The sequence below is a fragment of the Zootoca vivipara genome, chromosome 9 (assembly GCF_965207765.1).
Source record: "Zootoca vivipara chromosome 9, rZooViv2.hap1.1, whole genome shotgun sequence".
Classification (NCBI taxonomy): domain Eukaryota; kingdom Metazoa; phylum Chordata; class Lepidosauria; order Squamata; family Lacertidae; genus Zootoca; species Zootoca vivipara.
In genome coordinates, this window is record NC_142592.1 from 30,078,098 (window position 1) to 30,149,711 (window position 71,614).

At 41.8% G+C, this 71,614-nt stretch overlaps 3 protein-coding genes across 5 annotated transcripts; 2 read left to right on the forward strand and 1 right to left on the reverse strand.

Moving 5' to 3' along the window:
• Nucleotides 1–618: 618 nt before the first annotated feature.
• On the forward strand, nt 619–9,924 carry LOC118091126 (GLIPR1-like protein 1). The gene is made up of 6 exons (XM_035127773.3): nt 619–1,150; nt 2,635–2,892; nt 6,783–6,886; nt 8,546–8,631; nt 9,498–9,530; nt 9,621–9,924. Exons 1-6 carry the CDS (start codon nt 965–967, stop codon nt 9,782–9,784), a joined length of 831 nt encoding a protein of 276 aa, XP_034983664.2. The 5' UTR covers nt 619–964; the 3' UTR covers nt 9,785–9,924.
• A 5,589-nt stretch (nt 9,925–15,513) lies between these two features.
• On the forward strand, nt 15,514–31,905 carry LOC118091338 (glioma pathogenesis-related protein 1-like). Its single transcript, XM_035128218.3, has 5 exons — nt 15,514–15,782; nt 20,496–20,741; nt 24,086–24,195; nt 29,066–29,148; nt 31,292–31,905. Exons 1-5 carry the CDS (start codon nt 15,600–15,602, stop codon nt 31,453–31,455), a joined length of 786 nt encoding a protein of 261 aa, XP_034984109.2. The 5' UTR covers nt 15,514–15,599; the 3' UTR covers nt 31,456–31,905.
• Nucleotides 31,816–39,734, reverse strand: KRR1 (KRR1 small subunit processome component). Of its 3 annotated transcripts, none has more exons than XM_088676841.1 (10): nt 39,604–39,734; nt 38,460–38,635; nt 37,499–37,633; nt 37,117–37,242; nt 36,854–36,937; nt 35,613–35,669; nt 35,092–35,262; nt 33,780–33,857; nt 33,596–33,689; nt 31,816–32,542 (listed from the first exon to the last, which is right to left on the reverse strand). In XM_088676841.1, exons 1-10 carry the CDS (start codon nt 39,680–39,682, stop codon nt 32,409–32,411), a joined length of 1,134 nt encoding a protein of 377 aa, XP_088532967.1. In that variant the 5' UTR covers nt 39,683–39,734; the 3' UTR covers nt 31,816–32,408. The 3 variants fall into 3 exon arrangements, with proteins under 3 accessions (XP_088532967.1, XP_034984108.2, XP_088532966.1); XM_035128217.3 differs by having other exon boundaries at nt 38,460–38,638; XM_088676840.1 differs by having other exon boundaries at nt 38,460–38,667; nt 39,525–39,734.
• Nucleotides 39,735–71,614: the final 31,880 nt, after the last annotated feature.

The following is a 71,614-nucleotide window of genomic DNA, read 5'->3' on the forward strand; positions in this document are numbered from 1 at the left end:
ACCTGGAACTTGGCAGCTATGGAACTTACACAATAAAAAAGCCAAGCCTATCTGGACAAGAGATAATATTAACTAACATGTATCTTACAGTTCCCAGTTCCCATCTGTGCTCTGGTGCCTAATTGCAGAAAGAACTACAGTACAGTACTATCTTCCAATGCCCCAATCCCAGGAGGAGGCCATTTCCTCCTTCAGTGTAACAAATTCCCTCCTCAAATCAGTCTCTGGTGCCAGTAAGCCAGTAACATTCCTGTGTTGTTCTCTCTTGGTGGGCTTCATTGCTATTGCTGAACTCATCTCCTTCTCTCCCCTTCCTAATGGCGTTTTGAAATGGCCCAGTGGAGGCGATGGGAAGCAACAGCAGCAGCACCATTGCTTCTGCTATCGACTTCAGTTTCTTGAGTGCTCTGCCCGTCGCTTTCAGTGCCTCCAGGGCTGACCATGAGGTCTCAAAGGCAACGCGCCGGATAGAGGGAACACCACCATGGGTTTAGATCCGGCTGCACCACTGTTCAGGCTGTGAGTCACAGGACACTTGGAACGACCACCATCTTACTCCGGAAGAGTAAACTCGGTTAGAACGGCAGTGCACGGCAGCGATGAGTTGGAGGCAATTCTAGGAGAAATTCCCCTTGAATTCAACAGAGCTGCAGACACGCGCGCACAGCATCAGACCAACACGCGTGAAGAGCGGGGCAGGCAAGGGCTTGATTTGAGCCAAAGCTCGCGAGATATAAACCCTGGAAGCTGAAGAACAACAAAAGATCAGAGAATAGAGTAAGGCTAAAATCCTGTACTGTACACGCCTGGTTAGAAATAAGCAATGGGATCGATTTCGGATGAAGCGTGCCGCAAGACCTCGGCCTCGAGCGCCGACCGTTGAAGGAGAACAGCCGGCGCCGCGCATGCGCGCCCGTCCGCCCGTCCCGCGCTTCCGACGTGCGAGGGCGCTGCTGCTGCCGCCATGCCGAGGCTGTGGTCGTGGGTGCTGCTTGGGCTCGTCGCCCTCGAAGGCGCGCGCGGGAGGAAAACGTTTCGGCCGCTGGCTTACCCCAGAATTACCAGCAAGACCTTTATCGGTCAGTACGTCGACATCCACAATAGGCTTCGCTCCCAAGTGCAGCCCCCGGCCGCCGACATGCTTCACATGGTGTGTGTGCCCGGAATACGGCCGGCAGAATCGCAGGAAGGGGGCGGGCGGGGAGGGGGAAGGCGCTCGAAGGGGAGCTCGCCTCTCGCTCCGCCGCCTTTTCCTCAGGTGCGGAAGGAGGGAGGGCGAGGCAAGCGCTGCAGCGCTTAGCCCACCCTTTTTAAAACGCGAAGGTCAAAAGGGTGTGTGGCCCAAGTCTGCTCTTGGTGGGCTTTTTTCCGTTTGAACCCAGCGACGTACCTTCTGAAGCGGCTACTGTGCCTAATTGCGGATTTCGGTATTTCTCTGCGGGTATGTTTTAACTACAGTACAGTAGGAAGGTACTGGCGTGCTTAGGCCCTCGAATTTCTTGAGAGCGAGCTGTGAGGTAACTCGAGGGCCGCAGCCTTCTGTGTTTGTATGTATTTGAATTTTCTAGGGCTTACTCCTGGCACTGAAAACACCCCAGCGCTAAAACCTATTAGAAAAATGCGCTGGCCTAGGCCTGTCACAAAATTGAAGATAGCAGGGTCCCCAAGGACGTGATCTGCGGGGACCTGGCTTCTGGCACCAGGCACCTTGAGTACATTGCTCCAAAGGCAGCATGTAGTAAAGGAAGCAGTCCTAGAGATAATTCCACTGACAGGAGTTCTGAAAGTGGTTTGCTTCAAAGTAATACAGTGGAACCTCGGTTTATGAACACCTCGGTTTATGAATTTTCGGTTTATGAACGCCGCAGACCCATCTGGAACGGATTAATTCACTTTCCATTACTTTTAATGGGAAAGTTCGCTTCAGTTTATGAACGCTTCAGTTTATGAACAGACTTCCGGAACCAATTACACCCATGTTTCAGTTTATGAACGCTTCAGTTTAAGTACTCCGCGGACCCGTCTGGAACGGATTAATCCACTTTCCATTACTTTCAATGGGAAGGTTCGCTTCAGTTTATGAACGGTTACTCTGCAGACCGTCTGGAACGGATTAATCCACTTTCCATTACTTTCAATGGGAAAGTTCGCTTCAGTTTATGAACGCTTCAGTTTATGAACAGACTTCCGGAACCAATTGTGTTCATAAACCGAGGTACCACTGTAGATGTTTATAAATACTGTAGATATTACCTGTTTTGAAATGCATAAAAGATACAGAATTTCAAAAGCCCTAAACTGTCTAGAACCAGGATACCTGCCTAATCCCTAGAACTGCAGTGGCAGCTGATAACTACTCAGCTATTTTCAAGATCTTGTTACTAACATATAAAGTTAAGTCCAGAACAGTATAAGATTGTTCTGCTTAAGTGCTTGATCCAAATAAATATTTGCATTATGTTTGCAGTTGAAATGTGGATGTGGAAAGCTAGCCAGACGGGTGGGGTATAGTAATAATAATAATAATAACAATAACAACAACAACAGTAATACTATATTTATAGACACTAGTACGAGTTAGCTAATGAAAATGTGATAAAAGACAATGCATTATATATTTCTTGTATCCTGCAGACATGGGATCTAGCTTTAGCTAGAACTGCTAGAGCATGGGGACAGAAATGTATTTTTCAACGTAACCATTTTATGAAGCAAAAAGGAGCTGGCCATCCTGATCCTACACTTAATCCTGTCGGAGAAAATCTATGGTTTGGACATGCCCGCAGAGTGCCATTTAATTCTTCTAATGCCATCTATTCATGGTACTCAGATAAAGATTTCTATGATTACCAGGACAATTCGTGTTCACAAGTTTGCAGACGCTATAAACAGGTAACTTCTGTTCTCAATTAAGATCGTCTTAAAACATCAAGAAACATTGATCACTTAAGACAGCAAGTACATGAAGTGATTGTTATAATGGTGCTATATCATACTTTTTAAAGTAATCATCTGGAGGCTATCACAATAATATCCATTTAGTTTTAAATGACATTGGATATTGAATTTATAACTAATGTCATGATGTCAGGATCCCAATACCTCAGGGATCACCTCTCCCCATATGAATCAACCAGGACCCTGTGATCATCATCTGAAGCTCGTCTGGGTTGGCAACATGTGAACAGGCCTTTTCTGCATTGGCTCCCCATTTATGGAATGCTCTTTCCAGGGAGGCTCGGCTGATACCTTCTTTGCATATCTTTAGGCGCCAGGCAGAAATGTTTCTCTGTAACCAGGCTTTTGGCTGATTAATATTCTATGGCCTTTTAAATGTGTTTGTGGGAGTGGGGAGTTCTGGTTTTGGTTTTATGGTGTATTTTGTATTTTTATCTTGTGAACCACCCTGTTATCTTTGGATGAAGGCCAGTACACAAATTTAAATCATGAACATCATCATCCAAAGAAGCACTACCTGAAGAGAAGAGGTAGAACGGGACTTTCCCATCCCCTTTGCACCTAAGCCACCTGAAAAACCTCTACCGAAGTGGGTCAAGAAATCCTACTGAATGGAGTGGGCTCTGGCACAGGGGAAGAGGAGATCACTAAAAATCAGGCACCTTCCACGAGAGAAACTTACATTCACAGAATATTTCTCTGCCTGGTTTTCAGCACCTTGCCTACTAGAGCCCCTTTCAGTTCCTCATGTCATAGCCCACCCTACTCAGTAGGGTCCCCCAACCCCTCAGAAGTGGCTTTGAGGAGATTGCGACCTGGTGATGATTGCTGCTGGGAGAAAAACTGGTGGAAATCACCTTGCCTTGGCGCTACTCTGCTTCCAAGTTATAAAACGGTAGAAATTCATGTAGAGATCATTTCTAAAATTTCTGAATATATTTTTGTCAACTTCAGTTTTAATGAAGTTATATAATTTTAATGAGATTATATAAATTGCAAGAATTATAGCTTTAATGAAAGTATATAAATTGCAAGACGTATAGCTCAGGATGCTGGAAGCTCCTTGAAATATCTGTAAAAACTTGAGATCTTCGCCTGCTGTTCTACTTTTGTTCCATCTAGGAAACCCTGTTCTAGAAATGGGAGGGAAAAAACAATTGTTAAGCAATGGTTTTTAAGATGGGCACCCAAGGAATTTATTTATTTATTTATTTGTTCATGATGCTTTCATACCACTTTTCTGTTGAAATACACAAAGCAGCATACAATATTAAATCGAATAATAAAACAACATCAAGTGGCAGCAAAGGACCCTTGCTGACAGGAGATATAGGATAGCAACATGTGGAGTCACCGTGCTATGCCAGTACCTGCCCTCGGTGCATCAATGTGGTGGCTTGGATCTACAGTATACCTGATTTGTGTATTGGAAGGATTAGTTTGCTTTAATCACTCAGGCAGATGCTCTCTCATCCATTATATACCCAACCAATCACTGCACTCTGCAGGAGAGGGCTTTTTGTATATGCGGCCCTCATGAGGAGATCCACTCCATATGATGTAGGAATTGCCTTTAGTGTGGTGTCACCTATCAATTGGAACTTTCTTCTGCATATGAGACATGTGTCATTTCTATTATCTTTTCTGAATCTATGCTGCACACCTTTTATGGCCTTTCCATCAGCAAATATTCAAGGTTTTGGTTTGGCCAGCATTCTGTACATGCACCAGAACAAGTTGGATCCACTAAAGGTGAATGGTAATGTACATTCTTGCAAACAGGACAGAAGAAACAAAGCTTGGTTTAAGCTTGCTGCTTTCAAGTAACACACATGGGATGGAGAGGACGCCTGATTATGCGCCTGCCACTTCTGAAAAGCATATGCTTTTATTCGGTTATTAATCAGCCTCCTTACTAAAATGCTCCATCATTTTTTAAATCAACTTGTCATTAACATTTAGAACAAGTCAGTTGCCTCTGGTCACCTGAGCACGTTTTTTTATTGGCTCAAGGCACTCCTGAGACCTCCCAGTCAGACAAACCTGTTCCTTCTGCTGTAACTCAGTACCTCTGCCTATTGGCATGCCATATCTATTCTGTCTTGCTTCATCTTCAATGTTAATCCTTTGTCTCTCAGGAACCCCCTCTCTTCAGGAAACCTAGTCTTTAAAATACCATTTCATTCAGTCATCCCTATGGAGGCTGCTCCACAATCCTTGGCACTTAAACTTCTTCCTGAAAACAAAAATGTCCAGTTGTAGCTATTTTCCGCCTTGTATCCTCTTCATCGTACCCTTGCATCTTATCTGTGTTTTGTTGTTTTATTTGTCTTGGTTACGGCCTCTTGAGGTGGGGTGAAGAATCTTTTTCAGCCTAAGGCCCCCATTCTGGATGCTACATTCTACACTAGGTGCTGGGTGGGACCAGAGGCAAAAATGGGCAGAGCAAAGGGTATTAATTTTACCTTCATACAATAAACCACATTCCAGCCACACGAACGTCTGAGATTTGTGCACTCCCATTTCTCCACCCTCGGTCATGGCAAGCAAGAGACATTATCAAAGTTCACGAACACATTTCAGCCTGGCAAAAGCACTAGAGGAGGGAGTGGAGCAGGGTTTAGTAGTGTGGCCTAGGGAGAGGGATGTGGCATATGGAGGATATCTCCTGTAAATCTTGATATCCTTCTGTCTTTGTATAGTCCAGACCAGGCATCCCCAAACTGCGGCCCTCCAGATGCTTTGGCCTACAACTCCCATGATCCCTAGCTAACAGGACCAGTGGTTGGGGAAGATGGGAATTGTAGTCCAAAACATCTGGAGGGCCGAAGTTTGGGAATGCTTGGTCCAGACCAAGCTTGGTTTTGCCCAAAGCTGTTGAGCTTTTTTTGCAAGATCTAGAAGAAGAAGTTTTTGAGCTATTTTAAAGGAAACTCGCCAAAATCTACACTTCCAACATGGGTTGCCATATGTCCAGATTTTGTCAAACATTAAAGCTATTTCCACCCAGATACTGTTTCCAACGGCTGAATCCCAACAATGTCTGGGAAATTCTGGACGTATGGCAACCCTAGTCTGGATAATAGAAGGATAACCAAGTATAATCTGTTGGTCAAGGGAATATGGATTTAGATGACCCGTGCATAATCTTGTGATAACTAACAATAATTTTCAAGGGCGTAGCCAGGATTTTTGGTTTTTTTTTTGGGGGGGGAGCAGAACTGATGTGATTGGTCAGTTAAATATTTCTATTGTTTTACTTGATGGGGGGGGGGGACAGCTGCCCACTCCCCTTGGCTAGGCCCATGATCTTTTTATTCTGTAATTTTTGTTGGTGCTGGAAGCCACAACACAGTATTGCTTATTGGCTGCAACTTTGGCAGTGTAAATAAATAAATATTACTCTGTATTACCCCAAATTGGGAATCAGCTGTCTTTGCTAATTCCACCAAATAATTAAGTGAGTGGAGATACCATGTACCAGCCTCTGTGGCAGGTAACAATCCCTAGATTGAAGATCACCAATAATACACCTGGGTAGGCAGATATGTAACTTTTAGAGGACACAGATAAGCTGATAAGGTTCAGCTGGTGAAGGCTGATCCACTGCAGGATGTTGGTGTAGTGGGCCTAACAGAAGTTCCTTTCCACCAGTGCAGGCACTTCTGCCACATCCTGACCCCAAAGAGAAAAACTATTCACAGTTCTTTGTTCTGAAAACTGGAGGATTTGTACTAAATCTCTAAAGCCTAAATACTGGACTTGGTAACTATTAACACAAATTGTACCTTTCTGTGTAAAATAAAATCTGCTTTTCCCCCCAGGTTGTTCGGGCATCTACTTATAAGGTTGGCTGTGCTGTTGTTTTCTGTCGTAGACTTGATCGACATAGAAATACTGAATATTTCGTTTGCTATTATGGTCCAACGTAAGTTAACAAATGTTTAAGAGAATAAGAGATAAACCCAGCCAGTGACCTAAGAAATGTAGGATTTTAGGTGATTTTTTAATTGACATCGTGCACAAAGTGGCTGTGTAAATTTTCTAAGGCTTTGACATTTTATTTAACTTAAGTACTATAAATATTTAAGGAGGCAGTCCTATAAATAGATATCTGGGATTAAGTTTTATTGGACCCAATAGGGCTCACTTCTGCAAAGACATGTATGGGATTTGGCTGTAAGTGTCCAATTTTTTTTCATAAATGAGTGCTGGTAGATATTAAGCAAATAAGTGTTTCTGAAGTGCATAGAATTAAATGTTCATGTTATTTGTCTTGCACTTAATTCAAATTTAATTTTAAATCAGGTGATGGCTTCTTAAAAGAATCACACTGCAAAAAATAAACAAACAAATGAAGAGGCTCATAGAAGTTCACATTGCAGACCCCTCACATAAGCAAGTATGGTATTCATAGGGGATGGAGTTCATGTAGTCATTACTGAACTGATCAAGGTTGCAGTGCAGTGGTTGGCCTGTTTGCTGTAACTTTAAAGGTCACATTTGGCAGTCCTAAATGTTCACAGCCCTATTAATTGTGTATATCAGTGTTTCTCAACCTTTTTTGGGCCACGGTACACTTGTTCCGTGAAAAAAATCACGAGGCACACCACCATTTAAAAAGTTAAAAAAATTAACTCTGTGCCGCCCTATATTATAATTATGACTGTAAGAAACACTTGTCAAATATTGCTTTCCGGCGGGTCAGCGCTGCTGAGTTCTTAAAAGATCCGGGTTTCTGATCCACCCCACCCGACCCCGCCGTCCCGTATCTTACCCTGTGTGTGTTCTCGGACTTGTGAGAGGACGATTTGGTCTTCATGCCTCCGTGAATTAGCAACAAACTACCTTTTTAATGATGGAGATTGAATATTTTAAAAGTAGCTACTTGAAGTCCGCTCGATTTTCCAAAAAAGAGACACACGTGCGCCACTATTAGCTGCTGGGGGCTGCCATCTTGGCTAAAGGATTCTGGGATGATCCTGTCACGTGAGGCATGGGGAAAATGGAAATAATGAAAGCTGATTGGTCTGTGGAAACTAGAAGGGGCGAAGAAATAGGACGCCCAGGGAGGTGGAGTTTGCAGCTGCAAAATCGCCCTTCTCGTCGCCGCACGTCGTGGCACACCAGCCAGCGTCTCGCGGCACACTAGTGTGCCGCGGAACAGCGGTTGAGAAACGCTGGTGTATATGTCACAATCTATATCTAATCTACAGTATAGGACTGTTCAACTCTTCTAACTCAGGATACTCCACTGTATAACCAAATTTTTTTTAGTTGAACCCTCAATGCATAGGCAGTTCATTTGTTACAACTAAATAATTATTATATTCAGAATAGCTTGTCCTTCAGTCTTCTGTTTAGCTTGTGAATTCAGTACCTTATTACATTCTATGCTCTTTATCCTTCTGAGTAAATACCCCTCCCCACCCTCTGACTATACATAAGGGTCTGGTGACTTCTGTTTCAGTGTATCTGAAGAAGTGTGCATGCACACGAAAGCTCATATCAATGACAAACTTAGTTGGTCTCTAAGGTGCTACTGGAAGGATTTTTTTTTATTTTTGGTTTCAATTATGCTCTTTAGTGACACCTACCCTTCAAGACCTTATAAAACAGGACAGCCCTGTAGCGCATGCCCAAAAGGAGACACTTGTCAAGACAATCTCTGTAGTAAGTACAGATCTGAGTAAAATGAACATTCATGAAAGGCTTTCTCACGCACTTATGTATATATTTCTATTAATTTCAAAGCAATACGAGCTTCTCTTTTGTATACATGTATGGATATGCATGCATGTGTCTATGTATGTGTATGCACACACATACATGTATGTTTCTCAGAGCAGGGCAGGTTTGGTTGTCAAAGCAAACAATCTGCAATCTGCAAGACTTGGAAGGAAACCCAATCTTTTAAATGCATTGTAGAATGGCTGCAATTTCACAGCACTCTGAAAAAGTAAAATGCTGCACTATTCCAATGGGAACAAAGCCTGCCTCCCAATCTAATACTGTATGCCTTGGATTCTGCTAGGAAGAACTCAAAAGGGGAGGGTGGGGAGGGTTCCCACACACCCCACCCCGCAAAAAAAAAATCCATGTATCTTTACATCTCCTATCACAATGATAGAATTGTGCTACACAATTGTACAAAATCTAGCTTCAAGGTTCCAACAATTTTACATCCTTGTCTACAGTAGTGTGACAATGGTGTCAGACAATGCAATCACAGGCATTGCACTACCACAGATTTGCTTACACAACTCATAATCTATGGAGATGCTTTCAGGCTGTATCCTGACTTGTTTGTTAATTCATGCAAAATAAAGTTCAAGAGTTTGGCGATGAGGTGATTTTTACCAAATAAATGATCGTGTCATACACCGAAGATTGCACATTCTGGATGCTGGAATTCTGTAGAAATGCTATGAGTGACCTGCCATGCTCTGACTGAAAACAAGTAAACCCCATTGATAATATATTAATATTGTGAAACGGGTTTCTCCACTAGTTATAATGCTACTTTTCTCCTTTTGCAGGAAATTCAAGTCGTGAAAAAATATACATCAAGCGTATGTATTACAATTAAATTATAAAGCTCAAGTTTGCATTAAAAATGACATTCTTGCCTAGTAAAAATATGTTGTTGTTTTTTTAAATAGGCTATTCACGATGGTATCCACCTTGGGAGCACCGACTTATATGTGATGACTCCTGTATTGTACTTGCAGTTTTAAGGCCATCACTAACGCTTCTAGCATTTGTAGCTGTTTACTGCTTACAGAAACTTTATCCAGATTTAATGCTGCAAACAGAAACTGTATGAGATCCATATAACACAAAACATTATCCTTAATATCTAAGACTCAACTCATATTTACATGGATGTTTATGTTTTTTAAAATAGATTTGGTTAATTACATTGTTTTATATGATATTTTCAATTCAATAAAATTATTAAAAGTTTGTTCATTTTAATGATTTGGGGATATTTTTAAAAGCAGAAAAATGAATACTAATATTGTGTGTGTGTCAGTGTGCAATATTATGGGTTTTACTATTCCGTAGAAACCTGTCTTTGGAATTGCCATTCTTTTATTGCTCACTTTTTCTGGAGCAGTCCAGTTCTTTTCATGTTGTCCTCCAAAGTTCTTTGCAGATTTTTTTCTTCATGCAATTGTAACAGCAGTATGTCTGTTATGGGCACACAAAACACTACAAGGGTTTTTTCTGAAGTCTTGTGCCTTTAATTTACAAATTCAGCCCACTTTATTGCTATTTTTTGTTTCTAGCTGGGATATTATACGTAGGCTACCTGTTGATTACCCTGTGGATCAACTCCTTGAATTGCCCCAATGTTAGATTGTGTAGCGAAGACTTTCTTTCCTACTTTGTTCACATTGTTTTCAACATAAATGAAAAGAGGAACTTGGTAACTAATCCTCACTCCATCAACCTTGGCTGTAGTACATTTTGGTTCCCAAACACCGCAAACCATTGATTGTTCCAGTTTACAAACATTCTTTTGGAAACCAAACGTCCAGTGGGGCTTTCATGACTTCTGATTGGAAGCTCCTGCGTTTTGGAAGTCCGTTCAACTTCCAAAACGTTTGCAAACCAAATTGTGGCTTCTGATTGGCTGCAGGAAGCTCCTGCAGCCAATCAGAAGCCACAATTTGGTTTGGAAACGTTTTGGAAGTTGAACAGACTTCCAGAATGGATTCCATTCGACTTCCAAGATATGACTGTAGAGGATTCCCATGCATGCACAGAAGTGTACCAGAAACATCTTCTGGGCAATTCAAAGTGGTTATTCAAAGGGTAATTAACAGGCTATTCATCTGTAGGGATGAACAGGAAGCAATAAAACTAGCTACATTTTTAAACCATATACTTTAAATTGAAGTTGCCACAGATCTTTGCTTAATGGGATTCTCCTTGTAAGTAAACGTCATAAGAAAAACTTGTCTATGGAAGAGTGCATTGTTGGTTAATTAGTGTACTGTTTTAATTCCATTTCCAGTTAATTGTGATAAAGCAATACCTTAGAAACAAAGTGTGGAAGCAACCGAGGGCTTGAACAGTAAAATCTGCAGGGGTTAATCAAGTGAGCCCCTGCATGTGCAGAAGACGCTTCAGGTGCAGAAAGAAACAAAAATGTACACCAACCCCTGCAACTGACAGGTAGTAGGAAGCCTACAGAGGAGCCAGGCCTGGTATACATGTGTTTCTCTAGCCCGCTGAGCAGTGTCTCCTGCTTACTGTACTTTGTATGTTGGTTCAAGGCGCTGAACTCAGGAGCCTTCAGCTGAGGAACACACATCGGATACGGGAACAGCTTCTCCTAGTCCTGACACAATGGGCAGTGCAAGCCCACACTGAATATAGTTACCATGGGACAAAAATCTCTATATTTGGGGTAGAGTCTAAACTGGGTTGCATGCATTCCTAGTACTGACAAGATGACTGACGAGCTTTTTCAGCAACTCGGCCATTGTGTTCATCTTACTTGACTTACAATGCTGAGCTGGGGAATATCAGTGGATTCGAGACCTCACAAATGTGAGGCCTTTGTCACAGCCTTCGATAAGCCAGCAGTAACTTCGTGGGGGTGGGGAGAGAGATAGTCTCACTCCATTGGTGTCTTAAGTCTGAGTCCTCTTTAGAACTAGGCCGCCTTCTAAATAAGTCACATTTCTCGTTCTGTCTGGCAGGAGTGCTGGCCAAACAGCTTCCCCATCCTGAAGAAGGACCTGAATATGGGAAAGTGCTTCTTCAAAGGAAGAATCTAATTATGTAGGATTTAAACAATATTTTACTTGTGTATTCTTCTATGGGCAGATTCCACTTCATATTTTGTTTGGAGGAAGTCCTATTCAAATGAGTGAGATCTATACAGCCAGAGTGCTTTAGGGCCAGTTCACACAAGAACAGGGTTCTAAATTCAGCCCACAGTCTTAAAAACCAAACAGCCAATTCAGTGTTTCTCCTTTAAGTTCTACAATTCCCAAAACATTGCATGTGGGCATTTGGAGCTCCAACAGGGTCACAGGGTTTAAGAAGCTTGACAAACCACCACTGTCTTGCTCAGTTGGTACAGCATAGACTATTATTATTATTCCTGTTAATCTCAGGGTTGTGGGTTCAAACCCCATGTTGAGCAAAAGATTCCTGCATTGCAGGCGGCTGGACTAGATTACGATTCTATGATTCTATGAAACATACCTCTATCTTCTGTGCACCCTCTCTCAGAATTGGTCCTAGTCTTGCTATACACCAGAAACATTTTTATTCATCAGATTAAAATGCTGTATCTGGGCTTCCCTGTTTTGGTTTTGTTTCAACATGCATGTTAAAGAAACCACTTCCTGTACACTTATTTCAGAATACTGATGCAACTCTTTCCTGCTGTTTTTTTCAAAAAATATGTTTGAAGTATAAGTGATCAGTTTCCCAAAATATACACCTTATATTTAATCAGTTTCACTAATCTGGAATTGAATATTTTGCCCATATCTATATAATGAATGAATTGTTATTGCCAAACACATATTTGGGACTGGTGTGCAAATGCCTAGAAAGTATGTGATCACTATTTTTCTTGTAATTCTGTCTGTCTATATCAATGTCGTCTGGGGATCCTATGCTAAGATATTGGTTGATACCTCTGCTTTCTACACTTCATAATTCTTGAACACTAATAATTGTAAATGAACTTCCCAAAAATAGTAATGATGCCAGTGGAGGCTCTTCCACACTAGGGCTGGTGTAGCACAGCTCTGCCAAGAAGAATGCCAGGCATTAACTACCCACCCCCCCAAAACCCATCAAATCCACACACTCCATTGTTAGCAAACCTCTATTAATCTCAGAAAGCTACAATTGTTAAACCATTCTGTGTAGCTCTGGGGTGAATAGGGGTCTCCCTAATATCTCTTAGCGCCCTTAACAAACTACAGCTGTCATGCTGCTTTACAGGGAAGTCATGACTGTGATATGATACTGCTTTAAAGGTATAGTGCAGATGGGCCCTTAGTTGTGTCCTAAGTATTCATAAACCTGGTCCTTAAGCGTCCATTGTTTCTTTGCATGGAAGAAGAGAATGGGGAGAAAACCTGAACAGGTGAGTCCATGCACCATTCCTGCATGACTTAACTAGCAGTCCAGGCAGGTCCAATGGGCATCAACTGCCATTGAATGATGCTGAGAATAGGAACTTAAATTGTATTAATAGCCTAGCTATCAAGGGGAAATGTGCAATCCCCCCAAAATTGGGAATTTCTTATTGAGATCCATAGCCCCACTCAAAATTACCAGGGGACTACATATCCAACTATATATTGTAAATCTGTTGATGCTGCTTAACTTCCACTTCACATATTGTTCATATATATTTCAGGTGAAATTCAATCAATAAGGAATTGCATGCTTAGAACATCACACTTCTGAAAATGCAATGGTGTCTACATGAGTGTAGGCAGGATTTTTGTTGGGGCAGAACCAAGCTATCTGACATGATTGGTCAGTTAGTTAAGTATTTTTTTTATTTACTTGATTAGGGGAGGGCAGCTGCCCCCCACCCCTTAATCTACCCACGGCACCTGCTTTGTGTATTGTTTTGTGTCACAAATGGATCATTACTTGTACATCTGGCATTCTCACATTCATTTAGAAAAAAACATAGCTGAAACACGTGCATTTGCACATTGACCCTGGACTGAAGAGATTCATAAATTCTTCCAGTAATATGTCTCTTTGTGGTTATTGGGTGGCCATGTGGTTTTTATACTAGGACAAACAGAAAATATAAAATATTGATGTGGGAAAATGCTGTGTATAAGTCTATATGTTTTGAAAGAAATATATATATTCTGCGGCTATAAAGGTTTGGGGCTTGTACTGTTGCAGTGTTGCAGGCCTGTGGCAGTAGATCTTGGTTGCAAGGTTCTGTGGGGTGGGAAGAACGAAACAATCACTTTGGGAATTTACTTGGTGGGGCCTGGATCAGGTAAATTCTCTGTGATCTGGGTGGCAGCAGAATCTGACTGAATGGAAGTTCCAGTCAGTTGGGAGTTAACTGTCAATACGGGAAAGAGTTGAATTTAGTCAGTTGAGTTGAAGGGGAGAAAGAGAGTTGATGAGGACGGGGTGACGAATAGACACAAGAAAAACTGAGGCCTTGGTATTTATATCCATTTTGAATTATTTTTTCCCTTTGTGGCGAAGATCAAGGGAAGGGAGCTGGTGACTGAGTTGATAAGAGATGCTGACCTATGTAAAAAGTCTTACCAGGCAGGTTTTTTAAAGCTGAACAAACTGTCCAAGCAAGCCAGAAATACAACCAGAGGAGACTTGGGATAGAGAGGCAGATTGTATCCAGTAGCAGGACTAGGATACTGGAGGTATTTGGCTAGGGTGGGAGGTATAAAGAATATCACCTGAGGTAAAAGCTGCTTAGAGGCTGCTGTCTATTGAGTCCACAGAAATTGTCAACTAGTGCCTTTGAGGTCCCTAATATAAGTGTCAGTACTGTATCCTGTTGCATACACAGTATCCTTTTAATAAACCAACGATCTTAATTTCAAGTTCATTCTGTCTATAGTGTTGATGCCCATCTCACACCTAAGTTTTATATACATGCCATTAGGAGGTTTTGAAAGCATTCTGAGGGAAACTGGTGGCAGCAGAAAATTAAATAAGCATAGGTACCTAAACCTGTGTTTATAGAAAGTGCTGCTGAGGGAACTGGATATTCTGGATGGGATATTTTACTGTTGAGTGTAGTACTGTATTTCCCCCCCCCCTTAAGAGTCCTTAAATCATAAACCACTTCGAAATGTGACTAGGACCGGTGTACAAGCCAAAATTGGGGTGGGGGGAGTGAAGAGGTTTTAACATTATTGCACATCTTATACATGCAATTCTGGAATATGTACAGATCTGCACACTTGACAACTATCAGTATTTTGACATTGTGAACTATTATTACTTAAATTATTCTATTATTTGTAGTGATTCAATTTTTTCTGTATATGGACACTGCAGTTCCAATATTCTGTTGTACAAGTCATCAGTTGTGGATTTTTTTAAAGTTTACTTGTTTTTTTATATTTCATATTTGTTTTAATTATTTATTTTGTGTTGTTGTTGTTGTTGTTGTTATTATTTCCTTCCCTTCCCCAGCAAACAAATTGGTGACAAGAATAGAGTGGATCCGGAAAACACATCTCCAGTGCCAAAGAGGTGCTTTTATGAAGTTTATTCATTTCATTTAAAAAATATATTGCATCAAGAAGCTACTGAAAAAGGATTGTTGTACATGCTAACATGAGGCATTTTATAATGCTCGTTATGGTACTTAAATAGTAAAGGACTTACACATACAAAGAGATGTTAGAGAAGCATATAAGGAAGTATAAGAAAAGGAACAGTTCAGATGCAAAATTGACTCATGGTCTCTGCCTTCTACTGAAGCTCCTTCCGATGATTCATTTCCTGTAGTCTTTATTCTTATAAAGCAGAACAAGTGAGATAAAAGGCAGCTTGATGTTTTCAAGCTAAATATAAAATGCACAACAAAGAGAATTTTTAAAAAGCTAATACATTTTGGCACTCTAAGAAATCAACACAGTGGCTGGAGAATGCCAGAAATCCATTTTTTCTTTGGTGTTTTGCTTTTCCTGAATCTCTCTGTTTCCTGCTACTTTTATGAGTCAAATACTTTGCCAGACATTGGAAATCCACACTTTATTGAGGAATGTGTCAGAGGGCATAACAAATTCCGATCCAGCGTGAATCCACCAGCTACCAACATGAAACGGATGGTAAGGGAATTTTCACTCTAGCTATGGAAAATGTAAACATTGCTTTATGTGTCTTGAAGATTTAAAATTACTTACTGGCAGGTGTTTTTAATTAAGGTATTGGATGCTACAGGTGTGTGCATAGCCCTGTGTTATCACATTTCCTAATGAAATGTAAGTTGTATTTTACTAGCCATGGCCTCTAAAGTTCTTTCAAATGCATTTCGGCATGTTTTTTGTTTTTAACTGAAAGGGGTTTCTGATGCACTTACCATATTTCCTTTACTTGATTCCTATAAGCCAAATAGCACCAATGCTGCTTTCATAGCATTATCTGATGCAAACTATCGGAATTAAGGGGCTCAACCTAGGTAGCAAAGTCCAAATGAATACACTGGTGCCTTGCAAAACTGGTGCCTTTTTCATGATAATGTTTGGATTGATTTGGGAGCTTGGAAAGCACACAGCACCACTAACTATGGGTAAATCCAGCCAGGATAAGAATTCAATACCTTTATGAGGAACAGCTATGCATCAGAACAAAAAGTCATTGCTTTTGAGTTTTAAAGAACTCTTCCACCACCATTATTATTATTATTATTATTATTATTATTATTATTATTATTATTATTAAAGCTTATTGTTTGCCTTTTGTTGCCAATGCAACCCAAAGCAATGTACAAAAATAAATTCTTTAGAGAAAGGATTATGAGGGGATGATACTGTATGTTGTCGATAATGGAGAGAGGCTTGTCTTCATGCTTACAGTTTTAAGATAGTGATTCAAAACTTTGCAATGTGCCCCTTAGATGCAACTGCAGATGGCTCTAAGGCATATTGAGATAACTGTTGAAAATTATAAAACATGCAATTATTTGGATTGCTCTTTAATATCAGGGCAGTGTAGGGTGGCTAACCCTTTCCTTCCAAAAAAAATATTTTAAAAATCCCCCAGCAGCTGTAAGCTATGGGAGAGAATTTGTTCATTTGTCTGATATCTTACCCACCCTTCCCCATAAGATATTGGATGACTTCCAGCTTCCATGTCCATTGCCAACACAACTCCCCCACTCCTGCCTGCCCCACATAATCAACTCTCCAATATCTCACTCAGTTAGCACCTGATGAGAGCAAGTAATCATTAAGCAGCTAGCAGGTGCTCACTGCTTCCTAGATTGGCCTTAATTTCAGTGTTGCTACTCCCTAGCTTGCAGAAGAGAGTGTGGGCTGAAGTATGGATGCATAAAGCCTAAACTAAATTAGAACAGCATGTAGCACTCTTTATCATTTTTATTTCTAAGGTAAAGAATTTGTTTTAAATGAATATATAGTTCCTGTTTCAGGAAGCTTTTAATGTTTGATGTTTCATTGTGTTCTATTATATTTTGTTGAAGCTGCCCAGAGTGGCTGGGGAAACCCAGTTAGATGGGTGGGGTACAAGAAAGTTTGTGTTGGTGTTAGTTCACACTGTTGAATGAAAATGGCTAACTGTAGGTAAACTATTTTGACTTTCTGCTGAGAGTTGTGGAGATACAGTAATAAGGCAGGAGGACTGCAGATAGTTTGACTGGCTGTTTAACTGCCAGTTAAATTCTTTCAAAACAAGGATAGGTTTGGGAGAAAAGTTTCTGTCTTAATATACAGGCACAGTAGATTCAAAACTGGTGGGTTCTAATTGGTCATTCAGTGTATATTCTTCCTCAACCCATTCCAGGGGTGGCCAACTTCCAAGAGACTGAGATCTACTCACAGAGTTAAAAACTGACAGTGATCAACCCCCTTTTGGAGGGTTCAGGTCAAAGTTGTTGAGCTTTTTCTTACGAAGGAGAGCCCTGTTTTTTTGGGTTCACGTAGAAGTTGTTGTGCTTTAGGAAGGAGGAAAGTGACATTGAACTTTTTTAAAGGAAGGAAAGCCCTGTTTTTGGTGGTTCAGGTCATTTTAGGGGTGCAGGGCAAAGGTGTTGAGGGTTTTTTTAGGGGAGCCAAAGTTTTTTAGCTTCTTTGGGGGGGAGCCACTGATCTACCGGTGATCTACCACAGATGTCCAGTGATCTACCGGTAGATCATGATCTACCTGTTGGACATGCCTGCATTTGACCATAGTTACAACCTGATTTGCGGGGATGTGCTGAAATTTGAAATGATTGGCTGGAAAAAGAAAGGGTTGTTTAGACTTCAGTCATGCTTAGTCAGAGGAAACATGAAGAAGAAGACAGAATATCAGTTGCAGGAATAACTAGAAGCTGGAGGCAGGCAGAGGGCACTGGTGCTTAGAGGTTTGGGAAGTCTAAAGAAAATCCAATAGAAGAAATCCCTGCAGACTTCCTCAGATCCAACCATTTAAGAGCATACGTCCCAAGAGGCAGCCTTCAAGAGAGTTCTATAGACGAGTCAGTCAGATGCTGAATGTCTGAGGAAGCAGAGAGTGCTGGACCAGGATGAAGACTGCATCAGAAGTCCTAAGAAAAACCTAGAGGACTCTAGAGCTGGAGGCAAGGGCGTACCCACCATGGGGCAAGTTAGGGCAGCTGCCCTACTCTAGAAGCCAGCTGCCCCCCCCAAGCTAAAAAGAAAGAAGAAATCTCAATGCAAAAAGCAGGGGGCGCGGCCCCAGCCAGAAAGAAACAGACCAGCCCTCCCCCCTTTCCATAACCCATCGCACTTTCTCCTCTCCCCCTCCCACTATCGAGCTGCAAAAGCGGTGGGGTGTAAATGTAAGAGACGGAGGGATCCTCGCTTGTTCTCCCCACCCCACCCCGACCACCTCCACCAAGAAGTCACTTCTTTGTAGTTTTCTCCCCTGCAGCAGGAGAAACAGACACTCCCCCAATTCAAAATACAGCCAGTCAGCAGCAGCAAACGCACACACACACACACGTGCGCGCGCGCGCACACACACACACACTGCAGGCTCCTTCAACCCTTCCAAGATCCTCCCTCCCCCCACTTTCTCCCCGGATCGAGGCACTCACACTCACTTTTCTGGCTGGGTGCCTTGATGTCTATGCAGAGCAGCTGCAGGGGCAGCTCAGCCAGGGACAGTGGCTGCGGAGCCAGCCCAGGAGTCACAGTGGGGAGCCGGGTGGGAAGCAGAGGAGGAGGAGGCTGAGCCATCTGCGCTCGGGGCAGAAACAGCGCACCCGGGGGATGGGGCGAGCTGCCCAGAGGGGCGACCAGTGCCGTGGGCAGGAGGGGACAATTGCCCCCCCTAGAAGCAAAAGGCTAAGGGGCGCAGCATGGCAGCCCCAGGCTCCGGCTCCCAGCGCAAAGCTCCAGAGGCGCGAGGGGAGCATAAGTGGAGGAGCGCTAAGCGGGAGCGGGGAGTGTAAGTGGAGGAGACAGCCACAGGCTCGCGTTCCCCGCGCACCTCTGGAGCTTCGCGAGGGAGCTTGGGGCCGCCTCCTCGGAAGACCTGGGAGGCGCGGAGGAGGCAGCCCCAGGCTTGCGTTCCCTGCGCGCCTCTGGAGCTTCACGCCGGGAACAAGAGCCTGGGGCTGCCTCCTCAGAAGAGCTGGGAGGACGCAGGCCACGTAGCCCCGCCCACATTCCCACTGTGGCCCCTCCCCTCCCGCCCCTTGCCCCCGCCCCTTGCCCCCCCCTAATTTTGATCCTGGGTACGCCCCTGGCTGGAGGGCTGCAAGTAAGGAGGTGCTGGGCTTTGGGAAGGAAATATGAGGGCTCTGAGTCCTAGAGTCCTCCCACCTCCTTCCCAAAGCCTAGTTAGCGCTTTCCCAGCTTTGGGAAGGAGGTGGTAGGACCCTGCCAGAGACTTGTACTTCCTTTCCCAAAGCCTGGCGCCCCACTTTGCCGACTTTGAGAAGGCAGTGCAGGGGCTGATAGGTGTCACTGCAACAATGTAGTGTGTGGCCCACAGGTTCCGTGTTGAAGTACTATTGTGGCCCACTTGGTATGAAAATGTGGACCATCCTGCTCTATAGGGAAGAGGTGGTGGACCTGAGTGAAGAGTGCAAGTCCTCAGTGCCTAGCTGGAGTGTTACCTGGGTAAGCATGGTTTAGGGCAGGCATCCTCAAACTGCGACCCTCCAGATGTTTTGGCCTACAACTCCCATGATCCCTAGCTAAGAGGACCAGTGGTCAGGGATGATGGGAATTGTAGTCCAAAACATCTGGAGGGCCGAAGTTTGGGGATGTCTGGTTTAGGGGAATTGGCTATAGAGCTGAAGAGGGATGGAACTGAATCTCCCATCTTCCTTTTGAAACACAACAATAGCCTTATAGTGTAACAATTCTAACTAAAAAAAAAAAGTAGCAAAGTGAACTTCAACATATAGTAACCATACAAGTTAATATCATCTGTTTATAACAGCAATTATTTAAGATTAAAGTGAAAATGAAGTAAATTATATTTTAAGTTGATACTGTGCTATTCTGTCCTACACTTATAGCTGCTGGTAGGTAAACTTAGGGCATACGGTAAATTGGTACATGGATATATGGTGGCAACAGTAAAAGGGTTAGAAAAATAAGTAAAAAATTATAGTTTAAGAAAATAAAATCTAAAGGTGCAAGGTACCTTTACATAACAAGTAGTGGAGGAGTTTGCGAACTCCACCGATACATTCAAGTTAACACAGAAGACTTAATTTGACAAAAGACTTAATTTGACAGTTATTGCTATGCTTGGGGGGAGGGGGGGCTAAATTTGTAAGAGCCCTAATTCTTCTAAACTTTTAAAAATTATATTGTAAACGAAATAATCTGTCTTTTCTGTAGAGCTGGGACCACAAACTAGCAGAGATTGCCAAAGGCTGGGCAAAGAAGTGCCGATTTCAACATAATCCTGACATCAAAGTACCAGGGAAGGTACACCCCAACTTCACAACAGCTGGAGAAAATATTTGGACTGGCTCCCTTCATATTTTTAATGTGACTTCAGCCCTCACTGATTGGTACAATGAAGTCAGGCATTACAACTATGATACCACATACTGCAGTGATGTATGTGGACATTACACTCAGGTAAGCCAATGCTTACATCAGGCATCCCCAAACTTCGGCCCTCCAGATGTTTTGGACTACAGTTCCCATCTTCCCCGACCACTGGTCCTGTTAGCTAAGGATCATGGGAGTTGTAGGCCAAAACATCTGGAGGGCCGCAGTTTGGGGATGCCTGGTTTACATCTTGACAGCTGATGTAGTATGCTTTCTAACATGTGCTGTGAGTCAGAAAATCTCTGCTTCAGATTTTACCCTAATCAGTAAGCATAACAGTATCCCACAGATGCAGATACGAGTAGAAACCTACTAACAGATGTTTTAAATTGTTAATGTATTTTTAAATAGCTGTAATTTGTCCTGGAACCTTGTGAAGGGTAAGTAAGAAACTGAATTGATGATGATGATAACAGGGTAATTCGAAAGATAACTCACATCATATATGTGAAGCATTGAACATTCTGAAGCTCAGTATAAGTGCTCCATGTGTTATATTTTTCCATCTAAATCTCAAGGTTTTTCCACTGAAATACCAATAGTGTTATGATGTGGTACCTCTACTTACGAATTTAATGCGTTCCGAACGCACATTCGTAAGTCGAAAAAAATTGTAAGTCGAATCCAATAGGAATGCATTGGGAGAAAAAATTCGTAAGTAGAAGCAACCCTATCTAAAAATTCGTAAGTAGAAAAAATCCTATGTGAACCGCATCGAAGATGGCGGATGGAGCTCCGTTCGTAAGTAGAAACATTCGTAAGTAGAGTTATTCGTAAGTAGAGGTACCACTGTATTTTCTGGACAGAGGGAAAGCAGCATTGAAATCTTAGTTGTACACACTTAATGGCAGAGAACGAAGTAGCAGTCTAGTTTACAGTTCCGACTCTGAAAGGGGGAGGGAGCCCTCAATATCCCTTAATCTGCTTTGCTTTGAAAAACAAAGCAGCTGGGTAAGTTAGCTGTTACTCTAGATCAGATGTTTTCAACCTTTCTGAGTCCATGGCTCCCTTGACCACCTACATTCTTTCTGTGGCACCCCTGTGGGGCTCAGGAACCCAGTTATGTCACCCCTTACCTGCAGAGCTGGCAGCCTCTCACCCTTTTGGGGGGGGGACATGCTCCCTTTTGAACAGCCTCCTCTCCTCTCCTTCACAGTCCTACGGGCAGCTGCAGCTGCTGCCCCTGGTCTCTGAACTGCCCTCCCCCTCCCTCAAAGAGAGAGATGCCTCCTCCCACTGCCCACAGATTGGGACTTCATGTCCATTCCCAACAGGAAGAGCTGGCGGCAGGGGCGTAGCAAATTGCCATGCACCCAGGGGCGTGGCGTCACTACGTAACGACGCATGCGTATTACATAGCACCGGATCCAGCGCGTGCACAGTCAGCATGGGGGCACCGTGACGTCACTGACTCCGTGCTGACTGCACATGCGCTAGATCTGGCGCTTGCGCAGTACGATCGGGGTGTCGCTGGCCTGCAGCGGCTCCACAGAGCACCACTCACGCACGGCGGCCCGTTAAGGGGTGCCGCGAGAGAGCGGCACCCCGTAAGGGCCGCCAAGTGTGTGCGGAACACTGGAGGGAGCCGCCACACGCCAGCGGCACCCCAGACTGTGCATTTGCGGGCGGAGGCAAGGGGCGGGCCAGGAAGGCTGAGTGTCTGTCACCCCCACACCCCCGGGCGTCACTCACGGAGGACTGCCCCCCGAGTTGGCGGACTGGTTGGCTTGGCTCCCTTGCCCGCTTGCTTTCTTACTTACTCCAAGGCCGCCTCAGCTCCTGGCAACCAGCATTCGAGATACCATTCGCCTGGGGAGCTTATGGCCAGGGCTGCTGCAACAAACAGCTGTGCAAGCCTTTGGGAGGCAGAGTCAAGAAGTATCAGAGAGGGGAGGGAAGGACAAAGGCTAGTGTTGCCTGCGGCACCACTGACCAGCAGTCAAGGCACCCCAGGGTTCCATGGCACACTGCTCTAGATAAATCTCAAGATCTGACTTTATTTTTTCTCTATACAGGGAAGATGGCAAGCTTTCATTGTATTAGGTAACTAATCTCTATATATCCAAAATTTCTAATCAGACAAATGGATCTGGTAGATTTGGCGATAAGTGAAATATATATTGATCAATCCTGAATTAATCTTGGTAATTAATATGGCTCTCACCAAGAATGTAAGGAATTGCAGGAATAAATCATCCCTTCCCCATTGTGCAACAGTGGCAGTCTGCTAAATTATGGGTTAACCTAAGTAGCTTCTTGGGCCTGAATTTAGTAGTCTAGCACTGTGGTGCAATTTATCTTTAGCTAAAAGTTGCTCATCTAGCCCTAAACCTGACCACTACAACTTGGAGTATATTTCTCCCTCTGGAAGGATGGTTGGGGTAATGCAGGTTATCACATCCCCAGATCTTGTCTTTACTTCTCCTTCCAGAATACTTTAAAGATCTTATGGGTTCTGTCCCCTTTATAGCTTAAATTACCTGGAGCAGTGATTAGTTAGATTGATTTGCCTGTGGTCCTAATGAACCTCCTCCTGATTCCTTTAGCTTCAAACTGACCAGAGCCCATAAACACCTATATTATTCTAGAATAGCAATAGCATAAGCTGCTAGGATAACAAGCCAGTTACCCACTTCCCTCCCATCTGATACCTAAGGTGTACATGTTATTAATTGAGACAATATATTCACGTGTATTCGGATGGGAGAAAGGTCATGTTTCTCTCAAGAGCAGAGGTCATTTATTACCGGTATTACGGTAGTAGAAGCACAGCCTGTCTGAAGAAACACCGAGCATTTTTGAGCTCTGGTAGAATGGCACATGCACTTATATTAAGGAGTATGCTGATGTTACATGGATAGTTCTTACTGTCACTGGTTAAGTCATCCTGCTTGTAAAGGAAACTCTTTATCTCTTAATCCCTTTTCACTACCATTAAAACTTCAAACCACAGGTTTTCTATTGGTTCTACGCACCCACATCCATCTCTCTCTCTCTCTCTCTCTCTCTCTCTCTCTCTCTCTCTCTCTCTCTCTGTGTGTGTGTGTGTGTGTGTGTGTGTGTGTGTATGCATTTCTACCCTACCTATAGGAGTTCAAGGGGACATACTCTCCATTTTACCCTCACAACAACCCTACGAGGAAGGTTAGGCAGAGAGATGATGCCTGGCCCAAGGTCACCTAGGAAGTTTATGGCTGAGTTGGAATTTGAACTCTGGTCTCCAAGCTCCCAACCTGAATGTAACCACTGTGCCACAGAGGCAACTCCAACAGTCCATATAGTAGATGTAAATGTAGCAGAGATTTAGTTTTAGCTACTGTAAATCTTAATTAATACTAAATAATCATCACAATCTACCCATTTAATTTCAGGTGGTTTGGGCCGCAACCTACAAAGTTGGTTGTGCCGTTCTCTACTGTCGTCAGATAACAGGCTTTACTATATCGAATGCTGCACATTTCATTTGTAACTATGGGCCTAGGTAAGTGTCAAAGAATGATTAGCGCGTCGGTTGAGAAGCACAGTTGGACGTTAGAGAAGCTTAATGGGATTAGGCAGAGGAGAGGCGGTTGGTTGTTCTGTTCATTAAAGGCTAATGGTCCGGATAGGAAAAAGGAAAATCAAGTATGGTAGGATAGTTGACAGAATTGTTTATTATTATTATTATTATTATTATTATTATTATTATTATTAAATTCAGATTGTGCTTCTCTTGCTTTCTTATTTAAAATCATGATTTGTCCTGCTGAAGAATTTTAAGAAAAATATATCTAATCCCATGTGTTAGCTTTGATATGCAGAGTTTAGCAAACAGCGGGAGAATAATGTGGTGGCAGCTGTTTATTTTGGTTAAGGCTGCAGGGAGTCTGGACCCAGTGATCTTGAGCGCTCAGGGCATGGTAGGCAACTGCTGCAGCATTACAGGGAGCTTTTTGATTTATTCATGCAAGAAGTTTTCTTGTGTAGGAAATACTCTTGCATCTTCTAGAATCAAGACGCTGGCAACTATGTTTGGGTTAAGGCTAGTAAGTCCTTTCTGATCATGGTAAGAATTAAAGTTCAGCTTCAGGATCAACAGCATATCCAGCAATAGACCTTGTCTTTTTAAAAATATATTTATTGATTTTATAAAACTGAAAAAACATATAAAACACAGAAATACAAAAATACAAAGAATCACATAAAACACAAAAATACAGAAAGAAAAAACAAACCATATTTATCATTCATATGTTCTGACATTGTTGACTTCCTCATGTCCCTCCTAACTGTGTTTCAATGTATATCATCTTTAGTAATTTCTATATCATACTCATCTTACTTCCTTAACAAACATTTCAATTCTTATTTAACACTTATAATACCTCTACAAATCCTCCTCTACAACCTCCATGTACTTCCAAATCTTATATTAAACATTTCCAATATTGCTATTATTTCTTAAATTTATTTTGAATTTATTCCAATCTTCTTCCACCGACTCTTCCCTCTGGTCACGAAGTCTCCCGGTCAGTTCAGCCAGTTCCATAAATTCAATCATCTTCATCTGCCATTCATCCACTGTAGGTAGATCTTCACTCTTCCAATTCTTAGCCAATAAAATTCTCACTGCTGTTGTGGCATACAGAAAAATCATAGTATCTTTTTAAGGTATTTCCTCTCTAACTATCCCAAGTAAAAAACCTTCTGGTTTCTTAACAAAGGTGTTTTTCAACACTTTTTTCATTTCATTATAAATCTTTTCCCAGAAGTTCTTTACTTGGGGGCAAATCCACCACATATGGTAAAAGGTTCCTTCTGCTTTCTTGCATTTCTAACATTTGTTATCATGTTTATGATAAATCTTGGCTAGTTTTACCGGTGTGAGATACCATCTATACATCATTTTCATCATATTTTCTCTTAAAGCATTACACGTGGTCAACTTTATATTCTTCTTCCACAACCTTTCCCAATCCTCCATCATAATGTTATGACCCACGTCTTTTGCCCAATCAATCATTACAGATTTCACTTGTTCATCTTTAGTATGCCATTCCAGCAGTAAATTATACATCTTTGAAAGATTCTTTGTTTTAGACTCTAACAATTCCATCTTCAATTTAGACATTTTTGCTTGAAAACCTATTTTTATCCATTTTAAACATTTCATTTATTTGATGATATTGTAACCAATCACTTATACAATTCTTCAACTGTTCATATGTTTTTAACTTGAAATGATCTCCTTCATCCACCAATATGTCTTTATACCTTAACCACTTGGTTTCCAAGCAATAGACTTTGTCTGGTGAATGTAGACATAGTCTTCATTACACATATACACTGATTTCATCCATAATAATTTAATAATTTATTATTTATACCCAGCCCATCTGGATGGGTTTCCTCAGTCACTCTGGGTGGCTTCCAGCATATATAAAAGCGTAATAAAAGGTCAAACATTTAAAAAAATTCCTGATACAGGGCTGCCTTCAGATGTCTTCTAAAAGTTGGGAGGGTGTCCCACAGGGAAGGTGCTACTGCCGAGAAGAGTAGGCTACTGTAAAGCTCTCTACACAGGGCTACTTTTAAATACTATGTTAATTGAAGAGACCATTACCAGGGTGTTGGAGGAGCAAAGCCGCATTTAACACAAAAATCACTTGCATTACCAGTTTCTATCCAGGCTGAATGTAAAGTGAATATGTTAACCCCCCATGTTGTTGTTGTTTAGTCGTTTAGTCGTGTCCGACTCTTCGTGACCCCATGGACCATAGCACGCCAGGCACTCCTGTCTTGCACTGCCTCCTGCAGTTTGGTCAAACTCATGTTCGTAGCTTCAAGAACACTGTCCAACCATCTTGTCCTCTGACGTCCCCTTCTCCTAGTGCCCTCAATCTTTCCCAACATCAGGGTCTTATCCAAGGATTCTTCTCTTCTCATGAGGTGGCCAAAGTATTGGAGCCTCAGCTTCACGATCTGTCCTTCCAATGAGCACTCAGGGCTGATTTCCTTAAGAATGGATAGGTTTGATCTTCTTGCAGTCCATGGGACTCTCAAGAGTCTCCTCCAGCACCATAATTCAAAAGCATCAATTCTTTGGCGATCAGCCTTCTTTATGGTCCAGCTCTCACTTCCATACATCACTACTGGGAAAACCATAGCTTTAACTATACGGATCTTTGTCGGCAAGGTGATGTCTCTGCTTTTTAAGATGCTATCTAGGTTTGTCATTGCTTTTCTCCCAAGAAGCAGGCGTCTTTTAATTTCGTGACTACTGTCACCATCTGCAGTGATCAAGGAGCCCAAGAAAGTAAAATCTCTCACTGCCTCCATTTCTTCCCCTTCTATTTGCCAGGAGGTGATGGGACCAGTGGCCATGATCTTGGTTTTTTTGATGTTGAGCTTCAGACCATATTTTGCGCTCTCCTCTTTCACCCTCATTAAAAGGTTCTTTAATTCCTCCTCACTTTCTGCCATCAAGGTTGTGTCATCTGCATAGAGCTCTGAATTGTCCAAGATCAGGTTATCTTAAGAACCGATGCTGCACATATGAACCATTCTAAGCCTGCTCTCTGGTCCATCATAAAATAGTTACTGAACCCTGGGTGGGGAATATAGTTTTCAATGCTAATGCAGGTTGGCGGAATAGCTGGGGACAGAAAGTTCTAGGAGAGGAAGGGTCCATGGAAGTTGGTCCTAGGCAGGATGATGGAGGCCTCACTGTCTCTACCTTTGGTTGTTTAGTCATATAGCTGTGTCTGACTCTTCGTGACCCCATGGACCAGAGCACGCCAGGCACTCCTGTCTTCCACTGCCTCCCGCAGTTTGGTCAGACTCATGATTTAGCTTCGAGAACACTGCCCAACCATCTTGTCCTCTGTTGTCCCCTTCTACTTGTGCCTTGTGTCTCTATCATACTTACCGGTAGGAATAGGGTGAGGAAGGGAGGCAGGGAACCCCTGAAGACTGGGGTTCAAGACTCTCACAAACTATTTACCATTGTAAGCAGTGGCCTGGTTCAGTATGTTATAAATACCAGAGCTTTTGTGTAATATTGCCCTGTTTAGGGAAGCTTTGAATATGTAATGCTGTATTGTTTTAATATTTGATTGGGAGCCGCCCAGAGTGGCTAGGGAGACTCAGCCAGATGGGCGGGGTATAAATAATAATAATAATAATAATAATAATAATAATTATTATTATTATTATTATTATTATTATTACCATCATCACTCTCTGGCATTCCTTAAACCAGTAATGGGGGAAACCCATGCTCTTCCTGATGTTGTTGGACTACAACTTCCAACAGTGGCTATACTGGCTGGGGCTGTCGGGAGCAGAAATAACACCTGGAGGGCCACAGCTTCCCCATTCCTACCTTAAACAATAAGAAAAGGTATGCATTCATTAAACATGGGAGGTTTGCAGTAAACACATTCTAGTGTATTGGTATAAAAACAACTCGTATTGTTTAGATGCCTATGAACATTACGTTCAGGCAATGTAGGTAAGATTCTGATAACATGTGCTTTGGTTTGAGAGTTCATTATAGACAAATATTTCCCCAAAACATCTTTATTAAAACAAGTTGACATGGAAACAAATGTATTCCATTGTACATTAAGAACATTAATATTTATTTAGCTTGCCAATTCCCAGTCTCCAAGTTTCGGCAAATGCAAATACATAAACAAAAGGGGAAAATATAACTCAACAGAAAATCATTAAATGTTAAAGTTTCTCCTTTTGTTTCCTTAGCATCGTACAGTGATGCCCCTACCTGGTCTCAAATCTCCAAATATATGGTTCCCATCTTACATTGGAGGAGGGGGTTTAAATTCCCAGTTAATCATTGGAATGGCTAGACCAGTATCAGCACTATCAATATAAAACAATTCCTTTCAACTATTGCATGGCAAATGTATCACCTCTCAGTTTATATTAATTTTCAAAATTGTATCAGTTAGATGTGTAGAAGAAAGGGATCATGATACATCAGTGCCTTGGGGAGTAGTTGGAATCTCATTTGCCACTTTCTGCAGTTGTCCAATAGAAAACAGCAATAATCCAAACTGCGGTTTAACCCATCATTAAACTCAGGCACATAGTTGGGAAATAATACTTGATGAATGCAGTAGGTTCAGTCTTGATTTCGAAAAGGTGGCTGCATCACCAATTTAATACCCTAAAATGTCCCTTCTTATGTCTGGCTGAGAAACTAATTATTCCTACTCATTATTTCTACTTATTAAGAATTTATACAGACAGCAAGCAGTTTGAATGTAACTGGAATAAGAATCTTTAATTCACATTCTGTACCCCCCACCCTTTCCACTAAGTGATCTGACAAAGCTGTTCTTTTACAGTGGCAATTTTCCAACATGGCCATACAAAACAGGAACACCCTGCAGCGAGTGTGACGAAGAACCATGTGTAGACAAACTATGTGGTAAGTGAAAATGAATTGGACTTGCATGGTGAAAGAAGGTCGGCGGTTTGAATCCCTGCGACGGGGTGAGCTCCCGTTGCTTGGTCCCAGCTCCTGCCAACCTAGCAGTTCAAAAGCACATAAAAGTGCAAGTTGATAAATAGGTACCGCTACAGCGGGAAGGTAAACAGTTTCTGTGTGCTGCTCTGGTTCGCCAGAAGCGCCTTAGTCATGCTGGCCACATGACCTGGCAGCTGTACGCCGGCTCCCTCGGCCAATAATGTGAGATGAGCGCCGCAACCCCAGAGTTGGGGGACCTAATGGTCAGGGGTCCCTTTACCTTTACCGTATTGTATTTAGAACTTGCCATGGTAGATTCTTCTCCTAGTTCTAATGTTAAGTCCCATCTCCTCCTGGAAAAATAGGGACATCCTACGTCATACCAATAGCCAGAGATGGCTGTAAATATTCAAGGTCCTGAAGCTGGAAATGTAATGTATGTAGAAGCTCATATGAGAACAGATGACTTGCACTCATTACTGTCTATTGGATCATGTGGAGGTGATACTTTATAAAAAGTTAAGTGTGGAGCAGACAATCGGGACGCATTTTCAGGCTTTTTTTCAGCGGTGGTGCGTCTGTTGTAGAACTCCACCCCTTCACAATGGATCACAAAGAAAATTTCTGGTGAAGTATCTATTTGCTTGGAAGGAAGTATAATCCCAGGGAGTGCTCTTATGTCCATTTTTGTGCCTGTACAATGGTTTTTAATTGCAATTATGTAGTTGGTTGTGTGTGTCTCCCTGCCGCCCGCCACCAATAATTGCTGTAATTGTAGCAACTTTGCAAAATAGTGTTGGAACTGGGTTGTTAGTGTACAGCTTTGTTCATACTGAAGTTTCTCTACGCAGAATGTTCACATGGGGAAAAAGTTCCCCATTATTTTAGGTGAGTTAAACATAGTGAGATCTGGAACCTCTTTGCTAGTTTTCCAGCAGCAGCCAATATCCAGCCAGATACATTCCTCAATGCACCCTGTAGTGAGAAATGTGTTGTTTCTAGAACGTGATTTGTTTTTCACGAACAACATATCTGTAACTCCCAATCCATAAGATCTTGATAACATTTAATCTGGTGTAGCCTAATTTCTGTTTCTGATACCTAGACAGCTGTGAATGCTGACTCCCTTGCAAATTTGATGCATGCTGTAGAATTAGTCAACTAATTAGTTTTCTGCATGTATCTAATATTTTCAGCACACTCCAGGGAGTTTTGACTTTGTAGAGGCATGGAAGAGGGGAGGGGGGTCACAGATTTACAGTGGTACCTTGCAAGATGAACGAGTTGCGCGAGGGAATCGCAAGACAAGGTTTTCTATGGCCGCGCTTTGCAAGACCATAGTGCAGGGGCTGCCACGGCCTGTCTTCCCCTCAGGGAAGCCAGGTGGTGGCAGCCCCGGCAAGCAGCACCCGGAGCCGGGTGTCGCAGTGGGGAGAAGCTGAGAATAAGGATCCTTATTCTCCGCTTCCCCGCCGCCTCGCACACATCAGACGGGGCTTCGGAGAAGGCGCGGGGCTTCTCCGAAGCCCCATCTGATGCTCCCGGGTGTCCACGGTGCGGTGGCGGGGGGAGAAGCGGAGAATAAGGATTCTTATTCTCCACTTCTCCCCCCCCCCCGCCGCCTCACACACAGCCGACATCGGCTCGCGGTTTCCCATAGGAATGCATTGAAACTTAATCAATGCGTTCCTATGGGCTCCGGAAGACTGGCAGCGGCGCTTGCTCTCTTGGCTCGGGGAAGGCAGGCGGCCACAGCCCCAGAGCCGATAGGAACTGCCTGCCTGCCTCCCCCGAGCCAAGAGAGCAAGCGCCGCTGCCAGTCCCCCAGAGCCCATAGGAACGCATTGATTACGTTTCAATGCATTCCTATGGGAAACCGCGACTCGCAAGACGAATTGAGTCCTGGAACGAATCAAATTCGTCTTGCAAGGCACCACTGTATTTCTTAAACAGCAGGCTGCCTATGGTCCTAAAATGAAGACCATGAACTCTGGCTTTTTGCATAGACCCCAATAAGTTTTTATTTTGAGCATTATTTACAAGCCTAATAATCTAGGAAGTTTCAAACTTCAGCTACTCTATGTCTTTTTACTTTTATTTATAGGTAAAGTCCAGGATCAGTCAACTGAAACTAAAGTCCAGAAGGAGTCAACTTGTGACCAGTACTGTATCACCATTCTAATATTGAGACCATCTTTTGCTTTAGGGACTTTAGCAGCAGTCTTCTTTGTGAAGCGACATTATCCCACAATATTTTTTAATGAATAAACTAGCAATGGAAAACTAAATTTCTGAACTGTGTGAGGAAAATATTAAAGAGCTGGTGAATTAAGCAAGTCAACTGGTACATGGGATTAACGATTAAATGTCAAGTCAGAAGTCTGCTTTAGAGCAGGCTAGTCAACAAATCCCATGAACTGTAGTCAGACATCTGCAGGACAGCACACTGGCTATCCTGGCCTGTTTTGTTTTGAAGTTATTTAGATGTTTAAAAATTGACAGCAGTGAAACCCTTTTAGTTCATGGTTCAAAAGTGGTTTATGTCTGTTTCTGGGATGGTTTATTTCTTTACTTACCTGATTTTAATGCATTTATGTGTTCATGTACATCAATAAAGCATATCAGGGAGGAGGCATAAAAATAGTTTATGTAAATTGTTGGTAGGGTCTAAAATGTAAACAGTACTTGGGGAAAATAAAATTTAACATTTTCTCAGAATCTGCCTTCTTTCCCTAAGTCACACATCACAATATCACAAATAAATGCCAGGTACAGGTGTGCAGGCAGCTGGGCATGCAAACAAGTCTTGCTTTGCTATCCTCACAACTACATAGCTGCCAAGTTATCCCTTTTTTACAGGGATTTCCCCTCATGCTGAATAGGCTTCCTCGCGAGAAAAGGGAAAACTTGGCAGCTATGCAACTACTGCATCCCCACCCCAAATTCCTCTGTTACAGAGGGATAAAACAGGATTTGTGATTGCAAATGACCCCACAATATACTGTACAAAATAATATCTCTGGTAATATTGTGTATGCTAAAAACCTTCATACAAAAAACTTACAATGCAAAGAACAAGCTACCAATTTTACTTTCTGCAAACCTTGAAATCACTGGGGGTGGGTTTCCAGGCCATGGAGAAAGTGAGATTTGCAAGTAGTTTGCAGTTTATGAAAACTTCCTCCTGGAAAAAAATGGAGCACTACAACCTTAAGGAAAGATCATTTCTTTTTCTTTGCATCTGCTGCAATTTTTAACTTTACTTCTTCCTCTGGAAGTGCTCCCAACTTCTTCTTCTTTGCCTTTTTAACCTTTTCTTTAATAGCTTGGATATCAATTTTTGTTTCAGCCGAAGCTACATAAAAAAATAAAATATGGGTTATATATTTTTAGGAAAACAAATTGGACCCCCAATGTATAGTCAAAACTTTTACAAACATCCACTGAACCAAGTAACATGACATCAAGTTGTGCTTAGCAAAACCTGTCCTGATTCACATGTCATTTATTAGCTAGAGTGAATTACCATGACCGCGTGAATGTACTGCCTCCCAGAGAAGAGCTTGCACCAACTCCTCAGGCTCTTTTACGGCAGCACAGGATGGCAGTTAAGCAAAGATTTGGGTTTAGTGTCATCAGAACCTGGGATGGTGGTTAAAGGCTCTCTTCCTTAACCACAGGGCTAACCTTGACTACAATGTTGACTCTGTGTGTTGCAGCTGTGAAAAGCAATTTACATTAGCAGTCATTAAGAAAGGGATTAAAAAATACAACTGCCAATACAATGTCATTAAATAAATATATAGTGCAACTGCATCTGAAATATTGTGAACAGTTCTAGTCATCTCACCTCAAAATTATACTGCAGCACTGGAAAAGGTTCAAAAATAGGCAACCAAAATGATCAAGCAGTTTGAAGCAACTCTCCAGAACTACGGCACTACTTGTTACTTGGTGTTATCCTTCATTAATGTTCAAGCCATCAATGACTAGTAGACATAGTGGCTATGTTCTCCCTCCCCTGGTGGTAGCAATACTGTATGCTTCCAAACACAAGCTGCTGGGAATCACAGGTGGGAGATGCATCACTCAGGATGGGCTCATGGCCTTGCAGCAGGCCTGTTTGGCCTTTGTGAGAACAGGATGCTAGATGAAATGAGCCTTTGGTGTGATCCAGCAGGCTGCTTGTGTGTTTAACACATCACTAACCAGAAACATAATTCCTTCACTTTTCTCTTCCTCAGAAGACTTGTTACCATGTCAGCATTGGAGGCCAACATTAATTCATTACTGTACACAGAAAGGCCAAAATATTTTCCTTTCATCATGTCAGTACTGAAAAGAGAACTCAATTATAAAAGGTGTTGGGTTTTTTTTTACAGCAAATAATAATTTGGACCCATCTTACCTTTCTTTGGTTTTACAACTGGTTTTTCCTTGGGTGGAATAAAAGCTTTGTTTCTCTCCTCTTGCCTCCGACTGATTGCTTCTGCTTGTTTTGCCTAAGTTTGAAAAGGTCATACATTTCAGACAGAGCACATACAGTTAACATGCATATTTTAAAACAACTTCAAAAGACAGAGTAGCTGTACCTTTATCTCCTCTACCCTCTTACGCTTCTTTTGACTTTCTTTCAAGAAATATTCACCACTTGCCAATTCCTTATCAATCTGTAAAAATAAAAATTATGATTAGTATGTTCCATACTGAATAATTTTTTTAAAGTATAAAATAATCAGAAGGCATTTTTTAAAAAAATATTCATTAAATCTGTATTCTTTCCTTTCTCCCAAAAGTACGTATTGAAATGAAGCTCCAGCAAATTCTACAAAACTGGCAGTGTTTAACTAAGGTTTTATGTATGAGCACGCAGTACACAAAGGATCATAAATGGATTAAGTACTACCATAACTTACCCTGCAGTTCTGATACCCATATACTATGAATAAACTCCACTTAATGAGACTTATTTCTGAGTGAAGCATTCAGAGTCAAGCAATCAGCAAATTTCTTTTGGATGGCAAATAATTTTATATGAATGGCTCTAAGTTTTGAAACTGGTAGCAAATAAACAGTTTAAGTAAAAACTAAAATGTCTCTATAAATAATACAAAATAGTATTTAGTCACCAACACCAAATAAATATGCAATTGCGGAGTCATTTGTACATATGAGGAAACATTTATTAAACACTACAACTCACTAAACCTATCAAGAGTGACCATGGAAATTTCAGCAGGGGGTTAACATGCAAGCAACCCCTGCTGAAATTTCCCTTTACATGACTATTAATAATGCAGAAGCTCTGTTTTCATTTCTCCACTCCCCACCTTAAGGCCAGCATAATTTTCATCCACACCTAAGTGAAACAAATTAAATTCAAAATGGCCAGCATACATTTGCTATCGTTCTGGTAGGAAATTGTCATCTGCTTTACAGAGCAATCCAAACCCCTGATCCGCCAAACTAGAGGTGGTTTGAGTAAAGCAGAGGAGTTATGTCTGTCTGTGTCAGCAAGAGGCAGCCCTGGTTCCTAAGCTGCTTCAGCTTCCAGCAAACTATAGCAAGGGGCTTCATTTAAACTGGTTTGCTGTGACAACCTAGAGCTGGCACAGTAAACATGTAGACTTTTTCAAGCCCCAGGCTGGCACAAGCAGTAGAGCTCTGGATGCTGTGAAGGCTGCACAGCTCTGTCAAGTGTTAGTACTGCAACACTTTTATACAGATTGTAGATTCTACTCTTCTGACTATTCTTATTTGCCACTGCCTTGAGATTTCCTTTGTTGAGACAGAAAGGCAGGCAAATTCCCTTTTAAATGTATATTTGGATACCTTGACATGCAATCAATTAATTCAAACTCATCAATGTTCTTCAGTAAAATTCAAGAGATATATATAACAGACCTGACTCTCTGGTTGTGGAGGTGGGAAGGGAGTATATTCCTTCTTGACATTTTTCTTCTGTGGTTCTTTCCGTTTGTTTAAATTCTTGTGTTTGAATTTAGGCAAAAAACGTTCCCAGTTCTGCAATCTTAATTCGGGGTCTTTTGACAATTCCCTTTTAATCATCAGAGTCTTCAATTACATTAAAACAACAAATTAGAACATAATATTTGCTCTGCTCCATTTTTAAAAATACAGAGACACAGAGAAAGCGAGGTTATAGTAGATAAATAACAACATAATTTAATTATAGCAGATACTGTAATGTAAGGTATCAAATGGAAGAATGATCAGATTTATAAACTAAGTAATCAAGCCTAATTATGCTATGTTCTTTTCATGTTTTTCAATGTGACCAATGACAAAATAATTTTGTTATAGGAGAATGTTTAAAAGGTAACCAGCACCTCAACTGAAAATTGTTAGACTAAGAAGGAAAGAGTGATACTTACATTTTATGCAATAAAGAAAACTGTACTCACCTTGATGTTGTATATGGGATGAATATTCTTCATTGTATCAAGAACAACTTTCCTAACCTAGATTTTTTTTTGAAAAAAAAGAATGCAAATGGAGTAGTTTTAATGGCTAAACTGCTTAATTTATAAACCACTGTATTTTAAAAGATAATACTAAGAAGCCTATTTCAATAAGCAATGTTTATTTAATAAATCTTATATTTAATTGATCTTTTCAGAACCATTCACTAAGTTTTGGAAGAAGCAGACCGACAAACTGATCCTAGAGTTTCCAGAAAAGCTTGCATGCTATGGACAGTTTAGGCAATAGTTAACATTTTTGGTACTTGTACCCTGAAGCAATACTGCACCCATGTAAGGAAATTTGTGTGTGTGTCTAGCAAAAACTTTGACATCATGTTTTCCACTTGTCCTAGTGCATTTACTAGATGCAAATACTTGGTGCTTAAAGCACTTTTTGTCTAATACAAAAGGACCACAGAACTTAGCTGCATGATAAAAGTTCTATGCCAGCGTATGCCAGCGACTAACAGTGTAATAACAAAGTGAATTCCTTGGACAAAAACTGAACATTTAAATCCTATATAATAATATGCAAGTGTCCCTGCGTCCAGTCCCTGTGTCCCTGTGCCCCACGGACACAGGGATTGGACGAAGAGGCACTTCGGAGAGGGGAGCTTGGTGCCCGCTCGGCCCGGCAGGGAGACGAGCCAGGCTGAGGCGGCGAGGTGGGCAAGAGGACCGTCCCCCCCCCCGGCCGGCCGCTCCCCTTCAATCCCCTCACAGCCGGAGCGGCCGCCTCGAGCTCCGGGCTCCTTCCTCCTTCTCCTCCAGCAGCAGCAGGAGCGCGACACCTCTGGCCGGGACAATGGCGGGACCCCCACCTCCCGGCAGCTCCGGCCGCCCCTCGCGGCTCCTCACGGGCGCGCCTCGCCCTCATGCGGCAGGCAACCAAAGGGCGGAAAGGAGGCGACGGTGGGTGGATCCCGGGGCCGGCGAGCCTACTCCCTGTAGGCCGGGCCAGGCCTGGCCGAGGAGGCGGCGCCGCGGCCCTGGCTTCTCATATAGCCGAGCGCCGGGGTTGCGATCCGGTCTTGCCGCTGCCGCGACATGCGCTCTAGCACCCGTTATTTCAACAGGCTTCAAGATACTAGTAAGGTATAATTACCAGGGTTTTTTTTGGGGGGGGGGATTAACTGCATGGAATTTCTAGAACATTATTTCCTGTGGAAAAGAGATCTTACCTCTTTTAAGCCATTAAAAGGTCCAAGAGCTGAAACGGTATTCCCCTGAACCATGATGTAGCAGTTTGTTAGCAATTCCAGGGCCTATGTCAGGAAAAAATATGGGAAATATTTCAGGACTCAAATCATGTAAGCAGCTTTCTTAACAAACACTAAGGCTTCAGTCTTAAATTCACTCACAGGAAGTAAACCACACTGCACAGACTGTGACTTATTTCTAAGTAAACATACATAGGATTGATCTGTAAGTATGTAAGACCAACCTTGAGAGTAGATCCATTGGGACCAATAAGTCTTTGTCTTCTTTTTATAAATCTTTCTCTGTTTCTGACCAAGGACCCAATTTTAATAATGTCACATGCAACGTCATCTTCAAGGATACGTACAGCCTAAATGGAACAGCAGAGACAGTTAAACAGACACAAATATGGGCAGAAACTTATTTAATATTACTTCACTCTGAGAAACTATTCTGCAAAATGATTCTACATCCAAGTTAGACTGCCACTTCCACTGAATGACTATTCTAATAAATCCAGGATATTAATTCACAGATTTGTGGGTTTTCCCCCCTGACAAAATTCACTGACAATTTAATAGAAATGTAGCAATGGCAGACCACAATTATTTTATCACTGAACAAACCTGCTCAAATGGAACACTTCTTGCTAAAAGCTTTATTAAGTCTCTGGCTCTGATGATTATATATGGGTCAAAGGTCTTCTTTGTTGTGCTGACAGTCATGCTTCCCTCTATTAAGTCTAAAGCTGCGTTGATGTGCTGTAAGACAAAGATGGAAGTAACAGGCTATATAGAAACTTTACTGTTTAACAGGCTCAGGGTTTTAAATTGAAAAACAAATTTTACAATCAGAATATATATTGAATACCAAACGAACAAAAAGGAAGTTATTTTGATAATTTTCATGAGTGTGACATAGGAATTGTAAAGAAACATTTTTAAATTAACAGGACTTTCAGGACTGGTATCATGCTCCAGTAGGGAGATCATTCTTGGTCTTGTTACTGCTGTTCCTCCTTGCTTTTGCAGCTTATTTACAGTACCTACCCTCTCTGAGTGAACCAAGAGAGGAGCAAAGAAGAGCAGTAATCTGCACATGGCTTATTCTTTCCCTCTGAAAAGAGGTCAGAATGGGCCCAGAGAGGCAGCCAAATGAACTTGCAACAATGAGGAGGAAGTGGACACATGGAGAAAAAATCCCATTGAGAACATATTGGCCAAAGGACCCTCCAAACAAAATGTGGAATCAGCATTAAAGATTCCCGGTAATTATTCCTGCTAACTGCAAAAATATCCATTAACATCACATAGATCTCATGTTACTTCAAACATCTGCTACTGAGAAACATGTGATTTATTTCCAATGGATCTTGCAGGCTGCTCCCACTTCTAAACAGTAGATAGATGCTCACAGAGTAATGTAAAATGCTGTGAAAACAGTCATTTATTCTTTTAAGTAACTGGAGCCCCTGTGCCCGTTTCCATTCATGGAAGCAGAGATAAGAACACAACCTGGGCCATCAGCAATCTAGACTCTTAAGTGGAAAGTTAACAGGCTCCATTTAAGTATAGAAAATATTCTTACATGTTCCGTCAAAGTTTTCTGCACCAGTGGCCAGCATTCTTTCAGATAAGCTTCTCTGTATTTTGGGAAAAGAGTGGCAAAGCTGCTTTCTTCCAGGAGACCTCTAGGATTATCTTCCCTTGCAAATGCTGGCTCTTTCCACCCATCAGGAACAGTGAGAAGTTCAGAATCGTCCACTGCTAGCAATAAAGAAACATATTCGTTTTCCCTAAATGAAAAAGTGGGGAGGGACTAATGCAGGAGAGACCAAGGAAGGTGCCACAACTACTACTCCAGATGTTTTTTTTGAAATCTGAAGTGAGAAAAACACGCAAACCTTCGGGAAGCAGTACAGCAGCTGTAAAATAAATAAACCAGGCTACAAAAATGCCCTGCAATATTCCAAATTGCAACCTTAAAGAAACATACACAACTTGGCTTCTGGGAAATCATTTCCACGCGGAACATTACCATTACAAGCTAGTTCACCCATCTCGGCCTTGACTTAGTCCTCCACCGACTGGGCACCACCTTTCTGCGTGCCAGAAAAGCTCACGCCACCAGAAAATAGTGCAATCTCTTTATGTTTCCCAAGAAGCATAGATCAGATGTCAAAGAAATAAACAACTATCTGACGTTTAGAAAACATCTGAAGGCAGCCTTGTTTAGGGAAGTTTTTAATGACTGTTTTAATGCAGGCATCCCCCAACTCGGCCCTCCAGCTGTTTTGAGACTACAACTCCCATCATACCTAGCTAACAGGACCAGTGGTCAGGGATGATGGGAATTGTAGTCCCAAAACATCTGGAGGGCCAAGTCTGGTGATGCCTGTTTTAATGTATTTTTAATCTTTTGTTGGAAAACCAGCCCAGACAGATGGGCGGGGTATAAAAATAAATCAAATTATTATTATTATTATTATTATTATTGAAAAACAAAAGCAAGAAGTGGCCAATTTTGAAATACTCCTTCCTAACCCTTCTTCCCTCTCCCCCAAAGGAAACAAGACACACAAAAAGTAGCCAAGGCATGCCAAGGACCAAGGCGAGTTTCACGGGGGTCTACAGAATACGAAGCGACCCAAACCTCGAAAAAGCACCGCACGTGGCGGGAGGAACCCGCGTGAAACACCTACGCGTGGAGGGGGGGGAAAATATGACGTCACCTTTGCTCGCTTTCTTGGCTTTGGGAGTCCGCCCCGCCGCGGCTCCCTCCTCACTCTCAGCCTCCTTGAGGGTCGCCATGGTGCCCCTCTCTCCACCCGGCAAACGCTGCACCTGGGCGACCCGGAAGCGCAGCGTGAAAGTGAAAGAGCGCGATGCCTCCTGGGAGCCGCTATCTTCCCTCTAGGATTTGTCATGTAGAGATAGGAAAATATAGAATAGGCTGAAAGCTTAACGGAAGCGGAAAGTCGCCACAGGTTTCCTAGGACTATCATGCCGTTGCGCTTACTGGTTCCATAGCCAGGCTGCTGTTGTTTTAATAAAAGCACCTTACTCTGCGTTGGAAGTGGAAACCTTTTCTATTTTTAGGCCCTTAAAGATTGGGATGGGTCGCGCCTCTTGTTCTTCCCACTTCTATGGCGTCTTAGCGCTCCCAGCCCCGCCCAGCAGCCATGCTTTCTGGGCTTTGCAGTTTTCCGCATTAGTTCCTGGACGCATATAAACTGCTGCGCACGCGGGTTTCTTTTCTGTGTGAGTTGCCGCTGCCAAGGCAACCCGCAGCAGATTCAGAGCGCGATTTCAGTTTTGCTGTTTCGGAACTTTGTATGCTCGTTTTACCAAAAGAAATAGGTCTCCCCTAAAATGTATTGCCTTTTAAATCTCCTCCTTTGGCACCGACTCTCAGGATCAGACCATTGCACCAAGTCACGCATAGTGATTAGACATCATAGGAGCCAACTCCTAGGGGGCACCCCCAAAAGTTGCTATTTAAATACCGTATGCGTACGGCACATCTTGTGATGGATTATGTGGGGCAGGGTTTGCCTCCCCCTGGCCCCTCCCCAATATTTTATTCAAGTCGGCATCCCTGTTAGAGATGCAGCATGCATGAATCTCAAAAGCAATTCATACTGAAATGGTAGTCTGAAACCCGATGGTCGTTTACAACGGAATAAATCCGTTTGAACTCAGTGGCAATCAGTTTCAGGTAAATATGCAGCGGAACACAGTACAGTACAGTACTTTTATCCCTAACTTCAAAGCAGACACTGAAACCTTTATGTACCTCCCCCCACCCGCGCGCCAAAACAGGAAAGGATTGTACTGATACATGTATTCAATACATGTAGCTACTGTTTGTATTTCTCACTGTTACATTTTACATACACATCTCTGTACTGTACTGCTAGCATATTTTAGTTCATCAAAGCCCAAGATTTACCATGCATGTCCCACAACAATAAAAATAATGTGTTCTCTTTCCAAACTTGGAAATAAATCTTACTGAGTAATAGTTTGAGCAATCATTTGAGGTCAGTTTCAGCAAGCAAGGACCTAAACTTTTAAAGAACTCCATGTTCTCAGACTAGAATTCACTTTTCATGTGGTGAAAATTTACTTAGCAAAAATGCCTTCAACTCACAATGCATATCCAAGCCTTACTCAAATCCTCTGGTTACAACCAGACTTTTTAGTGTCTTTTTAGGTAAGCCAACTTCCTATATGACACTTCAGTACTCCTATTTGTAAGACAAAGAAAAAAGAAAAAGAATGTGGTTATTCAAATGTTCAGGACATCTTTATTCCTCAAAAAAGATTTTTTTTTGGCAGTCCTGCACATATGGATGTGGATATAAAGGTTTTTTTGGGGGTGACTCAGGAGCTTGCTCTCAGCTTCAGTTGGAATGGCTTTTCAATGAGAAGCACTTCACATCTGCAAATTTCCATTTTCATTCCACCCTTCTTTCCTTAGGCTAAGGGTGGCATACATTGAATGAATAATCCATAGTATCCCTACAACATGCCTAAGAGAGGTATGTGGGGCTGAGAAACTCTGATTTCCCCAAAGTCACTTGGAGTAGAGATTCAATTCCAGGCCTTCTCAGTCCAATGCTCTAGCAACTATACAACAATTGCTCTCTTACTGCAATTCTCAGTCTAAGGAAATAAAAATAATAATAAAAGAAATTCCAGTTAAGACTCTGATTTCCCTGTGTTCTATATATCATAAGTTCTAACCATTCAAGGCGGGAGTTGGATAAATGCAAGGATAGTATCTCTACATGAATAGACCACTCAGTACATATTGGAACAGAAATACCTAGAATCATAGAGCTGAAAGTCCAACCCCCTGCAACACAGGAATATGCAGCTGTCCTCTAAAGGGGATCAAACCGGCATATTTGGCATTATCAGCACCATGCTGTAACCAACTGAGCTATCTGGGCAGTCTTCTTCATCTTGTTTCCTCAAGGACAACATGGGGTGAGGGGAATGCTTCTATAAATGCTACACTAAATCACTTTCAAACCACCACAAAGCCTGCTTCTCAGTAACCTTATGATCGAACCACAATGAAATGCCAAATACAAATGAGCATATTATGCAAACCTCATGAAGCTTCTCTGAGTTTCAGATGGTGAGCCCTTGGATGCCTGGTGTGTGTGGGAGAATTTAGTAGGTCAGAAGCTTGAACTGAGCTAGCAACATGGCCTTCTCCTTGAAGCATTAACAGTACCAGCCACTGCAACTTTTTCCAACCTTGAAACTCGGCGGCAGCAAGACAGACAGAGTGGTGAAACTATGAGTGCAGTTCCTTGTTCTATTGGTTTCCTTTTCGTGTGGCACTTTACTGTACCACTTATTATATACCCCCCCAAAATTTACATTTCTCCCCTTGCTAAGAGACATTATGATTATTTCACACATAGCCAGTTTTCTGGAAATAGGGTCTTTAATGTCCCAGGTGATCAGATTGCTTCCCTTCGTTATGCTGTCCTGTAAAATTCAATTACTTGGAGCCTGAGAGAGATGCTTTTGTCTAGCACGCTTCGGTTGTGTGCCCTGTATGGATTATCTTCACCATTACAATTACCTAGTGCCCCATGAATCATATAGAAGCTTTCATAGCTTTGTAATTGAGAAAAGGTTACAACTCCAGTATATTAGATTCAACTATAACCTAGAGAGCTTTTAAAGAACACACATGAATATTCAATTTGATCCGTGAAGTACAAAATATGCTGATCTTGCTTATAGTTTGGTGGTGAGTTCTCGTATGCATGCCAAACAGGTATTCCATCTCATTCCCCCCCCCCCCCCTGCATGTAAAACAGGAAGAATCCTTGAAGTCTGTTGGAAAGCGAGTCAGCAACATGCCCTCTTAAAAATGGCTGGAGCCCTTTGCAAAAAGATATTGTTGCACACCACCCCAATCTCTGAGCACTGCAAGATTCCAGGTGCTTACCCAGGGTTCGTGTTTCTTTCAGAATGAGGGACAGCAGAGACTGTGGTGTCTTTATGATATATGGTTTGTTCACACATATATATGATCTGAACGATGGAGAGGCTCACAGCATTAACACCCCAAGGGGCCTTGCTTCCCCCATAGCTGCAGCCATGGATTCCAACAGAAATCAGGCATCACTCTGCCTCTCTAGCTTCACAGCCTGGTGCTTCCTGCATTTAATATCTAGCTCACATCCCTCAACTTTTCTTCTGGCCTTTATCTTTCTAATTGTCAGCCGGTTGAGGGAGAGGGCCCATCCCTTTGGCGCTGAGCCACTTCCTTTGTTTTCTTAATGGCCAGTTACCTAGACTATCATCTCACCGGGTAGCTAGCCAGGTATTCCAGGAATATATAGCTTACTCCGCCTCCAAATTCATAACAACATATTGCAAACAAATGTTCATCAATTAATATGGGGGGAGGGAGATGGACATGATACACTGCATTCCCACATTCTGATGATTTACAGTATTTTAGTAAACCACTCTTTAAAATATTAATTCATAATAATAATTCACAATAATAAAATCAGATCATATATTAAAAAATGGTACCATATGGCCCCCAAGCTGTGGCAGCAACAAAGAGAATCTGTCCAGTCCTTCAGGTTTTCCTGCTGCCTCTACTGCTCTGAACTCATTACATCAAAGATTTCCCACTGATTAAAAATGTCCACAATTAATTGGCAATCACTTCAAGAAACTGGTAGATTAACCCTTCTCTCTCACGCAGGAGAACATTCATCTTTCAAAATATGAGCAAAATATGAGCCTTTTCAAATATGAGCAAAAATAATCCAAAAGCAAATGAAGTGTGATTTTAGAGCTATTGGTTTTATTCATAGGAATGAATTAAAGCTTCACTGAACACAGTTGGACTTTAGTACAAATATACATTTATAGCATTGCACTGTCTCATACTACAGCCAGATTCCTGACAGAGTGTGATAGTCCTATAATAATGTTAGACTGTATATTATTACATGTTAAATAATAATAATAAGGTACATTTATAATCTGGAGATGTTGAGAACAATAATCTGAGCATTCTATAGTTAAAGAGGGTTAGTGCAGCAAATACTCAGCAACCCAGGGAACATGTGAGAAGATGTAGGATGTAGTAATAATAATAATAATAATAATAATAATAATAATAATAATAATTTATTCATACCCCGCCCATCTGGCTGGGTTTCCCTAGCCACTCTGGGCGGCTTCCAACAGAAATATTAAAATACACTAATTTCTTAAAGATTAAAAGCCTCCCTAAACAGGGCTGCCTTCAGATGTCCTCTAAAAGTCTGGTAGTTGTTTTTCTTTTTGACATCTGGTGGGAGGGCGTTCCACAGGGCGGGTGCCCCTACCGAGAAGGTCCTCTGCCTGGTTCCCTGTAACTTGGCTTCTTGCAGCGAGGGAACCGCCAGAAGGCCTTCAGCACTGGACCTCAGTGTCCGGGCAGAGCGATGGAGGTGGAGACGCTCCTTCAGGTATACTGGACCGAGGCCATATAGGGCTTTAAAGTTCAGCACCAACACTTTGAATTGTGCTCAGAAACGTACTGGGAGCCAATGCAGGTCTTTCAGGAACGGTGTTATGTAAGGATGCAAAGGGAGAGTTTAATGGGTCAGGAAGGATTTTGGACTGTTTCATTTCCAGTTCCTCCTCCTTCCATGACATTGTCCTGAAACCACAGAATGCTCTGAAAAGATAGGGCATAGACTGTATTGAGAAATTAAACAGCCGGTATAGGAAAACAAACACTGATAACAGTCTTCTTTTCCGACACCAACTATTTAATTTCCCAATGCTTACGGAATATTGTAGGCAAATGTATAATGTGTGCAGGTAAAGCTCTGATAACATCTCTTGGAACAACTGTCTTTTGGAAAGCCAAAAAAATTAATACCCCGCACGCATAAAGTTGATGCAGATGAGAATTGATTCTAACAGTCTTATACTGTACAGTATGTGCAAAGTGGAAGAGACAAAGGGTGGGTGGGGGAGAAGAGAGGAATGTCTTGTAACAAGAGAGGGCTTTTTTTTATCCCTACCACTAGGTGGGAGTCGTTGCTCAATTCCATTTATTTGAAGCTGGGCTAGTATTTGTTCTTTTCCTTTCATTATGACTTCTGTACTTTTTGCAGTTTGATGTTTTTTGTAGGAGCAGCATGTTTGGCTTGCAAGAGAGTCAGGAGGAGGAGATGACTGCTGGTTAAACCTGCCACTAATCTAAAAGAGTTAAGTAAAATAATCGGCTAGACAGCAATTCTGAAACCCTCTAATAAATGCTAAACTCTGGGGGTCCATAGCATCCTCCTTTGATAGTAATTAAATTTCCCTATTGCCGGAAGATTTACCCAATCAATGAAAAAGTTTACTGATTGAAATTAAAAAGCACATACACACATATTTGTGTATGCACCCACATACACACAAAACTCAAACACCGGGTAGACATAAAATCATTCACACAACTAGTAATGTTTAACTTTAAAATGCACACTCAGAAAATTAATATAAACACCACAGATGCATTTATCAACTCCTCTCCCAAGCCAAACTCTCTCCCCTCATTTTTTAAGGATATTTGAGTCACAGAAATCACTTCATATTTGTTTTACACCAGATTCCAGAGAAGCACAGCACTTGGGAGGGCCTGAAATGGTGCTTTCAAATGTTCAAAGCAGCAGAGAGGGTACAGGGACACAGAGGGAATGTGATGTGTCAGTGTTGCTGTTTTGCCAAACATACTATCTTCCATACCCCACAAACTATCTAGCTCCGACTTGGTGGAACGCTGTCCCACAGGAGACCAGGGCCCTGCGGGATTTGACATCTTTCCGCAGGGCCTGCAAGACGGAGCTTTTTCCACCTGGCCTTTGGGCTGGACTTAGTATGACCACTATGTTTTTTCCTCCCTTATGGTTTTGTTTGGGGCCATTTTAAAACGAGGCTGCATTTTTTTTAAAAAAACATAAATCTAAACTGTATTTTAATCCGCATTTTAATCAATTGTTTTTCTTTCTTTTACATTTTATTGTAATTATATTGATGTCAGCTGCCCTGATCCTGGTTCTCACTGGGGAGGGCAGGGTATAAATAAAATTATTATTATTATTATTATTATTATTATTATTATTATTATTACCACCAAAAATAATGCCACACAAAGACAATTTGAAAGCCAGAATGTGGAAATCCCCAAAAATCTAGTGCTCTCTACAGTGCATCTCCCCTTGACTTTGATCTCTGGTTTATTCCCCACCATTTACACTCTAAATGTCCAGAAGCTTTTCAAATAGATTGGTTTAAATGTATACGATGTACTTCTGTATTATTTCTATCCCATTCCTAAGCCCCAAATACTTTCCTTGCCTTCCAGTGCTCCAGGAAATTAGCCACAATGATTTTAAGATACCTTGTGTGGTAATAATTCCAAAAGACAACAGCAGCATATTTCCCCCATCCAGCCATTAAATAAAAATTGAAACACACGTTTATTATTTCTACACAGGGGCTAATGGTTGTTCAGACTTCAATAACTTAAGCGATTCACTCTTTCTAGATTGTTATTACTCCCTAGTACACGTTTTGCGCCTTGATCGATAGCACAGAATTGACTGGCCATTATTATCTTCTAAGCATGTAACTTATAGATTTGAAATATGTTCAACTGTGCTTGACTGCTATTGTTTAAAGTAGATGAAAGGAGGAAGTAATAACACCTGCCACCTTTTTCCTGCTCTGTTCTTTTGTATTCTGTTTCTTTGTAGCAGGCAGAAGTTCAACAAGTGTGGCTTTCCGCAAGATAGCCAAGCGGAGATGGAAAGCCCACCTGTTGCATTTCTTCCTGCCATCCACATGTTATGACACAGCAGTCTGCCAAAGGTTGCCATCAAAGGAAGACACCCCTACCTGCATAATTCATAGCTACTACACAAAGAGTGAAAGCATCGCTGTCTTGTTTCCTTTATTACAACATTATGGCAGAATAAATAGCTCCCATCGACAATGAAAGCGAATCCCATAACTCCAGCACCAATACTACTCACACATCTTTGCTATTCAAGAGGCAGGAAATAACTTGCATAAAATATCATACTCTGTACTATACAAACTGCTAGTTTCACCACTCATTGAATACATTTGGCAGCTGGTACTTATTTTCTGACTTCAATGAGCCAAGGAAACAACAGCTGTTCATTAAGTAGAGGACATTTTAGAAGTATGTATATTATATTCTGTAAGTAGCTAAAGGGGCATCTCTCTGAAAGATTTCAGGGAACAGATTAGATTTATCAGGTCGCTTTTACATTAGGTCGTGATAGTTAATTCGGTTCGTTCAAGATCAGTATTACCTAATTATTTTGCAAATATGGCCAATTATTTTCATATAAAGTTATGATTTTCCCCCTTGAGCTGTTCTAGAGAGGAGGAGATGATTTTTCACACAGTGGTCTGGTTCACACGCTACGCTATCTCAAACCATGGCATTGCAAACATGCCGGCTCCTGGAGAAGAGATTGTACCCTGGTCTTAAGAAGTGGTGGCAGTGGCGGAGTTTTCACAGTCCAGCAGTGCCAAAAATCAGCACCCTGTGCCTCTCACCTTCCATTGTTGCAGTGCCCCCTGTGACGCCCTCTCAGCTCAGTGCCCAGTGCTGGCAAACTGGTTGTGCTCCCCCTGGTAGAGGTCAACACCAGCACTTTGAGGCCAGAAATGGACCAAGAGGAAAGCACAAATGACAAAGCACTGACCTGATTTCAACACACAGTACTGGTTAGTCTATTCTGAGTCATAACCGTAAACAAGTTTCCAAACTGTTGCATGCATGCATAGTGCACTTGTCTAAATGTGCAGAATATCTGTACATCAACAATGTACGCAGATCCTTTTCCTTGCATGGTTCCTATTCCCATTCATGCAAGTTGTGGCACTACCAACTGAACATTTTCCTTTAAAACCACAAAAGCAGACATTAAAATAAGTAGCCTTGCCGAATCATTAGTTACCAGACAGCGAAGGCACCTTCCCAGAAGCGCTGCAGAATGCAGCCCCAGAATGTTCACAAACTTATGAATAGATTCTCTCCTGATAAAACAACGTAGTCGACAACACAGCTGTTGTTAGTGGACAGAGTTGTAACCTGAGATTCCAAGGAAGGAGAATAATCAACAGGTGGTGTTTACAGCTTGTTCAGTAATCACTTGAACTACTGATGGCTTTTCAATGCAAGGAAGCTCCATGACAGTCTCCAATCCAAGTTCCGCAAAGCATTTAAAGTAAAGGCTTAAAGTTAAGTTGATGAGCACTGCTTGTTAAATCAATGGGATATCTCACGTGAAAGGAGATATTGGTGTTTAGAAAAGACTAGAGTTTTCCATGTGTGAAGCTCCAGGACTCGGCCTGTTTCGTGTAAAGTAGCAAGGCTCTGGAATATAATTGCCTATTTACCCTGAATTTTGTTCGTCATCACAGCTATGCAAGGATCAATGGAGCTCTCCGTCTTGGTTTTCTGTTTTTCCAATCTTAAATTCAGTTCTTCACCTTTCTGCAGCAATTTCTCCCTTTTTAAATCCTCATGAAAATTCACCAGCATTTTAGTGTGAATTTTGTATAAATTTTTGCCTAATGCACATTTTTGCAAAGAATATGAGTTCATCCAAAGACTCCTAGGAGCTGTAATTTGCCCCTACAGAGTTACAATTCCCAGCCCCCTTTACATTTCCCAGGATTCTTTGAGGAAAGTTGTGTACCTTAAATGTGCATTGGATGACCGTTATATGTACGGTGTGTGGATCTGCCTTTTGTTCTTAGGGAGGGAGAAATTGCCACTGTTAAAGAAATAGTGCTGATCAGAAGGATACAAAATATGTTTAGCTGTACAATATTTAGGGCTTCTCCAGATGACATTTTCATTCAGTATTTATCCTGAATTGTTTGCACTTGGCTTACATGATGGTTTGACTATGTTCTTTATTCAGCCAGTTATATGACAATGAACATTCATCCTGATTTGCTGTTGGACCTTCCATTTAACCACTCATTCATCCCATGCTTTTCAATGCATTTCCTTGTCACTTTCCAAACTGCAAAAAGTCAGTTGTTGTTGTTTTTTTTTTAAGTGTATTTGTTGCACCAGGGCAACAGAACAGTCTAATCAATTTTAATTGTGCAAATCTAAATTTATAGTATGTATCATAAAATAGTGACAGTCTGTAGGCACCCTTCGAGTGAATGGCTGCAATGAGGGTACAGTTCCATACCTTTATGCCCCAAAGCTGCTAACACAGTGGTTTGACTTCACCCCCCCCCCCCCCGGAAGCACACTCCATTGTCTCTCGAGACAGACTGATGTCAACAAATGCCGAAGTAGAAGAGGGAGCCAAATTCTCTCTTCTCTACAGCTATTGAAGGTACAGAATTCTCATTTCCTTTGCATCCGACAATATTGTAACCTGATAAAGGGCAAAAGTTCATGCATTTGTAGAATGCAAAGCAAGAGCACGGCAGAGCAGAAGTACCAGCGACATCTACTTTTGGAAAATAAAATCAAATATTCAGTCCACACTTGCATAAACAGCAGATTCTTTTTTTTAAAAAAAAAAGACAACAGCACAGAAATTATTTTGTTTTCAAGGCCTCAAGCTGGCTTTATTTCAAACTTCTTAACTCCCACTGTTTGCAGCATATGTGGCAAAGGGATGTGGTTATTTTCTGAGAACTATTTGGCAGCAGCGTTAAATCCAAGAGGATGAGAGAAAACGGAAAAACGAACTATTTGCAGTCATTTTTAAAGGTAGCTCAGGGAACTCTTATCTGCTACAGCTGGCACAAGCAGGCATTCTAATCAGCTCTGGAACATTTCTATGAGGTACCAGCTAGTTTCCTAGGTGAGAAATAATTGCCCTCTCATTGGTTGGTCCAGGGTACTGTGGCTTCTAAAAAGCCCAAATTCATGTGGTGTTAATCATATGGTTTGCCCTTGAAAAAGGCACAACTCTTCTTCAAGAAATAATTAGCTCAGGGGGCCCATTCCAGATTGGAATGAGGGGCAAGGGCCTTAGCCTTTTGATCCCCACAGTGGTCTTATTCTGTATCAAGAAGATTTCACCTGCAATCTGGAAGTGTTGTGGAAAGCTCCCGTTTCAACCTGGAAAAGGCCAACTTACACGAGAGTTGAGCCACTGCCAAACTTTCAGTCAGCAGCAGAAGGGATTCACTCGCATACCAGAAATTTAGGCTTGTGCAATTAAAGCGGATCTAAGTGCTCTGGTGCAGCAAACCCACTGTAACAAATACACACAGACCTTTTGCAGTTAGGAAAGTGACAGGGGAATGCACCAAATGCATCCTGTCTCTCGTTATGCAAGCAGTCACCCAGGTGACTTTCAATAGCTCTTGGCAAGAACTTCTGCCTTGCATGCAGAAGGTTCTAGGTTCAATCCCTGGCATCTCCAGGCAGGCCTGTAAGAGATGGTTTTTGCTATATACATTCTCCATGAGCCAGGAAATCTCTGGCTAAGCCTTTTTTCTGCCCAATTTATAGGCTGTTGTCTGTATTGTCACCAATCTGCTACCTGCACACCAGAGTGCAAGTGACATATTCAGCCTGCACTGTCCTGTGAATCAGTTTAATTTTGTAGATGTAGCTTTTATTGATTCATTGTTTCATTATAACTTATTGGTACTAGCTCATCCCACACCACACCATCTCTCATTTTCCCTTCATAATTAGTATGTCAAACACTCATTGTTCAAGAGATATGGCCACTGTATGTTATCTATTAAATAAAAAGTTAGCGTATTTTTCCATGTATAACACGCCCCCGTGCAAAAGATGCCCCCGTGTCTAACATGCCCCCCCTTTGGGGGGGACTCCAAAGTAAGAAAATGGGGGGGGGTTTACACTATCCGTGTATAAGACGACCCCCAATTTTTAACATAAATTTTAAAGAAAAAAATCCTAGTCTAATACACGGAAAAGTACGGTATATACGGTATATCACCTGATTGTAGGAAAAAATCTCAAAGAGGTTTGCAAAGAAGGTAAAACAATAAAACCATCACCAAAAACAACAACTAGAAGTATAATTTAAAACATAAATTATAACTATAGTGTCTCCACCCCCATTGTTCAACCCGGACACTGAGCTCCAGCGTCGAGGGCATTCTGGCAGTTCCCTCACTGCGAGAAGCGAAGTTAACAAGGAACCAGGCAGAGGGCCTTCTCGGTAGTGGCGCCGATCCTGTGGAACACCCTCCTATCAGAGGTCAAGGCAATAAACAACTATCTAACATCTTCTTTAGGGAAGTTTTTAATGACTGATATTTTAAAGTATTTTTAATCTTTTGTTGGAAGCTGCCCAGAGTGGCTGTGGAAACCCAGCCAGATGGGTGGGGTATAAATAAATAAATAATAGCAAAGACAAAAAATAATTAAAACTTATACAAGCTTTCTAAACATATAGGCTCGCTTTGGCAGCATGAATAGTACATATACATAATAATGTATTCAGCAGGTGCTGAAAAGAATACAGTGAATGATATCAAAGGCAGGGAGTTCCAAAATTCATGTTACACAGCAGTGTTTTCTGAATGGCTGCAGTGTAAGGATCCCATTGTTTCAAGACGTATGTGAACAACCCATTCCAGCATAATTTTCCAATGTGTTCATAAATGTTCATGTGATCTTCTCCAGAATCACTGGAGCAGACGCTGTTATGCCGTAATAATTTATCACATTTATATTCCCTTTGGTCAGTCTGCATATGTTTGGGTTTTCCCCCTCCTTCAACATTACAATCCCTGAAGGATCAGACTGGTTGAGCACAGCTGCACATTCCTTACCCTCTCCAAAGGAGCAGCTAATACTAATCGGTTTAGGAAAGACCTCGTATATTTTTGGACAGGATATAAATACAGAACTTCCTGTGTGGCAGTTCATCTTCTTGGTTGGGGAAGTCTGCTGTGTAAATTGACGGTTTCCCCCTTTCCAGTTCTTAATTGCAATCTCCTGTTAACTCATGGTATTTCAGACATGTGCTTTGCAGATGAAGAGTTGTCAGCTAGGACAACAATGTGCCGCAGGCATTCTCATTCTCTCTCTCTCTCTCTCTCTCTCTCTCACACACACACACACACACACACACCGCCCTTCACACAGAAAAGCAGGAAGTTTTCTATTATCATAATTGTTTAGCGGTTGTAAATATTAAACCTCGGTGCTTAAAGAGCCTCAGAACTTTGGGCAAATAAATTTCAAAAAGCTATGGCCTATGCAGTTCTCAGCACTGGTGAAAATGCCTACTTGCTGGTGTGCAAGTCTAAGACTCTATGAACAGATTTGGAAGAAAAATATAGTACATTTTAATAGGAAGAAAATAATCACACTACACTTTTTATTTAATAGGGTTTCTGTGAACCAAACAAGTAATGACTCTTTTATATCATTAAGTCATTTCCCACAATTAAACAAGATATTAATGCTATTGCTCTATCAACACATCCAATTAAAATGTACCATATAAATATAATTTCTCTTACCCCACGTATAGAATATATCTTTTTTTGGGGAGTATAAAACAATATAACAGGCAGACAATGTGTTCCAGACAGTTTTTTAAAAAATTATTATTCCTATGGTATTTTCATTTAAAAGTGTAGCTAATCTGTTTCTTTTAGCATCCTCCCTTTGATAACCCAAAGGGCTCATAAATGTTTTAATACCATTTTCTATGGGCATTTACTTGGCCGGATATACTTGCTCCCAATGCAACGTTTGATGTTTTCAAATGTAGGTCACACTTCTCTGCTAAGGAAAGAAGAAAGGCCGCACGGCTTCAAAGCAATCCAGAATTTGTTTCATTGGCACTTAGCATGATGGTGCCTTCTCTGGTTGGTGGAAGGAGCCTGCCATTGCTGGGTTAATGCCTAAGACAAGAAACTTCTCATGTGATTTGCACATGCTCCTCCTCCTCTGCGCCAGGAGACCTCAGTTTAATTTCTTGGCCAAGCTTTGGAAGACATACCCTCCAAGTGTCCCTATTTTCCAGGGACAGTCCTGGAATTACGAAAGCCATACCGGCTTATGATTTGATCCCGGAACATCCCTATTTCCTCTGCTGGTGGTGCTCAGGGAGGAGGATGAGCTGGTGCAATGGTAACCCCACAATTTATGCACATTTAACTTCCGTGCATTTAGTTTTACATGTTTGACAATTTATTTATTTTTATTAAAGGAGTCTGGAAAGGGTGCGAGTGTCATTGCACCCTGTGTGTTTTGACTATACTGTACACAATTTGGCTTTGGACACCATCTCCAGAATGTAACCACCGTGTACATTGCAGGCTTACTGTACCGTATGCTGAGGGCATGCAATAGGACAAAGCCTTCCTGTCTTGGTTGTATACTTCCCAGAAGCATCTCTCTAGCCATTGTTGGAAATGTGATGCTAGGTCAAATGGCTCTTTTGTCTGATCGAAGAGGGCTATTTTTCCTGTTAAATTCATTTGGTGGTTGTAGCTATCATCACGTTTAAATGACACTGCAAAAAGAAAAATGCAAAGCCTATATAGAAGGAGTCAGCAGGAGGTGAAGGTAATGACTCCATAGAACTCAGCACTGCCTCCTATTCTGCCAAGCCCAAACAAACTGGTGGCTATTTTTACGTTTGGAATTTACTCCAGCCGTGAGCACATAACCTCCACATATTTCCAGATGGGATTCTTGTCCTTTAACAGCCGCATTTGATACTTCTAAAATGGCTTGCTGACTGATCTGCTAGAATGGCATTGTGCCAGCTCATCAGCTTTCCCTCCTCTTTCAATCGCTATGCAGAGATAAATTTAGATGGGCAGCCTGCAACACTAGGGCTACATCTTCCTTCAGGAAGTGCGAGAGCACCAGCTCTGAAACCTGAATGCCTCGTGTGCCACTATATACTTGACATCTGATGCTTGAAGTATGTGACAAAAGGAATAGCTCAACGAAAGCGGAAAGGAAGCTCTGTTGTTTATATAATGGTGGCTGGCTGCCCATGCTGGCGATACTCAGCATCTTGAGACTGGAAAACCCCATAAAGAATTACTGAGGGGAGAGTACAGTATTTAATATAAGGGCACTGGCTGCAGTTATTCACTTATGAGGCAATGCTACAGCATAGCACAACCGTGAGAGCACTACACCTGGGGCTGGCAACATGCATGGGCCTGTGAGGACATTCATAAACCAGAGAACGTGTGATGGCACCACACACACATTTGCAGCCAAACACACCACAACCTGTTCTACTGACTGCAATGCAGTGGTACTTTGGTTCTCGAACAGCTTAGTTGTCGGACAAATCAGCTCCCAAACGCTGCAAACCCAGAAGTGTGTGTTCTGGTTTGCAAATGTTTTTCAGATGTCAAACGTCCGACGCCAATTGGAAGCCGTTTGGTTTTCAAACGGTTTCAGGAGTCAAATCGACTCCCGGAACGGATTAAGTTCGAGAACCAAGGTACCACTGTAGAATGTTTCTTTCAATCCCAAATTCAAGGCCCCAAGTTTATCTGCCAGCTAAGCAAGAAGTATCTACAAAAAGTGACCATATCTCTTCCATATTTGCTACAGTAACAAAAGTAAGCCATTTAGAAGACAAAATTGCCTCTTATACTTTTAAATATACTTACAAACAAGCACTTTAAGGGCCAAACGAAACATGCTAAGGGTGTCACTGGAGCTCAAAACAACCTAAAGGGCACCTAAAATTTGGAAAACAAAAGAACCAAATGCAGAATGACATTTTAAAAAGGACAGGTTGCTACTTGCATCCTGTGGGATTTTAAGACGTTTGTGCACAGTTAGCTTCCCCTCTTTTAGGGAAAGGGAATAGCAACATGTGCTTGTTTTCCTCATTCTCCTCATTCTTTATTTTCTACCCTTTGCTCTTTATCAAAGCCTTGCTGGGTTTCATCTTGCTGTTGGAAACAAGCCACAACAGACTAGGTTGGTTAGAACTACATATCTAAGTGCATCACAGAACTATTCTCCAGAGTGCAGGTAGCCATTTTTAGTGAAAAACAATGAATCTCAAAGCATTTCAAGCAGTACTGCTTTTTTATCCAAGACAGACAACTTATTGCAGAATACAGTTATTATACAATTACATTTGGGGTGTGTAAAAAGAGATTTAAAACTACAGTAGTCAGTGTTTTCTTGATGAAGAGCTGGCATACTTGTTGGGACTCACTGGGTTGTCCACCCCCACCCCCCAATATTTTTGATTTTGCTATATATTGCTGAAATCAAGTGCATGGTTAGAAGATAATTGGTAAAGCAACCGTAATCTGGCTGAAAGGAACACTTTACAGGTCTGCAGGAAAATGATAATCAGGTTGCTATTCTATGCACACTTACTTAGAAATGAGTCCCATTGAATGCAGTGGAAACTACTTCTGAATAGATATGGGCTGGCTGAGATGGCATGTGTGCCCGTGTAAAATGCTATTTCATCTCTGCCTGTGCACACCCAACAGATCTCAAATAATTTATTTGAATCATGTGTTGTAAATGCATTGTAGGGTTACAGCCCTTTTTTTTTAAGTAGTGTTTCATGTAGTTGTATGTTTAGAGCTGTGTATTTTTGGGTCACAAAAGCCTTGACCAGCACCATCTAGGTAATATGGTCTCTTCCAGAACCTTTCTCCACATTTTAAATGTTATTTTACAACCATGAGTGAATCCTGTGATTCTCAAAATGATGAATATCAGCTTATAGACTCAGGTGATGGGCTAGTTTCTACTTACAATGAACAAGCTGACCCTCGCCCTGATAGAGGTCCAGTGTAATATTGAAGGTCCCTGTTTTTAACTATCTGATGCTGTGTGAGGAAGATATGACAGCAAAAGTATGGCCGTTTGTTCCTCTGTTGCATAAAGCTTTGTTCACTATAGCAATTTTTAAAATCCCCAATGTTTTCATTTTCAGGTCTTTTCTTTGGTAGAACTTTGACATACCTGGGTAGAAACAGCAGCAAGTTAAACCTGTGTGACAGTTTTTAATATTACATAACTTGAGAAAGAAAGGTCCTAAAGGTTTTAGGAGAAGTACACAACTCCTGGTTTTTGCAGGATTTTACTGGTGGTTTATCAAGCAAAAACATGTTTTTCATCCATCATCCTTGAGAAGATGTCAGCAGCACCAAAGAGTAAAAGAATAAGGATCTCAAAAAACATTTTCTGAACTGCCTCCAAAACCAGTGTCTTTTTTCCAGGGTCCAGATTTCTTCCCTATATGACACATCCACTTGCATTTTAGTCTTGTAACTCTTAAAGGGCCAAAGTACTAAATGACTTTCTTTGAGCCTCATAAACTGGAGAAAAGCTTGAGCAGAATTAAATGGTGCTCTGTAAATCTTTTCAAATGTTCAGCCCAAAAAACTAGAGACCTTAAAATTCAACCAAAGGCAAGTTATTAGGTATTCAGAGCTCGTTTATGAGAAGGATGCCTACTGGCAAATTTTATTCAGTGATTATAAGTGTCCTCTCACACAGAAAGAAACAAAGTTTGTAAACAAATATTTTAAACTTGCATGCAAAATGGCACCGTTAGATATCAACTATGCTATCTCGAATGAAGAGTTTAGCCATTTTTGCTTAAGCACAGTTGGTTGTTTTGTTTGTGCTGAAAAACCAATTCCAAATCACATGATGATCAGGATGACATCTCAATATCAAACGAGCAATCAGATTCGCTTATGGGATCTACATGATGAAATCACTGAGAGATGAAATCAGTTCAGGGAGCAAGACGGGGATATTATGAGAACAAATAGATCAACTATTTGTGAAAACCCATTTAATCATTTTGGTTCAGCCCTAAATTTATATAACGCACCAATTTTTTTTCTCATTTCATTTTTCTTTGGCACATTGAGATCAGTCTATTTCAAAGCAAGGGAGTCTGTTTCTCCCAGATGACTCATGAGAAAAAAGAACTACAGCTTCCATTTGACAATGACAGAGCTTGAGGCACTCATTTGAGGAAATGGGAGAGATAGGTTGCCTACAATCTCTGCCATCACTCTTCCTTTGCTCTGACAAGAACTACATTCTCTTCATTAAAGGTCACAGAGCTCAGACAGATATGTGATTGCATGCTATGCAGACCAAGCCATTCAAAGCCGAAGTAACCACACAGAAATCAGCGTTGGTGCCGACGATTGACTCTGAGAGACCTGGGTCATATGCTCACTTTTAAAAGCTATGTATAGTATGGTGATGTTAGACTGGGTCCTAATATTATTTCACTACAAATAAAAATATAGGTTTTATTCAGTGCTAATCCTACGCAGAGTAGGCCGAATAGCCGTCGCTAACAGGTAAAACAGGCATAGGCAACCTTGGCTCTCCAGATGTTTTGGAACTACAACTCCCATGATCCCTGGCCCTGTTAGCTAGGGATCATGGGAGTTGTAGTGCCAAAACATCTGGAGAGCCAAGGTTGCCTATGCCTGAGGTAAAACTTAATTGGATACAACTCACTGACCCCAAGTGTTCACATACATGTTCTTCAGTAAGTTCTCCCAAGTTCTGTTTTAACCTTACTTCTGTTTGTGTGAAGTTTTATATCAACAGGGCAGTCAATGATTCAGTCCAGAGAGAAAGTGTATGTTCAGAATCTTTCAGCTGGACACTGTTGCTGAATGCCCAAACTCAATAGTGAGTTCTTGGGCTGGGCCCCTGAGAAGCACACCACTCACCACCCCCTGAGCTTATCATCCGCAGCCACCACCTGGGAAGAGCAGGACCACCAATGCCTGCTCCTCTCAGGCCTCCTTTTTTCTCCCAGTCCACCCTGGGCTGCTTCCAGTCACCTCAAGTGGCGGTGGGAGTGACAGAGGAGGAGGTGGGGGGCGCCATTTTCTGTTTTGCCTCGGGTGGCAAAATGACTTGGGCAAGCTGCTGCAAAAGGTGAAATCCACCAGTGACAAACTGTTGGAGAACTTCTCCTCCCCTGGAGAAACTTGATGAAATTGTTTCCTCAATTTCTATGTCCAGAAATAGGGTGGAGAATTTTAAGAGGCCGTTTGTGCACCGTTCCAATTCCCTCATCTAACCAGTGGGCTTTGGTAGTATGGGAAGGTGGGAGTCTTTCTCAAGCTGCAGTTTTGTTTTTTTGAGCTAGAGGAGAGTTGTTGTTGTTTAGTCGTTTAGTCGTGTCCGACTCTTCGTGACCCCATGGACCATATCAGCAACTTCTTTTTGTAAATGCAATGCTTGCTCAAGCAGGCATCTGGTTACTTTCATTCTCTGAAGCACTGTTTCTCAGCTTTCAGACTGAAGGGGGGAAATCCAAGGGGGGAAATGCACTCTGCTACCTTTCAGGCTTTACCAGAACAACTCTTAGGTTCCTTGCTTTCTAAGTATGCAATTGTGCACAATCTTCTGTTGAGGCAGAAAACCAATTTCTGGAACAAAAATATAATACAAATATGCAGTCTATACAAAAAAAGGAGGTTTAGAGTGGTAGGTGACAAAGAGCAGGCCTTTAAGCTGACTGTATTTACTCAAGGAATAGCAAAATATTCCAACAATGTGGTCCGTGTGATATAGTGGATATGGTGGAATGCTCTGCCAATTCAGCAGGTGCCTTCTGCTTCATCTTTTAAAGACCTGTTGAAAACATTTCTGTTCCCTGCTAATGCACAGTCTGTGACACTATCAAAGAAGAAACATTTTGTCAATGTTATCCATGAATGCCTTGCATAGTATGATCTCTGTGGCTACTTTTCCTTTTATACAGTATTGTGGTTCCAAAGCAGTGCAGAACCTTCTTAAAACAGCGACTCTTAATTTTTCCTGCTGTGTAATAGTAGAATGAATTTTGCACTAAGTACTCAGCCAGCCAAACAGCAATTTCTTTGGCTTGTGTGATTAATTCATGCTGTTTTTCAAGTTTTACCATTCTGTTCCTTACTCTTAAACAATGTGAACTTGCAATGAGGAAATGAACTGTGTACAATATTTTCAGTAACCTGTGTATAATATTTTCTCATGCAAACCATAGTGTTTGGAGAGTTCAAACTAAGACATTAGAAAATTAAGACATAAGGGCATTTGAAAGTGTTTACAATACACTTACAGCAAAAAGTAGAACAGCTCCAAATAATTTTAAAAATATTTAAGTGGGTTGCCCTTTATATTGTAGCTCATTATAAAGTGTATCTCCACTTGTCTGAAATTCCAGTGAACCAAACATTTAATATGAAGCACACCCCTTCAGATAAAGGATTTGACACTGTACTTCCTTTACTTTTTACCTTTTTCAACTTAGATGTCAACTATCTGCAGACAAACAGTTCATATAAATGCAAAGCTGGAAGTCAAATTCTATAATTATCCCCCCAGTATCAAAATACTGCTAGTTCAGCACTAATACTTGCAAAAGCAAAATAGTCTCTGCTCTGGCACAATGTTTAGTATGACCTTGGGTAAGTCATTTGATAAGTCTGCTTGGCATTGCCTGCCTGTTCTGTGGACATAACATTTCTTTTATTTGCACTGTCTACATAAATAGCTAACTCTTCCTTACAGAGCTGGTTCTTAATGTGTTGGTACATGTCAAATGCCTAGCACAATGTGATCCTAATCTGCACTCGAGCCTCTAGGTACCACAGTGTAACAAAAAGGTTATCAGTATGGACAACTGAGTTTGGAAAACTGTAGATCACTTTATGCCGAACTAAGTAACCACTCTGTTTCCTTTCCAAAATAAGTCGCTAAACACAAACGTTGGAAATAGCAATGCCCTTGAATAATATAACATTTGTAGCAAGCAAACAGAAAGGCTTTTCACTTTTTCCTCCTCCTTCCCTTGGGTTGTACAAAGGCTTTCATAATGGATGTTATTCCTGGCACATGCTACCTGATCATCAAGAATACTCTTTTGAAGTTTGACCAGGGCAAATGCAGTTTAACAGTATGGACGGCACTAAAAGAAAAGAAAAAGCCTTAATTCCTGAAAGCACCTTTAGCCCTTCTGCCGGCAGGCACTAAGGCAAGCAACATGGAATGAGTTCAAAGGGTGACCAGTTTGGGTGGAATTATTTTGCACTCATGTCTCCCCTTCTTTGTTAACAGGAATTTGCACTTTAGGCAAATTAAGAAGACAACCAGTCTTTCAATAGAAGGGTTTGAATGTCACAATAAACCATAGTTAATGGTTCACTGTGCATGAGCCAATCACAACCACTTTGCTCCTCACCACTATCACAGTTCCTGACTTAGTGCCATGGTGGACTTTGGGTTTTCAAATTTCACTGATGACCTGTGCAACAATAAGATTTGTGTCCCCCCCCCGCCTCTCGCACTCTGTTCTACAGTATTGTTGTGGCACCCCCTCCATTGCGGTGCCCAATGTGGCCACACCGGTTATGCTACCCTAAAACCGTCTCTGCTTGGTGTCACGTACAAACCAAGGATTGTGGTTTCTTTTGCTCAAGCAAAACATGATCAGTGGGCCAATAACTACCAAACTAGGCTAGCAACTGTGTTTCTTATGGAGTAAAGCAAACCACTGCTCCTTGTTCAGATGCAGTGCTAAGTCAAGGATTATGATTTTACAAAACAGGCACTCTCCAGAAAATATGGTTCACTGTGAGCTATGGAAAACTAGGATTTACTGTGCTGTCCAAGCATACCCACCATAAGTACTTTAGTTTTATTTTATTTTTCTTTGAAATAATCTACTTTACATGATAAACTATCAATAAAAATAAACACACATTTCTTCAACCTTATTTTTGGCCCAGTAAGACAAAGCAGAAATAAGCAAAATGTTGTTGTTTAGTCGTTTAGTCATGTCCGACTCTTCGTGACCCCATGGACCATAGCATGCCAGGCACTCCTGTCTTGCACTGCCTCCCGCAGTTTGGTCAAACCCTTCTCCTTGTGCCCTCAATCTTTCCCAACATCAGGGTCTTTTCCAAGGATTCTTCTCTTCTCATGAGGTGGCCAAAGTATTGGAGCCTCAGCTTCACGATCTGTCCTTCCAGTGCAAAATAATGTCCTCTAAGTGTTGTGGAAATTTATTGTTTTATTATTATTAAATTTGTATACCGCCCTATACCTGTAGATCTCAGGGTGGTTCACAACTACAGCTCCCATCAGCCCCAGCTGGTCTGGCCAAAGGTTAGGGATGATGGGAGTAGTAGTCTACAACATCTGAAGGCCACCCCATTGGCTAACAGGATATCGGTGCTCACAACTCTCTAGAACAGTGGTCCTCAACCTTGGGCTGCCAGATGTTTTTGGCCTACAACTCCCATGATCCCTAGCTAGCAGGACCAGTGGTCAGGGATGATGGGAATTGTAGTCTCAAAACATCTGGAGGCCCAAGGTTGAGGACCACTGCTCTAGAGAACATACTTGGCAAATATCAGCAATTAACAGCCAAGGGCAGTTAAATCATGTGTTTATTATGCAATCCACAGCAGGTGCTAGCTCGCTTGATCACGGAAAAAATACCTCTCTCCGTCTCACACACGTTCCAGTCAGACTGTCTCCTCAGCCTCCAGACATTCAACTGCCCCTTTCTAATCTCCAGACAATAAAACACAAACTGTCCCAACTTCCTTGGAATGGATTCTATGCAAATGAACCTGCCGCTTTGCTCATGACCGTAAAACGTTTCTGTCTCCTCATGCTATAACTACAGGACTCAACAGTGAAACAAGGAATATCTATTTCAGAAGCCCCTATGTAGCCCCTGCCCTCAAGTATGTAGGGATATGTGAAAGGGTTCACTTAGACAAGGCAATAACTTCTGTTAATAGTACAGACACCTTGTAGGTTAATGGTATAGACAATGGCTTGTAGACCTACCCAAAATAGCAAGGGAAACTGATTTCCCATGCCAGAGGTTCATAGGTGCCAAGTTCCGGATTGAAAAATCCAGGATCAGCAGCGCCACGGCAGCGAAAGTCACTTTTACACACTTCCGGACATGCGTAGAATCCACACTCACTAGATCATACTACGCAATGTGCTTGTAAGCTTGGAAGTAAATGTGCATTACCGGTATGTGTGCATTATGAGCCGTGCCTTCCGGCATTGCCACCAGGGTGACATTTGCTGTTCCTCTCCAATATAGACATCTGACTACACTAAGAATGTACTCTGTGTTTCAAAAATCTCATGGTCAACTATTTGTGTGGCATCGTGTAAAAAATACAACGTTTGGCACAAGCATTATCGTTTTAATTCTTACAGCAACCAGTTGAGGGAGTCATAATAACATTCACATTCCAAATGAGCATCTAACCTGTGAGACAATAACTTGCCTAAGGCATCCTAGCAACCCACAGCTGAGTCGGGCCTTTGAACTCGGATTTCACAAATGCAAAATCAGCATCTTATCCGCTGAACCACACAGGCTCAAATTTAAGCAAAACAGATGGGAGTACATTATTATTATTATTATTATTATTATTATTATTATTATTATTATTAAATTTTCCATATTTGCTAAGTCTCACATATTTACTAAGTATCAGACTAACCTAGATGCATTCATTGAAATATTAGGAAGTAACATATTGCTGGAAATGAGAGCAGCAAACACTTCAGGACAAGACTGAAGCAATAAAACTCATCTTGAGTAGGATGCAGCAGATCATTGCACTGTCAAGTCTATGGAAACTGTAGAGGCAGAATTTAACAAGCTGGCGGAGAGGAAACATGGAAAAGGGGAAATTACCTAGCCCTTACAGATCTAAAACTGCTCTCTAATCTATACATACTTGGGAGTATGTCTCGCTAAAACCAGTAAACTTAGTTCTGAGTGAACATGCCCTGGATCTGAATATTAGAGAACTAAATGTAGTGCTTGAAGCAGGAGAAAAAAAGGGATCTCTAAGCCATTCAGTGCAGCCAGCTGTAGATATTTCCTGCTGTAGCTGCCAAGAGCTCTTAGGTTTTCTGGCTTCTGTTCTTCTGATGAAGGGGAGAAGAGATAAATCCTTGTTTCCTTCTTCATTGTGGGGTATAAAAGATGCTTCCCCTCTCTGCCTATATACACCTTCCCTTATGAGAAATGGTTTGGGAGGGGCCCTACCCTGCAAAGTAGGACATTACTTATTGATCAGAGAATGGGAAGCACAAGCAAACAAACTCCTTAGGATCCACTGGTCACTTCTAAAGTGCTTCCAAACCCTTCACAGAGCATGCACAACTGTTAGGGCATTTCTCTTTAACGTTCGGGACCCTCTTTAGTGCCGGGGGTAATAATGAAGCATGGGAATTCAATAAGCACTTTGCAAGGATAGCAATACATTAAATAAAATATTAAAACACATGCAGCCCGGGCAACTGCAACCAGTCTTCTGAAGCAGTAAAAGGAATGCAGAAACAAAGGCTTAAATCTCACCAGCAGGTGGGAGAACAGATTATGTGGTCAGCAAACATATTTGATGGCCATTTAATCAGCCACCCACACTAACAATCTATTGGGCTTAGTGGTACAGTTGCTAAATACCAGGCTGGTTCATATTAAGACACTGAAACAGGGCCCTTTGACCCAAATACAATTCTAGAAGAGGGTGTCAACTGGGATGAATGTATCTGTCTCAATGCAGTAGCAACATAGCCTCATGGTTGGGAAGGGATGAGTTGCAGTGGGCTGCAACAATTGCATCTCCGTCGCCTGTCCAGCTGAGAGCTAATTTTGAACATTTGGGTCTGGTATATCTGATACCAGGCATTGTGTCAGCAAAATCCCTGTATCAGGGAGAAGCTCTGATACAGTTCTACACTATTTTAAGGTAGTATAAAAATAGGCTACCATTTTTCATAGTATGAAGATAGGCCCGCTTATGGCTTGGATAGTTACTTCTGCTGCATAGATTAATGTGCTCTATATGAATTCATTAATGAGCTGTGAAGTGCTTTCCAGACAGAGATGGAGCCATAAAAAACAATCTTACAGAATGTTAGCTTTGCACCCCAAACCTTTGTCCTAATCCTGCAAACGCATACTTAATTGTGATCTGTTTTTCCACTGCAAGTTCAACATATGCTCTTAACATTTGCACAAACCAACCCTTTTTTTCATTAAGACCATCTGCCAAGTGTCAAAGCAAAAACTGCACACACGAGAAATGTGAGGCTGTCCTGATTAATTTTTAAAGCCCGCAGGTGCAGCAGTAATGGTGGCCTTTTAATAAGCCAGAATGACAGGAACATAATAAATAAAAGCATTAGACAAAGGCACTGCAAGGCTAGCCAAAAGAAGAAATTACACAAAAGAACTTTGTTTTCTAAGACAAAGCTGCCACAATCGAAATGCTCCTAACAAGCTGTGGAGCACATAACCAATAATCTATCACAAATAGGCAGTTGAAAGTAATCCATTAATAAATTTCAGATATGCACGTAATACATGAGCATGCCGGAGGAGCCTCTGTAACACTGACATGTTTTATTTCCAGGATGATGAGATTCCGCTCATTTTATTTAATCATAAAACTTACATTGCTGCCTCTAAAAGTGTTTTAAAGGACTATTAAAATTGCCCCTCTATTGTTAGAATTGTGCGGAGGCTAGTAAATGTCTTTTAGGGGGGAAAGGCAGGGCATATAATCTCTTGCCCATGCATGTCATGGTCTTTACACTTAGTATCTGTTTGTTAAAACATCCATCCATTTAACAACGTACCTGTTTCTCTCCTTTATTTACACCACAGTAAATAAAGCTGCATCCTGCTCAGCTTTTTGCCAACTTCGTTAAGACATAACATGATCCCTGCTGGATTGTTCTCAATCATGGTCAGCCAAATGCCTATGGAAAACATGGCATGAGTGCAGTGGCATAGAGGGAACTCTCAGCTTACGTGGGGGATTATGTTCCAGAACAGCACGTAAAGCCAAAAACACACATAGTCAAAACACATTGGGCTCAGTGGTGGGTGGAGTGGTCAAAGTCTTTTCTCCCAGATGCCCATCCACTTTACGGACAAGTTAAAGGCATCTAAGTTGCGAGCTCCCTGTGCTCCCATGTACTGACTCTGATACTGAAGGCAACGGATAGCCATCGTGTTTATGAGACAGTGAGAGCCTTATACTCCATGAATCTGGTGCAGACCAAGTATCCAATGGAGCCCCACTCTCAAAGAATTGGAGCAGTAGCTTCAGCAGAAGGAAGATGCACAACAGAGCTGAGGACGAGGCATTCCTGAAGACATGGGAAAGCACACAGCAGGATGCTTGGCTTTGGTCAAGATGATCTGCAGGTTCACTGAACAGGAATGCCACATGTGGAGATGGGACACCCGACTGAAATAGAAGTGTGCTGAAGAGTTAAGAAAATGTTATTGCTGGAGGCTCTTCAGTAGAGTAATTTTGCTTTTACTCTCTGGACTTAGTTGAGGAGCTCTACGTTATTTGTTGGGAATGTACAACTATGTACAAAACCTATGCCTCCTCAGGATCACAGACAGAGCTTCAGCCAACCTTCTTTAATTAGATGAAATTATTTAGTTCATTCTATCCCAACAAGGATATCAGTAGAAATACTTCCCCCAGCCAACCTCAGAGACCAAAAGAAGCCCAGATGTGTAGAAAACTGGCAAGGGTGGGACATTTTCAGGCCCAAGGTCAAGAAGAATTAAGAACTCCCATTCTCTCCTAGTCACCAAATTCCCCAGTAATTAACCAGGAGATGCAGGTTGCACGTATTTTCTAGTATAAGCTAGTCCTATAATATGCATATTTTATACTAGTCTCACCATTCCCTGTTATAGGTCCAAGGAAAAACACAGTAGACCTTTACCGTTATCTACAGTATTTTATTATGCTCTCTTTTCACATGTTCAGCTGAGCAGGAAAATGTTCTCCACAGTTTGCTACTCTCCTTTGCCATTATGTTCTGTGCAGGAGTGTGGTTTGCTCTCCCTTGCGCTACCTCAAGCCAAATTAAACAGCTGTAATGAGGACAATTCCCTGTTGTTATGCTCAACGAGTCTGAGGAACACTTTCCCTCTGCGGGGGTGAACTGATTAATCAGCCTACAAAGTTGCACACCCAGGCACCAAAGGTGGTTTTACCTTTCCAGTAATGGAAAAGGTGCGTCAAGATTCAAAATGCTTTGGAGCTAGATATATATATAAAATAATAATATACCTATAAATTTTAGGTAGAAAACAGGAACATGCTGTTTTCGATAGGGTACTTACACTACTTATCTTGGCAACACCACTGGGTGATCAGGCTCAAATGTCAGAAGCAGAAGCTGCCAATTTCGCATGCAGCCAGGTAGTTTTGTAACAGAACGTTTCCATTCAGTGCACTGAATAAATCCGATTAGTGTCTTGACATGATATACCGTAGCTTGAAAAAAGCTAGCAGCGACTTTAAAAAAATAGTGCATAGATATCTGGGTGTTGTTGGGGGCACTGTAAAGCAATCGCACAGTTATGACTCTGTGTTCCAAACTCTTCTTGGATCATGCCACAAATGCGCTTCCATGTGCCAAGTGATGCTGTGAATTGGTGCCTCCTAACCGTGAGGATTCATTGACATGTCTGCAAGTGTAGCATTGCTAATTTCTCAGGCCACAGAGATTGCCTGGCCCTCAATTTGTTTATGTTCCATTCTGGAAATAAAAAGCTGAGCTCTGTGGCAGCCGCTCAACCTGGCAGCATAAATTGCAGCAGTATTTCTTAAAAAACAAAAGCTGCCCTCCCCCCACCCTTAATGGGGAAAGCTGCTCCTTAAAATGAAATGGAAACAAGCCAAAGGCTGCCCTTGTTATCTATGTTTGTATTCACCGGCTCCATTCATTTAATCCATGCATGCTGACAGAATGTCTGCACCTGAGGAAAGAACTGAGCATTATTGCTTTAAATCTTGCTATTATACTAATGCTTTTTTTTTTGCTGCAGCAGAAAGAAAGAGGTGGAAATTCTGACAAACAGGAGAGTGTAAATTCAAGAGCTGAAAGACATTGAAGGGACAGCAGGTGCTTCCACATCAAAGCTTTTCTCCATGCAGCTGTAACTTTCATGACTATCATTGACATGGCTGATAAATCAAAGATGTGTTGACCTTGGACAGCATTGCACAAGCAATTCCCTTTATTCAACTAGGCTTTCTGCTAGGATATAGTTGGCCCAATTGGCTACCATATATAAGGGACAAACAGGCTTTTCTTGAGCTTCCTCAGTTTCTTCCCCAGTAGTTTTGTTGCAGATGTCATTTGTCGTGAGCCATGAAAAGAAAACAAGGCCTGCTTACAACTGAATATCCTCATGTTCTCTTCGCAATAACAATTTAAGGTATTCATGCTGCATAGAAGGCACAGTACATCTTTGTTCCTGGCAAAGCATTGCAGTTGTTTATCAGCTGGAAGTCTTTGATAACATGCTTTGCCCGGAACTCTGGAATCTCAGAAGTTGCTTAATAAAATGTAAGTATGTTAAGCCCGCAATCCTTTGCATGCTTAACTTGGAGGAAATCTCACTGAACTCAAAGGAGCTTACTTCTGAGTAGATATGTATAGGGTTGCACTGTAAGTACAGTGGTACCTCTACTTTCGAATTTAATGCGTTCCGAACACACATTTGTAAGTTGAAAAAAATTGTAAGTCGAATCCCATAGGAATGCATTGGGAGAAAAAATCTGTAAGTAGAAGCAACCCTATCTAAAAATTCGTAAGTAGAAAAAATCCTATCTAAACCGCATCCAAGATGGTGGACGAAGCTCCATTCGTAAGTAGAAACATTCGTAAGTAGAGTTATTCGTAAGTAGAGGTACCACTGTATACCTCTCAAAATGCATTAAGAATGAATTTTATATTATTTTGTTTAATATTATTTAAAACACGCAAACAATTGTCATTCTCTTGACTGTAGACTTAGATCAAGATGGCAGATGTGACTGGAGGCTCACACTGCATATGTATATAATATCATGTGGACTTTCCTTCCTCCTTCTTCTGCATAACTTGAAGAAGGCAGGATGACCCCAACCATAAAGAACTGAATGAATGGATGGAGAAATAGGAGGCGGTAGAAACATACTACTGTAGAAATGGGGAAGCGTACTGCAATTTAAACATATTTTAAAATTGCAAATTGCCCAGAAACCTCATGGTGAAGAGCAGTTTAGTAAACTAAATAACAAGAACAATACAGTGAGCCTTCTCTCTTAACCCAAAATATTACTCGGGAGGAATGCAAGAGGAATTGGATCTGAAATATACCAACTTTTGATAAAATTGCTAGGACTGTAATGCGGTCTTTTATAGTAGGAATATAACACTATCCCTTAAAAAAAAATGAATTTGCTAGATTTTAAGCCATCCTTTTCCATCAGGCTTACAATAAATGACATACTGGTAATAGCAAAAGCATAAAGTATACCATTACATTATAACTAAAAGCAGATACCAGGCTCAAAATCAGTCACATATGTAATCCAATCCTTATTCTAGTCACTTCCTCCTACATAACAAAATGTGCACGGAGAAATGTTTTGGAGGACACCAGAATTTATACGCTGTTTTTGCAATTACGTCTGCATCCTACAGAAAATGCTGATTTAGGAAGCTGAGGCCCACCTCCTCAGCAAAAGGTGAAGGTATTTTGTCAAATTATCTGCTATCTAATTAAATTCAGGGTATACATTAATTTAGTGCAACTAACTATCTAGCAATTACATCAAGGCTTCCCAAACTTCCCAGAGCAGGCTAATAAAAATTGAACGCTGTACATTGATTCTTAAGAGCCATGTCCTGCCAGCTGCCATGAAAACAAATAGAGTTCATCTGAGGTCATAGCTTCAGCCAGTGCTTGTAACTACTGTTGAGATTTTTGTTTGTTTGGCAAAATTCTTTCCCTCTATTAAAAGGTTTAAAATGCAAAACGGCTTTAGTTGTGAAGTGGCATGCAAATCAAGCCACCTTATTTAAAGAAAATGAGAATTTTGTTCTGCATGATAAGCAGTTGTTCCTCAACAAACACATGGCATGTGGATGATTACGATCACCCCCTGACTGTCAGTAATTTATAGGAGGAATTAAAGCACATACTGAATTGCAATGGCAGTGAATTAAAGCTCTCTGCTATCTTAGCGTAACAAATCCGTTGTTTTTTAAATGGACTTTTTGCAGTTAGGTAAGTGACTGGGAAATGCGCTGAACTGGTGGGATGAACCATTGAAGGGATTGAAGAACTCCAAGCACGCCTGGAGGATGCGGACCATTTGGATCCCTTCCAATTGGGATTCAGGCCTCATCATGGGACTGAAACTGCCTTGGTCGCACTGGTTGATGATCTCCGGCGGGCTAGGGACAAAGGTGAGAGCTGTTTCCTAGTTCTGCTGGATCTCTCAGCGGCCTTTGATACAATCGACCATAACATCCTTCTGGACCGTCTAAAGGGGTTGGGAGCTGGGGGGACTCTCATACAGTGGTTCCACTCCTTCCTTCTGGGCCGTGTTCAGAAAGTGGTGGTGGGGGGATGAGTGTTCAGACCCCTAGGCTCTCACTTGTGGGGTGCCTCAGGGTTCCGTCCTCTCCCCCATGCTTTTTAACATCTATATGAAGCCGCTGGGAGAGATCATCAGGGGGGTTGGGCTGGGTGTTCATCAGTATGCGGATGACACCCAGCTCTACCTCTCTTTTAAATCAGAACCAGTGAAGGCAGTGAATGTCCTGTGTGAGTGCCTGGAGGCGGTTGGAGGATGGATGGCGGCTAACAGATTGAGGTTGAATCCTGACAAGACAGAAGTACTGTTTTGGGGGGACAGGGGGCGGATGTGGGGGACTCCCTGGTCCTGAATGGGATAACTGTGCCCTTGAAGGACCAGGTGTGCAGCCTGGAAGTCATTTTGGACTTACAGCTGTCCATGGAGGCACAGGTCAATTCTGTGTCCAGGGCAGCTATCTATCAGCTCCATCTGGTACGCAGGTTGAGACCCTACCTGCCTGCAGACTGTCTCACCAGAGTGGTACATGCTCTAGTTATCTCCAGCTTGGACTACTGCAATGTGCTCTACGTGGGGCTACCATTGAAGGTGACCCAGAAACTGCAATTAATCCAGAATGCGGCAGCTAGACTGATGACTGGGAGCGGCCGCTGAGACCACATAACACCGGTCCTAAGAGACCTACATTGGCTCCCAGTACATTTCCGAGCATAATTCAAAGTGTTGGTGCTGACCTTTAAAGCCCTAAACGGCCTCGGTCCTGTATACCTGAAGGAGTGTCTCCACCTCCATCATTCTGCCCGGACACTGAGATCCAGCGCCGAGGGCCTTCTGGCGGTTCCCTTACTGCGAGAAGCAAAGCTACAGGGAACCAGGCAGAGGGCCTTCTCGGTAGGGGCGCCTGCCCTGTGGAACGCCCTCCCATCGGAGGTCAAGGAGATAAACAACTACCTGACATTTAGAAAACACCTAAAGCAGCCCTGTTTAGGGAAGTTTTAAATCTGTGATATTTTAATGTATTTTGGTACAGTGCTACCTCTACTTACGAATAACTCTACTTACGAATGCTTCTACTTACGAATGGAGCTTCATCCACCATCTTGGATGCGGTTTAGATAGGATTTTTTCTACTTACGAATTTTTAGATAGGGTTGCTTCTACTTACGGATTTTTTCTCCCAATGCATTCCTATGGGATTTGACTTGCAATTTTTTTCGACTTACAAATGTGCGTTCGGAACGCATTAAATTCATAAGTAGAGGTACCACTGTATTTGTTGGAAGCCGCCCAGAGTGGCGGGGGAAACCCAGCCAGATGGGTGGGGTATAAATAATAATAAATAATAATAATAATAATAATAATAATAATAATAATAATAATTGAAGGGAAGACAGATAAACAACACACAAGCAAATCAGGGTGAGTGTTCACTGCTGTGTAACCTCCCTGCAAGCAAATCAGAATGAAAGACTACCCATACGTCTAACCTCCGTGTAAACATACTCAATAAAAAGGTCATTTGGAGGAGCCCTGTGTGTGTGTGGATGGATCTCATCTATTTCATAATGCGTCATATACTTCTATAGTCCCTATATCATAAAATTAATATACTCTACAAGCTAAACTAAGGTTGAATGCCTTCCTCTTTGAAACTTGCCAAAGCCTGAAAGCCTGAAGAGCAGTCTTGATCATGAATGGGAAACTGGAAATAACCTCCATCTATTGCACAGGTGTCAAACACAAGGCCCGGGGGCCAAATCCGGCCCGCCAGACCTTGTCATGTGGCCCGCCGAGCGCCCCAGCCAGCAGGACCCAGCAGTGGGACCTTGCTGCTGAAGCGCCACGCCAACAAAGCGGCGACAAACTGCTGGGGCCGGGGAAATGCTTTTTGCCCCTGGGTCCCTTCGCGCTCTTTTCTGGCGCTGAATCAAGGCGGTGACCCCCCTTCCCTTTCTTCCTTCCGCTCTCTCGTTCTTATTCTTTCTTTCCCTCTCCTTCCTTCCTTCTTTATCTCTGTCTTCTCTCCCTCTTTCTTTTTCTTTCCTTCTTTATTCCTTCTTTCCTACTCTTCTTTCTCTCACCTCTTTCCTTCCTCTCTCCCTCCTGCTCCCTCTTTTCTTTCTTTCTTTCTTTCTTCCTTCCTTCCTTCCGTCCTTCCCAACTTTCTTCCTCTCCCTCATTCTTATTCTTTCTTTCCCTCTACTTCCTTCCTTCTTTCTCCCTTTCCGTCTTCTCTCCCTCTTTCTTTTTCTTTCCTTC

What these genes read in the sequence shown, in the direction of transcription:
- LOC118091126 (XM_035127773.3), top strand. Translation starts at nt 965, where the DNA reads ATGCCGAGGCTGTGGTCGTGGGTGCTGCTTGGGCTCGTCGCCCTCGAA. An exon ending in TTTGCAGACGCTATAAACAG is followed by an intron (nt 2,893 to 6,782) that starts GTAACTTCTGTT and finishes TTTTCCCCCCAG; the next exon opens with GTTGTTCGGGCATCTACTTA. An exon ending in TTGTCAAGACAATCTCTGTA is followed by an intron (nt 8,632 to 9,497) that starts GTAAGTACAGAT and finishes CTCCTTTTGCAG; the next exon opens with GAAATTCAAGTCGTGAAAAA.
- LOC118091338 (XM_035128218.3), top strand. Translation starts at nt 15,600, where the DNA reads ATGCCAGAAATCCATTTTTTCTTTGGTGTTTTGCTTTTCCTGAATCTC. An exon ending in TATGTGGACATTACACTCAG is followed by an intron (nt 20,742 to 24,085) that starts GTAAGCCAATGC and finishes ATTTAATTTCAG; the next exon opens with GTGGTTTGGGCCGCAACCTA. An exon ending in ATGTGTAGACAAACTATGTG is followed by an intron (nt 29,149 to 31,291) that starts GTAAGTGAAAAT and finishes TTTTATTTATAG; the next exon opens with GTAAAGTCCAGGATCAGTCA.
- KRR1 (XM_088676840.1), bottom strand. Translation starts at nt 39,682, where the DNA reads ATGGCGACCCTCAAGGAGGCTGAGAGTGAGGAGGGAGCCGCGGCGGGG. An exon ending in AGAAAACTTTGACGGAACAT is followed by an intron (nt 37,634 to 38,459) that starts GTAAGAATATTT and finishes TTTGTCTTACAG; the next exon opens with CACATCAACGCAGCTTTAGA. An exon ending in AGAGGGTAGAGGAGATAAAG is followed by an intron (nt 33,690 to 33,779) that starts GTACAGCTACTC and finishes TTTCAAACTTAG; the next exon opens with GCAAAACAAGCAGAAGCAAT.